The sequence below is a fragment of the Akebia trifoliata genome, chromosome 1 (genome assembly GCF_017979445.1).
Source record: "Akebia trifoliata isolate Shusen 1 chromosome 1, ASM1797944v1, whole genome shotgun sequence".
NCBI lineage: Eukaryota > Viridiplantae > Streptophyta > Magnoliopsida > Ranunculales > Lardizabalaceae > Akebia > Akebia trifoliata.
In genome coordinates this window covers 35,004,792-35,074,718 of record NC_141375.1, presented here as the reverse complement: position 1 = coordinate 35,074,718, position 69,927 = coordinate 35,004,792, and the positions used below count along the sequence as shown (strand labels likewise).

Here is a 69,927-nt window from a genome sequence, read left to right as displayed (position 1 = left end):
GGTCGGGTCCGTATACCCCTATTACGACTCACATTGCGACACACAATTTTGTCTTATATGGGCAAAAATGTTTGGAATGGGCTGATTTTTTGTGAGGATGATCTCTATAGTGAGGAGATCATCTTTGCCAAAAATCAGCTCATTATGAAACTTCTAGCCCCATGTTTACAAGTTGAAAAATTTTAGGCCGTCCAATTTTTGTAAATCAATTTTGATGGGGTTAGAAGTTTTGGAATGGGATGATTTTTTGCCAGGATGATCCCCTCATCACAGAGATCATCCTCACAAAAAATCAGCCCATTCCTAACATTTTTGCCCATATAAGACAAACGGTGTGTCGCAATGTGAGTCGTAATAACGCTACTCTATATATATATATATATATATATATATATCAATAAAAGCGATGAGATCCAGATGACCATGCAAACGATATACAAATCCATGACTCAGACTAGACTTTGATAAAATGGAGAATAAGATGAACGGTTGTGAATGGGTAGAACGAGGACCATGGATGAACTGACTAACCATAATCACAACAAAGGTTATATCTGGTCGGGTGAGGGTGAGATAAATCAGCCGTCCTACAAGTTGCTGTTAGGTATATATAATATATATGGGTCATATTCAAGAGTCAATAACATAATCAACGTGTTTTGTCCTATATGAGTTAAAATTTTTGGAATGGACTGATTTTTTGTGAGGATGATTAATATGGTGAGAAGACCATCCTCACAAAAAATCAGTCAATTCTAAAACTTATAACCTTAATTTTCAAGTTGAAGAATTGTGGATTGTCAACTTTTAGAGTTAATTTGTAAATCATTTTTGATGGGGTTAGAAGTTTTAGAATGGACTGATTTTTTTTTTTTTTTTCTAATGATGATCTCCTCACCATAGTCACCATAGATATGATCGTCACAAAAAATTAGCCCATTCCAAAACTTCTAGTTTGTAAAGGACAAAACACACTGGATAGGGTTTAATTATGTTTTTTTGCTCTTTTGATTGCTATTTGAAGTTCCTTGTGGCTGAGAGAGTTGCAGAGACTTGAGAGATTATAGTCTTTAACATTGATAGTGGATTGATCTCCCTCTTCTCCATGAATGTAGTCAATTTGTCGAACCTCATAAATTCCGCTTTTTTTTTTTTTTTCCGTTCTTTGTCTTTTTCTCTTGTGCTCTTGTTACGCTTCCACACAACACGTATGGTTTGACATTTTTATGGATTCAGCAAACTACCAAACAATGTTGCAAACTCGAAGTATGAAACCTACCAAGTATCAAAAGGTTTGGAAGATATGAGGAAGATACTAAAGTACAACGATTAAAGGAATGTTTCTACCAAATCATGGAAAACACACAAGTTATCTTCGTCTATGAAGCTAAAAGTCCGTATTTGATGTGGGAACAACTCTACCATATCAAATCGTTATGGTTTGTGGAACTTGATGGTACTGGTCAAGAGAGAGTATTGTTCATCATTTAATATAGTGGAGAGTGAAGACGCCAGTTAAGCTCGGCGTTGAGCTTGCTCCCTAAAAAATAATTCTCCCAAAGGTATTTTCATAATTTTATTAGTATTATTTTTGTACCCTAGTTAGGTTTTCCAAGTAAGTGTATCTATATGTATTTTTGGTGAAAGGGTGTAATCTGTAACTACAAATTTTCTCTTCATATTGGAATCGGTGTGATCAATGGATGTATCTCCATCTTGAGGGAATCCCGTAAAAATCTTCGTAATATCTGTGTAATTGTCTCTTGCATTACTTTTCTTTATTTATTGTTTTTGGATCGATTTCTTTACAAAAATTAATTGCAATGTCAGCCGAAGAGAACTATATCCTCGAAGACTGATCACAATGGTCCTCTCAAACAGTAATAGATGAATCATTATCACAAAATCTCATTTCATGAAGATTTTGTAAATTGGTTTCATGGAGATTTGGGATATTAGGTACAATGACATTATAACCTTGGAAATTAGGCTGAGTTACTTTGACTCTTGTATGTGAATCGCTCAGTGAGTTAGGTATTAAACCTAGATAACTTTGTTGGTATAAGTTGTGAAGTTGAATCTGGGCTAATTAGGCTAAGTTTCATTTCTTTACTTAGTTGGCATGTTTGGTACAATTACATTGTAACATTAGGTTTGTGAAAAAGATTGATTTGTTGAAGAAAATAAAATTATACATTTGAAAAGTAAGTAGGGTTATAAATTGATTTTCTTTATAAGAAATAAAAAATTTTCCTTATTTCTTAAATGAAAGTATTTGCCAAAATTTTCTCGCTAAATCTTAGGTTTTTCTCCATTACTTTGACTTCCACACTAACATAAAGCCAAAAAAAATATTGGCTTTTGAAACATGGTTTACAGAATTTAACTTTGTATGTGTAGATCCAGTTTCGACTAGGGCCATCAATGGGTCGGGCCGTGACCCAGCACATTGTAGTAAGGTTACTAGCCCAGTTTAGTAAGAGTTCTGAACCAGTTTAGGCCCATTCATTATATATTTTTATAAATATTTAAGAAAAATATATTGTTTGAAATCAAATGAATAATGATTTTCTTACGCCCCTCCTCTGACATACACCCCCATTACAGAACAATAAATCATTTGGCTTGGAATACACAAAATCACAAATCTTTTTTTATGTATCCCGAGGCAAATGATCTATGATTCTATGATGGGGGTGTATGTCAGATTTGGGTGTCTTATGATCACGACTCAAATCAAATAGTTGCATTTTTTAAATCTGACCTGACCCATTAAGAACCCAATTTTGGAAGGGTCAAAGTCTGATTTAAAAATGCCAATCAATTCATCGCAAACTGATTCAAATTATTCAATATCTATGTTGACATTCCTGATTTATAAATTTCAAAAGAAACTAGTTGTGGGTGTTGAATCTGGACGAAGATGTTAAAATCACAAAAAGTCACACTTTTAATAATTTAGATTTAAAATAAAAATCATCAAATTGGATTAGAATAAGGGTTTGGTTTTACATTCAAAATTCACTCCTCTTACTGACTCCACATACATTGACTAGATCAAAACCATCAAATTGGATTAGAATAAGGGTTTGATTTTACATTGGAAATTCAAATCGAGATTGCCTGAGTCGTGAAATCATATTTTAAAATCAGTCTAGTTAATCATCGACTCATGGGATCAACAGTGATTAGTTGAGCATCAACTAATCTATCTTTTAATAAGAAAGAATTTTAATTAATTTAGATATATATATATATATAGATATATTTAAGAAAAAAATATAGTGTTTTGTAACTCGACATAGATGAGGGTGAGACCCATGGAGATACCATGTTTTAAAATCATGTTTAGAAAATAACAGTATCCAATTATTATGATATTTTATTATTTATTTCAATAACAGTAAATAATGACAGTTACAGTGAGATTGGTTTTAATTTTGACTTACAATTAATTTTTTTAAAATTCAAATATATCAGTTTTAAAAGTTAATTTTAATATTATTATTTAGTGGGTGAACCTTACATGACCTTTTTGTTATAAGAGAAATAATGGTAAAACACGGTGGCCGTTTCACTGTTATAACCGTTAAAATATTTTAACAACATATGAGAAAAAGGTTTACTTGGAGAAATCAAAGAGATATCTTCAATCCCACGTGACTTGTCACGCGAGAAATGCACGTGCGATTCTTACTATCCACGTGACATTGGGCACGTGCAGTCACGTTAGCTTAACGAATACTTGCATTTTATGTATAATAATATATAAAGAACCGAACCGGAAGCACGTGTGGGAAGCATCAAAGAAAGGGTTAGACATACTGATGACCGCCACGTGGCATTGACCACCGTCAGGTTTGGCTTTTAACACGAACGAAGCACTCACATGGTTGCTGACACTGCCTCCACTTCTATCACGTGTTAAGTGGACCCACATAATTATAAATATAATAAATCAGTAAAACTGAAAAAAAAAAAAAAAAAACCTTCACGCCAAGCAACGACCCCGGTGCCCTCTCTCTTTCATCTTTTCCTTTTATTTCAAGCATAAAAATAATATGTCTCACATTATTATATAACAACTACCGCACCTTATCCTCTCTACGTGGGTTTACCTAGGGATCAGTGTTGTCATAACTGGGCCCCACCAGAAATACCTTTGACCTTCGAGTAAATTTTACAAAAGTACAGATGGCAGTTAATCATTGCTTCACTTTCATTAAATTAAAATTTTTAGGACTCTCGATGTCGACACGTCAAAAATAGAAACTTACTGTAGATTCGTTCTCAATCTGACGTGGCAAAAAGGTCGTGAAAAGTGAAAAGCAATTCCTGATAATTCTGAAGACATAACACGTTGGGAAGATCACAGCCGTTGGATGAGAGTGAGTTGAGCTGTAACCGTCGTGCTCAAACGTGGACAAAGATATTAAATAAAGGATAGAAATAGGGGTAGAAATGGAATTAAAAAAAGTAATAAAACCGCAACTCCCAAGGAGAAATAAAGCAGAGGAATCCGGCTGTAAACACTTGGACGCTAATGCACTAGTCGCAGCGACAAACCTGCTAGATCGATTCCTAAGGCGTTTATTTGAACATTTATTTTTCTCACTAATTACCATCTAATTACTTCATTAGTCAGACAAGATTACTTTTAGGTCCTCCTATTAGTAACCCAAGTCTGCTTATTTACCAAAATTGTCCTTACAAACAATCTCTGCATTCGGATGATATCATACTCATTAGGACTATTGGAACATAACAACATAAGGTATGATTAGAAACTAACCATTTGATTAATTAGACCTTTATGTTTGATTGGTGTGACAGCATTGGTCCTCCGTATTACAAGTACATTTTATGGGTGATTTGTTAGTCAAATTGAATTAATTACAAAATCAGATCGGATAGATTGGACCCGGTTAAGTAGTGGTCTGGCTTTTAAAACAGTGGTTAAGAGGGTATAAAGGTCATTCCAGCTGTAAAAAGAAAAAGGGTAATAATGTATTTCGAGGGAAAACAAAGTTGTTTTTAATAATTTTATCGGTGATTTATAAATTATTTATGGTAGATAAAGATGCTTTATTTTAATTTTTCACTTTTTATTTTAATTTTTGCTCTTTTATTTTTTATTTTTTTAATTAGCTAAAAATCCTCCATTTAGTTCTCAACCTGTCATCTTCAAACACACATAGACCGTACTCTCTCTCTCTCTCTCTCTCCAGTATGTGGAATCAAAACTTCTAACAGTCTCTATATCTTCTTTCTCTCTCTCTCTCTCTCAAATAAAACCTAATTTGCAGAAAAGACATCAATGGAAGGACCGGATGTCTTCCACGGTGGCTACTACCGTGCCGGAAATCCACAATTCACACCAGAAAAAAGGTCCACCGATCAAAAACCTGGAGACAATTTTATCGTTGATGATCTCCTCGATTTTTCAAACGAAGAAGATGTGATTGGTGATGGAACAATTGACTGTCTCACCGGAAATTCCACTGATTCCTCCACCGTCACCGTTGTTGATAGCTGCAATTCCTCGTTCTCAGGATGCGAACCTCATTTTCCCGCCGAATTAGGCTGTCGGAATATTTCTGACACTCAATTTTCCGGTGATCTCTGCGTTCCGGTAATTCAATTTCTCATTGTCTGATCGCTATTTTATCTTTAAAATCGCTAATTTGAGATAAATATTCGACAGTGTCATTTAATTTAATTTGAATTTTTTTTTTTTTTTTTTTGAATTTTGAAATTTTCAGACATTTATTCATATTTTTGGTTTCTTGCAGAAGAAACTGATACTTCAAACAACTTTTCAAACGCATTTGAATTCAAATTTTAATGAAAAAAATAATAGTGAATTTTAATTTTTATTGAATTTATTTACAGTACGACGACTTAGCTGAGCTCGAATGGCTCTCGAATTTCGTAGAGGACTCATTTTCGAACGAGGACCTGCAGAAGCTCCAGCTGATTTCTGGTATGAAAGTCCGAACCGAGAACGTATCCGAAACCAACGAATTCCAACCCGAAATCAACCCGATATTCACACCAGAGATGTCAGTTCCTGGCAAAGCTCGTAGCAAGCGCTCTCGTGCCGCTCACTGGTCGTCACGCTTCCTCGCCTTAGCCCCAACCACATCATCATCAGAATCTGACGTTCCATTGAATTCCGGCAAAAAAACAATCAAGGCAACACCAAAGAAGAAAGAAATTTCTGACAATCACATCGCCAGCAATACTGACGGCCGGAAGTGCCTGCATTGCGCCACCGACAAGACTCCTCAGTGGCGAACCGGGCCAATGGGTCCAAAGACCCTATGCAATGCGTGTGGAGTCCGATACAAGTCGGGTCGGCTCGTACCCGAATACCGACCCGCTGCCAGCCCCACATTTGTTCTTGCCCAACACTCGAATTCCCATAGGAAGGTGCTTGAGCTTCGTAGGCAGAAGGAAATGCAGATGGCACACCAGCATCAGTATCTGCACCCCAATAATGTCTTCAATGTATCCAACGGTGATGATTACTTGATCCACCATCACAGTGGTCCCGATTTCAGGCAGCTAATCTAATTTGATTAGTTTGGGTGTAACCAATTCAGGTGAAATTGAGGTTTAGAATGAAATTCTCTAGAGGATTTCAAATTTTTTTCCCTTTTTAATTTTCAAGTGTAAGAGTCTTCATTTTGTTCGAACTCTTAAATTTTGATAATTGTTTAGAAGGAAGAAAAAAAAAAGGAGAGAGGAGAGAACAAAAAGGAAGATCAATTGTAGTTGAACTGTTAATCTTTTTGTTATTTTTTAAGAAAAATTTAACAAATTAGAAAATTGCTCTTATTTATTTTTAAATTACCCTTTTTAGTTACTCCATAGAAAACATGAGGGAGGATGATTAAAAATTCACAATTAATTAATTTACCAAAGGCACATTCTTAACTATCAATTCCAATGTTAAATTGCGTCTAGTAAAATGTCAAAAGTAGATTTGGTTTTAATTTTGGACCGAGGGGTGGGATGCAATTTCTTTGAAAAGGAAAGTGAATACCGGCAAAAATAATTAAATAACAAACTTTTCATTTCGAGGAAATTTAGTTTTTTCACTCATTTTTCATGTACATGCGTATAGAACTTTAGATTGATTGATCGGTATTGAGTTATAAATAAGTAATTTAAAATTTGTTTTTCTCTTATTTGTGAGTTCATTAGCTCAATTTCAATGAATATTATTATTTTGATATTGAGGTAAATTAGACAATTCTTCTCACTATACTTTATAATTTAACAATGCCTCTCTTTGGCATGAGAAATCAATCTTATTTGATGACATTGATCAATAAGACAATTTAGTGGAGTAGACTTGATTGTTTCGTGAGTTTAGACATAATTGAATAAGAATTATTCCAAAAAATCAATTTTTGATACAAGATTTCGATAATACTAATGATGATGACCGCTTTAACCCTTCAATTTTAGTCTACCAATAGTTGTGCATGAGATGGATAATCAAACATTTTATATAAATGCCCATGCCCCCCAGCCACCACCCTCTTATTAATGTAATAAGGACTCGTTTTGACATCAATGACACAAGACATAAGAAAATCTGACACTTCATTCAGACGCTCCCAGACACTCCTTGACCTAACAATTATAGAATCATAAATCTTATCCCGAAGCAACAGATCTATAATCTGAAATGGGGGATACATGGGGTGTATAAAAACAAAAAAACGTAAGATTATCATGACTCATGATATAAAATGCTGGATTCAAATAAGGATTTTGTTAATGCATGTCCTAAGGGCACATGTTAACAAAACCCTTCAAATATATAAATCAAGAGGATTCGACTTTTGAGAAAAGTATTTTATTTAGATTAAATTTACAAATTTTAAAATATAGTATTCGTAAGAAAACGTAATAAGGAGATTTCGTTAACGTGGGTGGGTTAGTACTACAGTACGACCTACTATGTCCGGTAAATATACTATAAATAGAAGGGTAAACTGGAAGGGTGGACTGGGTTTTACCGGTAATGCATCGTTTTCCGTTATTTTGTATCTTTATCGAAAGTCGGATATCATAAGCGTTGATATCTTTTACACGTAATTCCTAGCGTAGAAGTTCGAAAGGGGATGATGGGAATCTCGATGAGCATCATTATTTTGGAATTGGGATGACGCCAAGCCATTAGAGCGTCCGCCATGGACGGATGCTCACACGTATTTACTTTAATTGACTCTCTCAGTTAGGCCTATGGATTGTTGATTCTAGGATCAGGAGGACAGGAGATTCAACGAATGGGTATATAGTACTGCTTGTGTCCTCTCTCTCTCTCTCTCTCTCGACTCCGTGGATTTTCTTCCAGAATTGATTCAAAGAAACCTAAAGATCAGCCAACGGTCTGAAATCTAGAGATGACGTCTTCTTCAAGGAGACGGCATTGGATTGATTTTCTTATCATTTTTGCCGTTTTAGTGGAGTGGTCACATGCATCACCACCCATGCCACTTATTGTGAGGTAGGTCATTTTATTTATTTGAATAATGATAAGCTGACTCCTCCTCTCCTCTACTCTACCTACGTGTCATGTGCATAGAATCATAGATTTTTTTTTATCGAGATACACAATTGTACATCTCCATAAATACATGTAGTTGTATATTCCAAGAAAATATTTTATGGTTCTATGCACATGCCATGCTAGAAGAGTACTAAATGTGATATTATATTTGACACTGAGTTGACGTGGAGGTGTGCTTAGAATTATATATGCTTCAGTTCAGTATCGTAGGAAATAACATTTGTATTGTACCCTTTTTTTTTCTACTTGATGGGATTAGTGATTAACAGTTAACATTAGTATAAAAATGAATTTAAATCTAAGTCTTTGGGAACAACCTCCACAAGGTCTTACTGCTTAACTAAGTGATCATTCTTATTTTTTGCATTGTATTACACAAATATATCATGTTACTCTTAGTTTGATAATTTTAATTGTAAATAATTTTATACGATTGTGTAACTCCTATGAAAAGTGGATGAGAGAATATATTTTCCTCAAATTATGAATTTTAGGTGTATGATTATTTATTTTCATGGAATGTATTTTTTTCATCTCAAAAGCAAATTCCTCTTATATGGAAAAATGTATTCTTACTAAACTCTTATGAAAATAATATTGCCGAACTCTCGATGTTATTTTTTCAAGATTTTCTTCTCCCCACCCCCAAAATAAATAAATAAATAAATAAATAATAATAATAATAATAATAATAATAAATCAATTTTATTTTTTGACATTTTTCAATATTTACAAAAATAGTCATTACTCAATTTCATAATTTTTATTATGAAAATGGTTATCTGATTTATTATTGTTGTACTGATAACTTGATGAATTTACCTTTATGCCCTTCGATTGAATGGAGTTCACAAAATTGTATAGTAAATAGCAATTAAAAGAATATATAATTACAAAATTAAGTATATGATTATTTTGATAAATATTAAAGAAAAAAGAATTGTTCAATAATTTTTGCAAAATACTATGCCGTGCACGTAAAACACCTTGAAGAAAGTTCATGATGCTTGTACATTCATTGAGGCTTGTACCAATGGATTGATATATTGATGAATGGGCAATGGTGAATGTGTATGGGCATAAATATGCATCGTGGCATACGTATCAAGGATTTACATTTAAAAAAAAAAAAAAAAAAAGAGTTGTGCATCCCATCTTTTACTTATTACACCCTAATTTCTTAAATTATTTATCACACCCTAATTAAAGACTAAAATACACCATTAGAATGTTACAAAAGTTTGGTTCATGTTATTACTTCAACATTACGAAGTACTATTACACATTGAAACAACTTCCAAAGTCGTTTACAATTAAGATTAGGCCCATATAAAATCCTAAATCTAAGAAATAGAAATCTTAAAAAAAGAGAGAGAGAGAGAGAGAGAGAGTTTCTATCAACACATCAACTTTTACTTATTCTCAATCATGGACTCAATTTTTATTTTTTTTTAAATTGGGGTGTGATAAGTAAAAGTTGTGGTGCCAATAGCAGCTCTCATTAAAAAAATAAATATATTAAATATAAAAAAAAAAGGAACGTATGAGAAGCAGCACATGCACCAAGTGACGTGCTTGATTGGTTTGCACTGTTTTAGATAATATATCTGAATTAATCCTATCCTTAGCTACAATGGCTTGCTTCCATGTCTAGAGGATCTTCAAAAGTATAAATGCAAGGAGGATTGGATTCACTTATCATCCCCATCTTTTCTGACAATGACTTTGGTGCCCCGCCACACAATCATCTTTCTTAAAATGCCCTACATTGTATTAAGTACTGGTAGGGTCTATGCATGTCAAATGGGTACAGTTCAAGCAAAATCTTAGAATTAGTTGAGTGTGGGTTTTTATGTCATTTCAATTGTTTTGAATGGACCACATGAACAAAAGGGTGGTTGAGAGGAGCATATCCTCTGTAGTGCAAATCTCATGTAGCTCATATCAATGTTTGAGAGTGTGCCACATCATCAAGATGATTGCATCCAATTGTTTAAATATAGCCGTCCATTTTCAAACACTTGATTAAGGTCAAAAAATATTTTTTTTTGATAATTTTCTTTTTTCCTTCAAATCTAATCTAAGTTATGAATCCAAGAGGGTTGTGATGTTATTTCCTTGAATCTGACGTTCTATGGGCTGTAGAACAAGAGCTATAGGCCTAATGGACTACTGAGGATCCCCTCCCATGGTTGAGATATATATATGATTAAAAAACAAGTGGTTTGCCCAAGTGATGGTGAGGTGAAGGATCAAGTCCCCTTCTTTCTTAGGGCTTTTTTGGGTTAATGTTGCTTTTAGAAGAAGTGCTTGTATGGTATGATTTATCTTTGAATAACTTCCATAAGAATTATACTTGCAAAAGTGGTCTTTGGAATCTATAAAAGTTGTGGGGGCATTTGGTGAACAAACAGCTTCTCTGAATATTTTTATAATTATATTAGAGGTGTTCGACGATTAGATTATTATTACGACAAATTGCGAATCTTTTAATCATTAATGTATGGTCTAAGATAATTTCATCCATTTTCAATTTTTGAATTTAGATTTTTGAAATGCTTGAGCCATTTCCAAACACCAATTTCATAATGTAAAAGCACTTATGGGGTCTAGAAGTGAAAATCTGGCCTCCCGAACATGTCACCAAAAGAAAACATAGTGATTTAGCTCCAACCATAACTTCATGTATATATATATATATATATATATATATATATATATATATATAGGGTCGGGTTCCGTAGACCCCCAGTACGACTCACATTGCGACACATCGTTTTGTCTTATATGAGCAAAAATGTTTGGAATGGGCTGATTTTTTGTGAGGATGATCTCTATGGTGAGGAGATCATCCTTGCCAAAAATCAGCTCATTATGAAACTTCTAGCCCCATGTTTACAAGTTGAAAAATTTTAGACCGTCCAATTTTTGTAAATCAATTTTGATGGGGTCAGAAGTTTTGGAATGGGATGATTTTTTGCCAGGATGATCCCCTCATCACAAAGATCATCCTCACAAAAAATCGGCCCATTCCAAACATTTTTGCCCATATAAGACAAACGGTGTGTCGCAATGTGAGTCGTAATGGGGGTCGTAGGAACCCCACCCATATATATATATATATATATATATATATATATATATAGGGTAGCGTTCAATGGCAAACTTTTTGACAAAACATTTTTCAAAACATGAGTTAGAAGTTTTGGAATGGGCTGATTTTTGGTGAGGATGATCTCTACGGTGAGGAGATCATCCTCACCAAAAATCAGCCCATTTCAAAACTTCTAACCCATATTTACAAGCTGAAAAATTGTGGACCGTCCATTTTTTGTAAATTATTTTAGATGGGGTTAGAAGTCTGTAGAGATCATCCTCACCAAAAATCAGCTTATTCCAAAACTTCTAACTCATGTTTTGAAAAATATTTTGCCAAAAAATTAACCATTGAACGCCCCCCATATATATATTGGTTATATGAAAATGCATATATTGATACATACAAATACATGGATACATATATGACAAAGTGTAGGTGCAGTTGGAGTGAGAAGAGTACAAAGGACCCAATTGTACCAAAAGTGTAGTAGTAGTAGTTAAAGATGGGCCACATGAAGTGTTGTATTATTTAAGTATGAATAATGTGAAGTTATGAGACATGGACGCAATGACCGAGGTTCTTTCCAAGTGATGGGAGATGTAACTAACGACACCCACTTTTTCACGTGGGTGGCGTGGTGGTCTACACTCTAAACAGATAATTAGTCTTATTTATATATTTATTGTATATGATTCTGTTGTGTGGCGGGTAAGTTTTCCACGTGGCTATTCTTTGAACACACCTCTCAAGTCTCAAGTACATGCATGTACCTTACCCTTACCCTTACCCTTAGCCATGTGTATGTACATGCATTAGGTGTCTTATGTTTTGAAACTTATCCAAGCGAGAGACATTTCCCACATATTTTGAGATACCCTTGTGTTTTCAAAGTGATGACATGCGCTTGGGACAGGGTCTTCTCTACAAGTCTAGGAAGAGATCTCACAGCTTTTTCTCTCAATTATCTATCATCTTCGGGTTCTACAATTCTGAGGTCAATTATGTGTAGCTTTCTCTCTATATGTAATCCTTGATTTTTCTATCCAAAATTCCAACTCCTAATTTTCCATCTTTAGACCATCTATCATTACTCTCAACGAAGTGTGAGGTCATTGGGTATCATGGTTTCAAAACTCATCCCAGACCAAGACATATCGCCCAAGTTGTCTCAATATCAAGTATGGACGAGACGGATGGATAAATCAATTTTTCGGATGAGATTTAAAATCCCATATTCATTTTTCTCATTTTCGAACAAGACATCTCAAACGTATCGAAAACTCATCCGAAACAACTCAATATCTAGCATGGACGAGACGAGAAGCGAAACCAAGTTTTAAAACCATACTGGGTATTTTAGTACTTAAACTAGACCAATCACACTCATAATCCAACTTTTCTTTTACCATATGAGGAAAAAATTTTATGGTTCTATGCACATTCTACATCAGTTGAGTGGTTTTAAGTAATAAAAAATTTGAGTCAATTTAACGCGGCTCAATATTATTTTAAAATCTGACCAACAAATTTTATGAATCTTATATTTCTATTAAGAATAAATTGGATGTAATCTAATAAAATGGTATGTATGTATTTTTTATTTTTAATAAATATAAATTGGTCCAACCCAAATTTGATAGATTTTGCATCAATGATCAGTTCATTTAAAAACACTAATTGAAACTCAGAACTATTGTGGCACCAACTTCTTATAACATTCCAATCCTAAAATTAAATGATTTTCAAAAGTAGATTTTTTTTTCCCTTTCTTATCTAAATCGATGGATTTATCATTTTAATGAGAGAAACAGAAAATGAGCAAAAATGCATGAAAATGAGAAAGACAGCATGAGGGTGTGATGTGGTGTCATCAGTTGCCACCACCACAGCCCTTGTGAGGGACTTTAGGGCTTCTCGGTTGCTGGCATAGCATGTGTGAGAGAAAAAGAGGAGAGGCGTGGTGTGAAAAATAAAAAGACCAAGAGGGGAATAGATAATTGCTCCAACCACAACGGCCTTTGAGACTTTATATGAAAGAGTTGGTGGTAATAGAAGGTATTTTTTATATTTTGTGCCCTTTTTTTTTTCGAAAAATAAAGAACAAATACAATTCTAAATTTTAAAATACTAAAGATTTTAACTTATTTTTCAACCACTGAAACTGACTCGATGGACATCCAAGTGAAGTAAAGTTGATTTCAAAACATAAGCATGCATGCGCATATGATACATGAGCAATCTAACTTCAAAGTTTGTCAAATGGGTTGTCAATAATTATGCTAATTAGAAATCAAAATAGATTGTATGGTAATTTAACATTAAAATTTAACAAATCAGAGATTCAATACTGCAAAAAATCCATCAAAAGGAATTAAGGGCAACTCCTAATGGCAAAGAATCGAGGAGATTGCAAGAACATGGATACCAAAAAAAAATTCACAACTTAATATCTCTAAAACAGTTTTTTCTGTATTTAAGAATCATCAAGACACTTCACTAAAGCTTGCTATCTCCACCAGATCTTTGGCCTCTTCTAACCTTGGTCTCTTATCGCGGCACGCTGAGACCTAATTCTTAATAAAACAAATGAAAAAAGAGAGTATCAACTTATATTTACAAATATAAATCCCAGTCAGATAAATTTAAAGAATGCTAAGAAAGGTCAAGTGACATTAAACAATCAAATGATGCTTCAGAAGGTGGTGTAAATAAGTTACAACTAAATCAACATTATTTAAATAATCATTTGTTGATATGAAAAGAAAATAAACCTCCCAAGTTGTGAAATCAAATAATAAAAGAGAGAGACTTTCAGTAGCTTATCAGATCATAATTCCTAGATCCAGGCCACATGTTATCGGACCAGGTCACCAACTCTACATGATACATTGACAGCCCTACTCAGCAGGACCTTAATTGCCACAAGGACTATGGTGTTCAGTGTTAAAATCCCATTTTGGTGACTAAATCCATCTTTCACCAAATTTTGGCTTGCAATCACTAATCCCTGAATCCTGACATTTGGACTAGAACTCTATCCTCAAACCTGAATCAAGGTTTTGAAGATGATAGATCTCTCAATTTACTTTTAAACGTAATGCAATGCATTGATGTCTCTAAAGAAGTGCAGTCTCTCTTACCACGTAAATGCCACTAAAGGATAGAAATTTTACCGAGAACAACTTTCAAAGGAACAAGACACCACAAACATATCCAGAACAGAAGCCTGCATAGACTAGCTGATGTGTCGTCACCTTGCACAAGGATCATGGAGAGAGAAAAAAAAATGTCAAAACACCTTCTAATCTCACACAAACTCTCCATAGAATATAAATGTGCCTCAACTAACCGAGAGGTCAACCAACTGAAGTAATTCTTCCTCACCTAAAACCAAACACAGCAGACACCATTATGCAGCACACGCCAGATTGCTTCGTCTACCCTCCTTTCACAACAATCCCACACTAATCTTCTTGGAAGGAAAGGTATAGAACAGGTGAGGGACTCCCCAGTCCCCACTGCACAACACATACTATGTAAGGGTGGTACAACATACCCACATCTTTTATACTTGAAACTAAAGTACTATTGAAGTGCAAGACACCTATGGCAAAATGTTCTAAGAGAACCTAATCTAACTGTTCTGCACACGGTTCAAAGTACCATTCCAGAGTGCTGTCTCAAAAAGCCAACGGAATGTGGTCTCTTGACCGAGACGAAACAAAGATGGTAGGAAAATAAAATGATACATCTTGATGAGATATTTTTTACGCTTATTTCTTCTTCTTCATTTCTTATGCTTGGTAAGAGCAAATTTATTAGAAAAGAGATGGAAAGAATACAAACAGAGCCCTAGTGATCTAGGGTGTCACACAACAGTTAATTTTCTCAGTACATCCCATCTAAAAACAAAATCATTAAAACTGCACCCCTCAGAATTCCAAGTGCACTCTTTGTATGGGTGTGGTATGTGGAGGGTCTTTTTCTTCTATAGCTGAGGTGTCCGGGCCTCTTAGAGTACCCGAATAATTCTTGGGCACGTGAAATCCCCTCCCCCACATGCATTGGGTAATTTATAGGATAAATCCCAAAGGGTAGCCCCTAAGGGCGATTTGAACTCAAGACATTCACTTCTTGAGGCGTGGTCTTAGCCATCTTGCCAACCTTTCGGGATCATGTGAAGGGGTTTTTCATAATGGGTACCTAATTTTTCCAAATGGGCGAGGTTGGGAGTGGTATGTGTGATAGGTTTCATGTTTTGGGGAGTCTCCTTAGATGATTGAATTCCCGGGGTTGTTCTCCCTTTTGAACAAGAAAAACCAACAGGTAAATAAACAAATTAAAAAAAAAAAAAAACAGGTGCAAAATTTCATGGTACGGTCCAGTGATGCTCTCTCGTGAGATTTGTGCCTTCGAAAAAATTCAATGATTGGGGTGTGGAATCCATAGTTAGTCTTATCTCCTACATCTCCAATGTCATCACAGCTTTATCCAGAGGACTCCTTTAGAGTAAAATCCTTTTATTTGGCTTTGACAACAGGTGATAGTATTTCTTTATTGACTTCCATTATTTGGGGTTTTAAGATCCATACAAAGTGGGTTTTTTTTAAGTGATCTGCCCCTTTGAATAAACTTCTAATGATTGATCACCTAATTAGCCATAGAAGGATTGTGGTTCACTGTTGCTCCATGTGTAAATCCAACAACCACATGCTTATCCATTGTTTTGTTACTAGGGAAGTTAAGGCTTCCTTTTTAAGCTACGGGATCATGTAGGCCCCCTCCATATAATGATCAAAACCTAGATTCAATGACACTCTTGGAGAGATAGACAGTCTCTGCCTAAGAAAGGCTATCTCAACACTGTTTATTGTTCTCTACACATGGCATTTGTTGTTACAAGAAAGTCTACCATTGCGTCTCTTCTCTCAGTAGCAAGTTCCACAATTTAGAAAGAAAATCACAATTTATGGCATATCCTCTTTCTTGGAGCCTCCACTGTTGGATCCCATGAGATCGTTCCCCTCTAAGAATGGTGGACATAAAGTAGGCCAGAATTTTTTATCCACTTCCATTGCATCCCCCACAAATGCAAATCAACCTCAGTCTTGATCCTAGTCCCTCGTCAATAATGAAACCCTTCAAGAGGGTCCCCCATCACTTGTTATCTTTTCTATACTTAGCTCACTTCTCATAACTTGTTGAAAAATAGGCACCAAGAATCATTGATGACTTCCTCAAGAATCTTCTTCATCTAGATAAAACCATTCTTATTTGTGTTGACAAATTGGAACTAGGAGGTCTGATCTAATTCAATTTTTTGGGTCTAGTTCAATTTTTGAGTATGAATTAAGGTTTAGAAAAATCTTACAGCAACCACTCATTCAAAATATAAAGCTTCTGTCAAACATTTCAATTCGACAAGATAAAAGGGAAATCCCATTTAATACACACAGATGGGTACATGAAATAAAACCACGAGTCCCATAATAAATAAATAAATAAATTGAGAAAAGTTGCTTACACATACAAAATAAAAAAGATTGGAGATCAAACTCCTGGGTTTGCACGGCAAAGCATACCCTGAGACAGAGACCGAGAACTTGTTGAATCGATGCCGAGACATGATGTAAGACGAGCAGAAGAAACGGCGCTGTGAAATGGAAGGAGTGATTGAACACAACCCAACTCAGAAGGCAACCTGAAGAAGATCAAATTAATAAACTTATTAGGATCTCTACAGTAATAAAAAAAAAAAAAAAAAAAAACACTCAATTTTAAGAAGAGGAGAAGAATTTTTACCTTGAAAATGTAGGAGACGAGCGATGAAGTTGCATTGAAGAGAAGGGTTTGCTACTGGGTTTGTTAATGGCGGATTTCAGAAAATTGAGAGCCGGTTTTGAGATCGATCGACATCGAGACGCCATGCGAGAAGAAGTAACAAAAAAATTGAGAAAACTTTGAAGAGGTGTTTGAGGAAACGACAGTGAGTGGGGAGGGTTTTAGGACTTTGCCAGGTAAGCCCTTTGCCACGGTGCTACACTGCTACCGCTACTACACTCCACTAGCTTGCAAACAATCCAACCTCATGAGTCATGAGTGTTATTAGACATTTGTAACAACGTGCGAACTCCCATATATCACTAGGACTTATTTATAATTTAAACTATTGATTATAAGATTTTTGAAAATTACATAGCAAAATAGATACTTTCTTAATTTTGAAAGCATAATGCTTAAGTGAACTCAAGATTGCATCTCACATCGCACATCCAAAAAACGAATGGACCAATAAGAAAGAGAAAAATATTAGGTAAAAGTGATTTTAGAATCATGTATGAGTGTAAACATGCAGTGATAGATAGAAAATAAATTTTTATTAGAATAATGTTGAAGTGACCTCAAAATTAGACCTCACATTGTACACCCCAACGTGAAAGTGTATGAGAATCATACATCATTTTCTCGAGATACGAGTGACAAGCATCTATGGTTCTTTCACATCAAGATGTGCGATATGAGATCCAAATCTTGAGGTCACTTCAATACGACTCTTTTTATTATTATGTAAATATTTTCAAAAGCATGGGAAAATACATTTTTCAAAATGAACCCATTTAAACAATAACTATGACAAAAATAATCAAGTACATGTATGTTGATGTTTTTTATCTTTTGAGAGTAGAATAATTAATGTCCATGATTTTTTTTTTCCCTATTTACAAGAGTTCAAAACATTTGTCTTTTTGACTTTATTTTCAATTGAGGGCATTATATAAATTTCTCATAAAATAATTGAACTACCAATGGACTTTAAGCATTGACCTACCAATGAAAGGTTCCCTTAAATATAGGGATTTATGAGATTTTACCAAGTGTCAAGTTGGAGAATGAACGATAGTATGTCAAGTGGTTCTTTTGTGACTGATAAAAGATCCATGAGTCAAATTAACATTTTTTTAGCGCTTGGGCATTGGTTTGGAACATGTATTATTATTAGGAATACCCCAAATTTTGACCTCGAGCTCTGTATTGTAATCGAGTTTCTGAAACCTTTTTGGAATTGGTCGAAACAATTTGGGATGTCTACAGTTACATTTACATATTTGAGATATGATTGTATTGTTCTCCATCCACTATTTACCTTTACAAAATCATGGAAATAAATTACAATTATCAATGGAAAACTTAGATATTTTTGGTACTTCAAAACTTTTGTAAAACTAAGTCTTCAAATTACAATATAAAAGTTCACGGGATTTAAAAGAAGCCACTCTCACACATGGTGAACTAATTAATTTTCCCATAAAAAAAATTTTGAAAAAATTAAGAGCGATTCCAAGGGGAAACTCCATAAAGGATAGACATTTCATTATGGATATTCAAGGGGTTTGCGTTCCAATCGTGTTATCAAAAATGCTTATCCATAAATGTTTTTAATTCAATCCAAAATAGAGATGGAGATGGCGACTGCGTTAGAGACACCCTAAAATCCAAAATACCAGTTGGGGATGAAATCTTTTGGAGCCAAAAATGGAAAGTTCAAACTTATCCTCCATTTTGGTGATTGAAAACTTGATTATCCAAAATAGAGAGGGGGATTGTGGCTACATTGGAGACCTTAAAATCTAAAATGACTTTGCCAAGCAACAATTGGAGATGAAATCTTTTAGAGCTAAAAAATGGAGAATGCAAATTTGTCCTTCATTTTGATGATGGAAAACCTAATTATTCGAAATGGAGAAAGAGATGCTGACTGCATTGGAGACCCTTTAAAAGACTTTTGACTCTCCAAAATGACAATTGAGATGGGACGACCACCAAGATAGAATACGTGTTGGAGTTTCTCTAAGTGGTAGTGATATATTGGATCGGTAATATAACATCTCTTAAGTAAGGAGAGCTGCTATTGGCACCCCAACTTTTAGTCATTACATTCCAACTAAAAAATAAAGAAAATAAGTTAATGGTTGAGAAAAAGCAAAAGTTGGGGTGCCAATAAAAGCAATCTAGATTTTTCTTACGCTAGATTGTCATTATTATTATTATTATTTTTTTTTTTTGGTTTAGGATTTTATACGAGCCTAATCATAATTATAATATAACTCTTGAAATTTTTTGATAGGTGCAATAATTTTTTGTAATGTTGAGATTATAATTTGCCAAACCTTTGTAATGTTTGAAGAGTGTGGTTTAATGTATAGCTGGGGTGTGAAATAATTTAAGAAATTGGAGTGTAATAAGAAGAGTTAGGGTGCAATATCAGCAATCTAAAGTAAGCATAGTAGTCTTATTAAGCGCTTATCTAAATTACAAAAATGTCCTTACTTGGAGGGAATTATTTTTAAACCATGTAGAAATATCCTTCAAGGAAATGGTCCAATGGGTCATTTTAGTCCAATGAGAGAGACGTCAATACCTAATCGAACAATGGATTAGGGTTTTGCAGTTTCATTTATTGGGTTCTCGAGAATTCGACACAGTCGGACACACAATCTAACTTTTAGGAGGGGAAAACAGGAAAATTTCTCAAATTCAAGACCCTAACGGTCGTTGGAAGTTTTGGAACTCGACAGCTGAAGAACAAAACCAGGTGTTTAATTATTATATTTCTCCTTTAATCTACATTTTTGCTACTCTCATATGGAATCTAGAGTTTCTCTTTAGTTTCTCTCTTCCTCTATTTGATTTCTGAGTCCCCCAAACTAAAAACCAAATAATCTTCCCTATTTCAAGAAAAGAAAAGAAAAAAAAACAAACTTTAGATTACTTAGCTTGAAGTCAGTTGGTTCTCCTAAATAATCACCACTTTCTTGTTCTAGGCGTCATTGGTAGGTTTTTCTATTGTTTTCAGCTGGTTCTCCCAAATTAATTACCATTTTGATTGTTCTGGGTTTCATTTGTCGCTATTAGAAAATGATTCAGTTGGGTCTCCTAAAGTGATCCCCATTTTCTTTGTTTTGGATTTCATTGCTAGGTTTTTTCTATTGTTGCTGTTAGAAAATGATTCAGTTGGTTCTCCTAAATTAATCCCCATTTTATTTGTTTTGGGTTTCATTGCTAGGTTTTTCTATTGTTGCTGTTAGAAAATCCCAAAGAATGAGCACTACATTACAAAAAACCTCCACAAGTGGACGAAAATCACTGTTTTTTCAGGACTTGGCGTCACCAATCTCTACCCAGAGAGGAAAGTTCGCTAGTCCAGGTCAGGCAGCCGCAGTTTCTGCTCTATGGCAGGAGAATTTTGGGGGCACGGATCCTCCACCGCCTCCAGTATTCACATTGGAAGACCGTATCGATTTCTCTCCAGAATCTGGTATTCTGGATTATCGGGTATCTTCAGATTCCAATTCAGAGATGAAAACACCTGTTAGAGACACTAATCTGGATTCTCTCACACCATTGAGAAGCAAATTTGAGGCGAGCACTTCGTATGGTGTCATGGGAGGGCGGCAAATGCAACAAAGCCCTGCAAGTTCGAGCTGGTGGTCCCCAGGGAAGAGTGGTGGTGAGCAAGATAAGAAGGGGAAGGGTTCACCGGTTGAAGGTGTGGTTCATTCGGGTGCTTTAATTATACTTCCGCCACGGAGGGAAGTTGCTAGGCCTGAGTTGCAGAGGAATAGTTTACCAGCGGGTAATCTTGACGAGGAGGAGTGGGTTACGGTGTATGGGTATGGTTCAACTTCATTTTGTTGTCTATAATTTATTCTAATTATTGAAATTAAAATCATGAATCCTATTTCTTCATTTAATTCTGTCATGAAACATAGCTTCAGTCAAGGCATGTTCCTTCATATATTTTAGATTACCAATTAAAAGAATCCCCTCTTAGATATGCAAAGAGTTGTGCTGGAGTGACCTCAAGATTGTACCTCATATTGCACATCTTGACGTGAAAGTGTGTAGCAAATATAGATGCTTTTTGACTCGTGTTTCGATGAAAAACATCTATGTTTCCTACTCACTTTCAAGTCAGGATGTGCGATATGAGGTACAACCTTGAGGTCACTTCAGCATTATTCTTACGCAAATAAAAAATCAAACGATCATCATATCTTTGAACTTGTCATATTCTTCTCAATTTTTAGTTAAGACAATGTATAGGCACTGTACAGGAAATGTGTTCGTGGCACTGTCATGGTTTACTTTCTGCCCATGAGGTGACATATTTTGTTTCCCTTGTTCAATTTTCTTTCTGAATTTGGTATATCTTTCTTCTTTTCCAGGTTTACCCCAGGGGACACCAATTCAGTGCTGCGTGAGTTTGAAAAATGTGGTCCTATATTGGAACATGTCTCAGGACCAAGAAATGCTAACTGGATGCATATTCTTTATCAGGTTCTTCTTCTTCTTCTTCTCCATTTTGAGTCTGATATGTTCCTTCTCTTGTGGGTGCCAGCTTGGTAAAAGTCTATGGTGATGTTATAGAACTGGGCTTGAAACCCAACTTCATCTGCTTACCTACCAAATTTGAATTTTTCGGCTTTCAGCTGCTAACTACTTTCCATTAACCTGCTCGTCTATAATATGCATGTTTTTTGTTGTAAAATGCTTTGAGAGAATATTAGCAAAGAAGTTAAAGTGATTGACTGTTATTTATTTATTTGTTTTGATTAGTAATACATATCTCTATTAATTGTTGGAAGTAAAACTTGTGATTTTCTCCTATATAATTTTTCTCTCTTGGGTGGATAAAGCTTAGATTGAACGCATAATCTTATCGTTGCAATGCACAGAATAACCCGTTCATTATTATTATTATTATTGAACACAGATAAGCACCCAAAATTGAACTTAACCGTAAGGGGTTGGCCTAGTGGCAAGCTGAGCCTTGATAAGCTCCTCAGAAAGGGTAGGTCAAGTGTTCGAAACTCCATGAAGCTTTGAATTCCTTGAGGTCACCCTCCAGGGTCCGGTTGACCCTTGACTCAACCAGTTGCACATAGGACTTTTGAGGGTGCGGTGTGTGTGACTGTGGGATTAGTCTCACCCGAAGGGTAGGGAAACCATTGATAAGCTAAAAAACAAAAAAAAAACACCCAAAATTGAACTTACTACTTTGTACCTGACAACTGCATTCACCATTTGCCCCAACTGTTCTCCCTTCTTTTGTACGCGATGATGATTTGGTATTCTTATTTGATTAGATGCCATGAAATATGTTTAATTAATTTCTGATTGGTTTGTAAGCAGGTTGATTGCAGGACTTAATATTGCAAAATGTTTGTTCATAACCCTAAGTATCTGTCATCACTATTAATTGGTGTTACTCATGCATTTTTATACAGTATCGAATTGATGCTCAGAAGGCTCTTAGCAAGCATGGGATGCAAATCAATGGAATTCTTATTGTGGGCGTGAAGCCTTTGGACCCAATCCAACGCCATGCTCTGAATGAAAGGCTCAACAACCACGGCTTCATGACTTTGGCCTCTCAATCCAGTAGGAACACAGAGCTGATCCCATCCAAAGCTTCTCAATCCAATTATCTCCAGAACAACAGTCACACTCCTCTGCATTCAACTACTAGTGTCATTGCTACGCCTGCAAAATCCATTGTATCCAAAATTGTGGATTTGATGTTTGGTATTTGAAGGGACAGAAGGCAAATATATAGCTGCCCTTTCCAATGTGGTCGATATGCTGTAGAATTTAGTTCCAGATGAGAATCTTATTGGGTCAATTTCATGTTTCACCCTAGTTTTGTGGTTCAATGTCTAGGGACAGATGATCCTGGTCTTAGTATAATTTTTTTTTTTTTTTTGGTTGTTAAATTGGATCTCATTTTTCCGTGTTTTTTTCCGTTCTGGTCTATAAAAAGAATGATGTTTGACGTCTCATTTGGATCTCAATGTTGTTATTGGAAGTCATATTATAAGTACCCATACAAGTGATTGTATTGTATCAGCTGATATATGACAAATTTTGATAAGAAAAAACCCTTTCCTTGCTAACTTTTTAAGCCTTACTGAGAGTTGATTTGCTAAAGGAAAAGGAAAATGCTGGAATGACACGGGGTATTTACTGTGATTCTCACAAATCTGACGTGGGATGTGCACATAGAATATTTTAACATGACTCTTTGCTAAAATATATTACCACATTGGCAATCAAACACCAGTCTTCTAGATTTCATGGAAACACTAGAACCAAAAAAAATCGGGCTTCAGCCAAGACGGCTACCAAACTTCCACAGGACCCGTGAAATATATATATATATATATATATGTTTTGAAAGTTGATAGAATTTTCTCCTCTACAAACCCTGAAGCATCGGACCTTAAGTTAGGGTGAAATCCTTAAGGCTAGTTGGATAATGGTTCAGATATAATATCTATTATGGATGTCCTTGCGATTGGCTCTCTCTCCCCGACAAAAAAAAAAAAAATAAATAAAAAATTGAAGTATGAGCAAATTTACATAACATTTATGTACATTTACAGATGGACTTACCAAACCTGAAACTTATTTCAAGGCTCTCCATCAAACATAGGGCTAAGATCATACAATTTCCTAGCGATCAGTTAGATTTTTCTAGAGTTCTATTTCCCCTATAACAGCAATTGGTTTGAAAGAGAAGTTCGAGTCTTGCATTTTTGGTTTACAGATAAGTGACCCCAACCCCACACCCATTCCCATTAATAACATTCTCCATGGTTACAATCAAAGCCCTATTCTAATCACCACATAAACCTCCACCACCCTCAATAACCGTGTCTGTATCATCGTCCTCCTCGCTAATGTACGCCGCCAGGTTCAGGTACTTCTCTTGGTCCACCCTCTCTCTCCACCTTGCCCTACATATCACACAATTAGCTGACCTCCTCCCCCTACTCCTCTTCCACGTCATCAAGCACTCCTTGTGCAATGGATTCCTACACGCCCTACATGCAACCACTCTATCTTCTTTCCTCATCTCCTCTAGACATATTGGACACGTCGTACCTTCTTCCACATCAACCGTAGATGGGGGTGGCCCTCTCATTATTTCTGAAAACACTTGATGAAATCTCTCTCGAACACGTGTGCCAGCTAGTGTTTCTGGGGATGATGGTGTACCAAGAAGCCGATTAAGCTGGCATGGTCGAAGAGTCCTCCTTCGAAGACACGTGTCTTCGAGGGAGATCCCAAGGACACGTAGGAAGACGAAAAGAATGTGTTTGCATGGTATCGTACGGTCAGGACACGTGCATGATGGGTTGGTGGTTAGGGTCACGGTGTAAACGTTGCCCGTCGCACCAAGGACGAAGAAATTTGATTCTGAGCGATGGAGGAGATGAAGGCGATGGCGGAGGGCGCGGACTATTCGGTCTGCGATTGGTTGGGTCTGATTGAACCGGGGATTCGGCCGATGGTTCGATGCGGGTGAGTTGGAGCCAACGGACTCCATTGTAATTATTCTGAAAGGTCGTTATGGTAGTTAGAGAGGTGCTTGGGTAACTAAAGAGATCTCTGTTGGTCTTTGTAGGGGAATGTGTCAGGGATTCGATAAGTAGTTTTGAGGGATACGTTAGGGATGGTTGAGGGAAGAGGAATTGTTGCAATTTGGGGATTTCGATGGCTTAGACGTGTTAAACACGTTCCCAGTTACCTTGTGAATGGTGCAGTGATCGTAGTTTTAAAACTCGTCGAATCGGCTCCAAACTCAGCCGAGTGGACTGACTCCAAATTGAATATCAAGTTGTCTCGTCCCTTAAACCTATTTTAACCAGCTAGTTAAACTGGGAAAATCACAGGTCACATAGTCAACTTATAAATTCAGTCCTTAATATTTTCTTTAAAATAATAATACCTTATGTAGTCGTGATTTCGTGTTATCTCTAACTATTACAAAAGAAAAAGAAGAATGTTCCCTATTATGCTCATTTTTGATCGAAAAGAGAAGCTAGAACACTCCTTTTTTTTTTTATCTTAATTCCATTTATAGGTTGTGCCTTTGAATCTAGGTTCGCTCCTCCTAATTCGGGATAAGATCATGGCAAATCCTATGATCCATGGAATCTCAACCGAAGTAAAATCATTCCTCTCTTGATTTCCTAAATCTAGTAATTTTTTCTTAATCTTCAGATATCAGTTCTATCAAACCTATCTTATTTCCCTTGTCATCAGAGCAGAAACCTAATCTAATCCTGTCCTACGGTTGATGAGATATGAGTAAGAAGTTTATGTTTAAGTCAGATTTACAAATTCTATAATAAGTGAATTTAACCTTGGCAAAGAGTCTTTTATGTTTAAGTCAGATTTACAAATTCTATAATAAGTGAATTTAACCTTTCTTTTGTAAGAAGTTTATGTGAGCAAAAATGGAATAATAAAAACATAATAATACAACAAAGAACACAAAGATCGCAGAGAGCAAAATATTTACATGGTTCAACTGTGTACCCACACCACAAATGAGATCCGATCATTATAATTTTGAAAAAAATTACAACCCTAGAAATCTTTAGTTGTCATGCAGAGAAGGTGAAACCCTTTTTTATTTTATTTTAAACTCTAATCCCTTATCTAACACAACACAAATAAGAAATATCCAAAATATCCCTATTCGATTAGATCGAGTCATGGATCAAATCGCAAAGAGGGCACCCTTTCTCCCATTAGAAGATGTAATCAAAATAGTGTTGAAATTTTTTGGAATTTATTCCATTTGTGTGAATGGAAATGCAAGTGGTATTGTGGAAGTAGTGTGTGTTGTAAATATTTTTAGTCCCATATCAGATAAAAATAAGTAAAGAGTGTAACTCTTATATGAAAGCTCTTACATAGTATAGTGATCATTGATCGGAAAACCCTTGGTACATGAGCACGTAGGGGGAGTAAAGAACCACTTCTGACTTTATAAATATAAATTCTCATTTATTATTTCATTTGCATCATCAAAATTTCGAGTTTTCTTGTATTGTGTCATTTGATTTTCTTTAAGATTTTTTGTGAGTTCTTAAGCGTGCAACTATAATACAAGTTCAATTGTATGTGTACACTTGGAGTGCTACCTTGTACGTGTGTCAAACGTTGTATCTTAGGAGACAGATATCAAGAGACTATTAACACATTGTAGGAGCGAAAACTGTCTTAAGGTTATTATATCCAATACAAGTCCCATTTTGTTCTAATCAATAATTAAGTCCAATCGATATTTAGAAATTGTTTAATTTTTGTTATTTTTTTTACTTCTTTTCTTTCTATTGTCTATAATCAACACAGAACTAACAAAAAGTTCTTATATTAATTTGTAGAATACAAGATACATATGTATCACAATAATTTGTTGAACTGTATTTATAGTTTATAATCATGCCAATAACAACCTCATTGATATCAAGTGATCGTGATAACATTTTTTTTACAAATTACTATTTTTATTATGTGAAGACGTGACTTTTGCATCATAAAATTAGTAATAATGTTGTAGTGGCCTCAAGATTGTACTTCATATCGTACATCATAACGTGAAAGTGTGTAAGAACCATAGATGATTTTCATCAAGATATAAGTCAAAGTATCTATGGTTCCTACACACTTTCAAGTTAGGATGTGCGATATGAGATACAATCTCGAGATCACTCCAACACGACTCTAAAATCAATTACTCTTGAGCTTACTCCAACATTAAATTATAAAGAGTGCTGATAATATAACACGGTTTTGGTGCATGCATTTGACACGTTTGCTCACAATCCAACAAACGTTTGACATGTGGTGCAAGTGACATCATCAATAGGGAGATTTTCTCTCTTGCCCGTTGCTCACATATTTATCTTTTTATATTTCAAATCTTAAAAAGGGTCGTTGGGCCCACATTGATTATCACGTTTACAATCTAACAACACAACGTTTTAGATTTCATGAAAATATTCATATAAAAAAAATATTATTTTTCGAGCTTGACCCAAGGTGTTGAAAATGGACAGTCAGAGAGCACCCAAATTTAAAAATAAAATTCAACGATGAAATAATTTTAAATATATAATTTTTTTTTTAAATTCATATGATTTTGTCCTCTACAATTGTATTGCATTGGATCATGTTTTTAATGTCACAATGTGATCATAGAAAGTTTTATTTATTTCACTATGGGTAGGAGAAAGAAAATGGCGTTAACTGTGTTAATCATAAACTATGTCATATTATCAGAATTCAATTATGAATTAGAGTACTGACTTTTGGTGATAGACTTGATGCATGCTGACGTGGAAACACGTAATTTATCAATAAAATAAAAAAGAGTTTCCCTATCTTGTCCATGGTAAAAAAAAGAAACTTTCAGATCTGATTATCTTGTGACATTCAAAATCATGATCCAATGAAATGGAGTTTTAGAGGATAAAATTACATGAACTTTAAAATAAAAAAAATTATTTTTCACTGTTGAATTTTATTTTTAAATTTGAGTGTTCTATAGTTGTCTATTTTAAAAGCCATGGATCAAGTTTTAAAAATAATTATTTTTAATATAAATATTTTTGTGAAATAAAGATGTTTGTATTGTTGGATTGTCAATGTGATAATGAACGTGGGCCAACGATCCTTTTGCACATTTAAAATCTAAAAAATAAATATGTGGGCAAAGAGAAACTTTTTCTTTTATATATATATATATATATGGGTCCCGTTCGCTGGCTAACGGATTGGCAAACTTGTTTTAACCGTTCGATAAAACGGTATCTGACGGACGAGATCGAGTCTCAAACGAACGTTATAAGACTTTCAATTTTACAGCGCCATCCCTCAAAATATGGTTATTTTGTGCGTCCTCCCTCTCTTCTTTAAACTCCTCACAGAACCTCTCTGTTCTGTTCGAACAGCACTCCAAACCTCCAAACCTCCAAACCTCTTCGAACTCTCTCTCGCTCTCTCTCCTCACTCTCTGTCGCTCGCTCTCACTCTCTCTCTCTCACTCTCACGCCCTCTCTCACTCACTCATTCTCTCTCGCCCTATTCCTCGCTTCAACTATTCCTCCAACGACTCACTCTCTCATTCTCTCTCGCACGAACACGAACAGGACCTCTCTCTCTCACTCTCACTGCCTCTCTCTCTCTCTCTCTCTCACTCTCGCTGCCTTCTTCGTGTGTTTGTTTCTGAGTTCAACATCTTGTTGTCGTGTAAGATTGAGACATTTTTTCAGATTTCATGGATTGGGTTATGTTTACAAACCCAAATGAAGTTAGGAGAAGTGTTTGTAATCTGGTTTGGATTTATTTTCTAAATGAGAGATGTGTTTGTTTTAAATGTTTTGGATTTGCAGTGCGGAAGTAGGTTATCGTTTAATTAGAAGTTCTAAACATATATTGTATTGGTTTTGGACGAGCGATTGCTTGACCAAGGCTATATATTCAACTATAAAGTACACTGATTATTGTAATTAATAACTATGATGTTCTTTTGATGACTCTAAGCTTGACACCATGCTTGAAGTTGAGAACAATGCCGTAGTCGAGGGCCAAAGGTTTCTCCATGTTGGGGGAATGTCGAAATATGTATCTTTGGTAGAGATGAATTACTCAACCATTTTGTGCACATCAAGCAACACATCTACTCAACCACAAACCTTAAGATGGACCTCTCAGGTTCATTCTCAATCATACTTGGACTATTGATACCTATACTTCAAGAACCATTTCGACAAATCCTTAAAAGGATACCGGGGACTACAGACTATAATGTAGATCAAACGAATCAGAAATTGACATGTAGACTCAATGAAATCGTAGCAAAAAGAGTTAAAGATAAAGACCGACGTTCGAAGGACTTCTTATCACTAATATTGAATGCCACGGAATCGGATAGTGTGTCGAAGAATATCTTCACTCCGGACTACATTAGTGCACTTGCATATGAACACCTCCTTGCCGGATCAGCAACGACGTCCTTTACATTATCTTCGATTCTTTATCTAGTTGGTGGTCATCTCGAGGTTGAAAATAAGTTGATCGAAGAGATCGATAAGTTTGGACCCCATGATCTTACACCAACATCTCATGATCTTCAACATAAATTTCCCTACCTTGATCAGGTTAGAATGTCTCTAACACAATATACATTTTTAGACTATTTAGTAGTTGGAGCATGTATTGAGACTTGAGAGTTGGACTTGGTGGGCCAGATCATAAACACAATTCTTTTAATTGGCCCATTTATTAATTGGGCTGTGGTGGGCTGATTTTTTAGGGCCTCAAGCTTAATTAACCATGCTAGGCTTCCTCACATATCTGTGAATTTTTCTTTACAGGTGATCAAAGAATCAATGAGGTATTACACAGTCTCCCCACTTGTTGCTAGGGAAACATCAAGACAAGTAGAACTAGGAAGCTATGTCCTCCCAAAGGTAACATATGAGAATGTTTTGTATGTGTCAATCTATGTATGTATGTATGTTAACCATGGTTTTAAAACTCGTTTTGACAACTCGTCTCATCCATGAACAAGATCTCAAGTCGTCTCAGACAAGACATCCGATTTATTTGAGTCGTCTCGGTCAAGATTTAAAAAAATGCCTTAGAATTAGAACAAACCATGTCTTTGAGATGATTTGTCAACTCATCTCTTTGGTGGATGACACCAAGACAACTCGCACTGAGGTTGATATATACGTGTTTTGGCCAACGCGTACACCTCACAATAATTTATATATAACGTTTTTCTATTTTTCTATTTTCTCACAAAGGTTTAACTTATGAAAAATTATTGAAAATATGGTATTTAGTTATATTTTGCAGTAAATATAAAATACTTACTTAATGTAAAAGGTTTTAATTATTTAAATTTAAAATACGTAAGAAAAAAAAAACTATTATTGTTTATTACTGCAAGGGAATAAACTTAGAGTGTAATTTCGTAGATTTGAAACTTAAAATTCCAAAATATATGAAAGCTATCCTAATTTTTTAATTTTTCAATATCAATTATCTTACACTATATTACTTATTTAAAAATTTCATGCATTTGGGGCTTACGCATTACGCCTCAAGATAATGACCAGTCTCGAGCATCAATGTCTAAAAGCGATGATTTATGTTGCTAACTTTAATTATCTTGTGTAGGGAACATGGGTCTGGCTAGCACCTGGTGTCCTTGCCAAAGATCCAACCCATTTCCCCGAACCCGATAAGTTTCGACCCGAAAGGTTTGATCCTAGTGGTGAAGAAGAGAAACGAAGACATCCCTACGCACACATTCCATTTGGGATTGGACCTCGAGCATGCATTGGAACGAAATTTGCCATACAAGAGATAAAGCTCGCAGTAATTCATCTCTACCGAAGATACATATTTCGACATTCCCCCAACATGGAGAAACCTTTGGCCATCGACTACGGCATTGTTCTCAACTTCAAGCATGGTGTCAAGCTTAGAGTCATCAAAAGAACATCATAGTTATTAATTACAATAATCAATGTACTTTATAGTTGAATATATAGCCTTGGTCAAGCAATCGCTTGTCCAAAACCAATACAATATATGTTTAGAACTTCTAATTAAACCAAAAACTACTTCCGCACTGCAAATCCAAAACATTTAAAACAAACACATCTCTCATTTAGAAAACAAATCCAAACCAGATTAATTCTACAACCAGATTACAAACACTTCTCCTAACTTCATTTGGGTTTGTAAACATAACCCAATCCATGAAATCTGAAAAAATGTCTCAATCTTACACGACAACAAGATGTTGAACTCAGAAACAAACACACGAAGAAGGCAGCAAGAGTGAGAGAGAGGCAGTGAGAGTGAGAGTGAGACGTCCTGTTCGTGTTCGTGTTCGTGCGAGAGAGAATGAGAGAGTGAGCTGTTGGAGGAATAGTTGCAGCGAGGAATAGGGCGAGAGAGAATGAGTGAGTGAGATAGGGAGTGAGAGAGAGAGTGAGAGCGAGTGAGAGAGAGAGTTCGAAGACGTTTGGAGGTTTGGACGAAGAGGTTTGGAGTTCTGTTCGAACATAACAGAGAGGTTCTGTGAGGGGTTTAAAGAAAAGAGGGAGGACGCACAAAATAATCATATTTTGAGGGATAGCGTTGTAAAATTGAAACTCTTCTAACGTTCGTTTGAGACTCGATCTCGTCCGTCAAATACTGTTTTATCGAACAGTTAAAACAAGTTTGCTAATCCGTTAGCCAACGAACGGGACCCTATATATATATATAGGTCCCGTTTAGCACCCTAAACTTTACCACACACTTTAACAAACGCGTTTTGTCTTACATGGGTTAGAAGTTTCGGAATGGGCTGATTTTTGGTGAGGATGATCTCTATGGTGAGGAGATCACCCTCACAAAAAATCAGTTCATTCCAAAACTTCTAACCCCATCAAAATTGATTTACAAAAAATTGATGGTCCACGATTTTTCAACGTGTAAACATGGGGCTAAACATTTCGGAATGGGCTGATTTTTGGGGAGGATGATCTTCTAATTATAGAGATCATCCTCACCAAAAATCAGCCCATTCCAAAACTTCTAACCCATGTAGGACAAAAAACATTTGTTAAAGTGTGTGGTAAAACTTAGGGTGCTGAACATTTCCCATATATATATATAATGGTTCATCCTCACCAAAAATCAGCCCATTCCAAACTTCTAACCCATGTAAGACAAAACGCGTTTGTTAAAGTGTGTGGTAAAACTTAGGGTGCCGAACGGGACCCTATATATATAGGGTCGGGTTCCTACGACACACATATAGACAACGTGTTTGTCTTATATGGGCAAAAATGTTTGGAATGGGCTGATTTTTTGTGAGGATGATCTCTGTGATGAGGGGATCATCCTGGCAAAAAATCATCCCATTCCAAAACTTGTAACGCCATCAAAATTGATTTACAAAAATTGGACGGTCTAGAAGTTTCATAATGAGCTGATTTTTGGCAAGGATAATCTCCTCACCACAGAGATCATCCTCACAAAAAATCAGCCCATTCCAAATATTTTTGCCCATATAAGACAAAACACGTTGTCTATATGTGTGTTGAAATGGTTGTCGTTTGAACCTAACCCATATATATATATATATATATATATATATATATATAGGGAAATGTTCAGCACCCTAAGTTTTACCACACACTTTAACAAACGTTTTTTGTCTTACATGGGTTAGAAGTTTTGGAATGGACTGATTTTTGGTGAGGATGATCCCATTCCGAAATGTTTAGCCCCATGTTTACAAGTTGAAAAATCGTGGACCGTCCATTTTTTGTAAATCATTTTTGATGGGGTTAGAGATTTTGGAATGGGCTGATTTTTGGTGATGATGATCTCCTCACCGTAGAGATCATCCTCACAAAAAATCAGCCCATTCCAAGACCTCTAACCGATGTTTTGAAAAATGTGTTTGACAAACTGTTGGCCAAATAACGCTACCCATATATAAAAATTATGTGCTTCCACCTCAGCGTACGTCCTCAAAAAAATCCGTCATATTATCAGTACTCTATAAATTAAGAAACGAGAATTGTGAGCAACAAAAGTTGAAGGGAGTAGAGAGCATCTTGTCCTGTTCAGTCACGGGCTCTACCACAGATTCTCACAGCCACGTGTCATTCAGACGCTTTCTCACTCCCTCTTTTAAAGCTCCGCGCTTTTCTCTTCTCCCAAACAGAAACCAGAGTTGTTGAGTTGATCAGAGGAGAATGATGAACGGTCACAAAACAACGCCGGATGTCGGAATTAAGATGCCGGAGATGAAGATCGGAGTGGAGTCCACCACCACGAACGGTCCAGTTGTCACTGCCAGACCACACCAGAATGTTCGTCGGAAAACTGACGTCGCACATGCGATAATCCGACTCCTGTGCCTTCTCTCGTGTGTGATAGGTATCTCCACGATGCTCACTGCCGAGGAATCGGCGACGATCTCCATCTACGGCTTCCATCTTCCAGTTTACTCCAAGTGGTCCTTCTCCCACTCCTTCGAGTAAGATTTCTCCCTGCTATTACTATCATGAAATTACCAAATTACCCCTTATTAATCTCTCACTGTTTTTTTTTTTAATTTTTATTTGCGATACTCTTGACCTTAGTCTTCTATGAGAAATTAAGGCAAAAAATGACCTAAATGCCGTTTCTAGCAAAAAATTCTGTCAGTCTTCAAACCATCTCACCTCTACATAAATTATTTTAAACTATTCCAACTCGTCTTCAATTTCCCCAAAATCCTATATTGTTCTTGAGGTTTGAAAGTTGGAACTTCGAAATCGAGTCTTGAGGTTGAAGATGAGGGTAATTTATTATTTATTATTTTTCTAAGAATAGTGGACAAAAATCAAAGGTTTTTTGGCGAGATATTGAAGACAAGGGTATTCCAGTCATTTTAAGTTAATCTCCTATAGAAGGCTAATGTCAAGGGGTATGTCTTCAGTTTGAAACCATAGGGGTATCTCAAATATTAACCAAAAACCGGAGGGACAAATATCTACAATTACAAAAATGTCCTCGGTTTCCTGTAATCGATTGTGTCGTTTTTTTGTCGCATTGGGTAGTATGGGGTAAAGGCAAGAGTGCCACACTTGTACTGACTCTGTTCATGGAATCTAAATGATTATCAACAGACCCGTGAACCATTGTTAGTTTGACCAAACAAGACCCAAAAACTCAAATCTTTTTTTATTTTAAATGTTAGCATGTTGAATTATTTCACTGTAACTTCCCTTAAGAAGGGCATTAAAGTAATCAAGAAGACAAAAAGATTGATGGGTCTTTAGGTCCATTTCAGAACCAGTGCAGTAGTACTAAATTTGAAGTGGAATTAGGGATGTCTTGGTATTATTATTCTGCTTTGCCCCTGACTAGTTATGATTTCCTTTCAGGTATATAGTCGGAATGTCGGCAGTCACCGCGGTCCATTCACTGTTACAACTGATTCTAACTGTGGTGAAGCTGCTAAAGAAGTCACCTGTGAACCCCTCTAGAAATCATGCTTGGCTAATCTTCGCAATTGATCAGGTAAAACCCAAAAATTCTACATTTTGTAGACCCTTTTGATAAGTCTTCTAACATAAATAAACTAAAGGGAATTATGGTGCTGCAAGATGAAAGTGTTCTTCGTTCAATGTGAGTGTGGTCCTTCCTAGTTCACCATGTAGTTCGGTTCCATTTATGTGGTCCAATAATATGTTATAAGAGTTGGATATAAAAGTCAAAGTCCCACACCCCATCAAATGTGGATCCCAATGTGCCCATACGAACATTCAAAATTCAAAATTCGAAAAAAAAATAATGTAAATTGCCAGACACATTTGACTCCCAATTCAATTTTGTACAAAATATACCATTTGTAAAATGTATTTTTTAAAAAAACAATATACGTTAATTATTTAAATGAATTTCCCTGTTTGAAAAAAGTGTCAGTAATTGTTTGACGGGTGAATACTGCAGGAAAATTGTTAGAAAATAGTGTCTTTGTTAGGTTGATGTGGTTTTGAATGGTAGCTATTATGGAGAGGAGTTCATCCATCGTGTAAAAGCACACATTTCCCATTTTCTATAGATGTGGATAAGAACTAAGGATTTAGTTGCCACAACCTTTTCATGAGTTCTCTAACTCCTTAAATTTTGCCTTTTTTTAGACCAAAAAAAAGAAGAAGGATTAAGTGTGAAGGCATCCTAATTATGTGGTACTACCATACAAAGATTGTACCACATCGTCGAGTACAAGGAGAGCTTTTATTGCATAAGATACACCACTCTCTTCATGTTGAATTCATTAATTTTCAAATAGATAGGAAGCATTATCTTTGCCTTGCCTTGCCTTTTTATTTTTTATTTTTTAAAATTTCCTGTCTATTTTAAGAGCTGCTATATCACCACTCCAATGTACCATAACTATAAACACTCCAGAAAAATCTCCATTTTGAAAGTTTTTTAAGGAGAGGAAAAAAAACTCATGACAAAAAACCCTTATTTTAATTTTTAAGTTGAAGATGAGGATAGATTTTTTTACCTTAGAAATTGAAGACAATGAGTTCTTGGCAAAGTTTGAAGGTGAGGGTATTTCAGTCATTTTACATTAGTATATTATGGAAGACTGAAGTCAAGGGGGCATTTCGTCAGTTTGAAAACACGGGTATCTCTAAATTTTACCAAAACCTGGAGTGGTTCTTCAAATAATCCATCCTTAAATAAAAGTGTCTCATGAATTACTCATGAAAAAACACATGAACAGCAGAAAAACAAAAACAGTCTCAATTGAAATATTCCCAAAACATTTAATGTTTCAAAAACTGGAATATTTCACAGAAACCATTCTGTTACTAAATTTTTAACCATGGTGTAAACAGTTCTTAATCTTTTGAACTATTCATATTTCCTCTCTATAATAATAGGGATTAAAATGCTTGGACTAATAGACATGATCTTCATTTGAAGGGCAAATTGTTACGAAATTGACACTTATGGGGATGGATTTTTTTTTTTTTTAATTTGATTAGAATTAAGAGATGATTATATCTCTTGTTGCAGGTATTTGCATATGCGATGATGAGTGCAGGATCAGCAGCGTCTGGGGTGACCAACTTGAACCACACAGGTATCCGACACACGGCTCTCCCCAACTTCTGCAAGCCCCTACACCGTTTCTGTGACCATGTTGCTGTCTCAATAACCTTTACTTTCTTTAGCTGCTTTTTGCTTGCAATCTCTGCTGTTCTTGATGTGATCTGGCTCACTAAGTACTGAACATAAGCACCACCCCTCGATGTACTTTCTGGTATTGTCATATACAGAATAAATAGAGTTTTGTTATAATTGAATTTCCACTAACTGAGTTTTAGTTATAAATGTTGCAAACACAAAGGAATGATGGGCACTCTTGCTAAGAACAATATGACATAGGAAGGACTATAGGAGACCATCGATATGTTAATTTCCTTGAAAATACCATAATGGTGTGTTGCATTACACTTCATTACAAAGCATTCTATCTAATGCTCTTAAAGGATATATTATATGATGTCTTGCAATGCATTTACAACAATTCATCATATTTAATACGTGTTAATGTTCGTCATGCCACTCATCTAATCATCAAATGCTAGGCCAACAAATGTACCAGCCACAGCTTGAAGAACACATTATCAGCAATGGTCTTGATTGCTTGAGAATGATGTAGATGCCTTGAAACTAGGGTTGTTAATGGGCCAAGTTTGGGTAGCATTAGTACGCCATTTAGTTAATGGACCACATCTACTGCCATGTTGGCCCAAATGCCATCCTCTGAAAATGGTTGAAATTTAGAAAATGTTGTTTTTATATATGGGGACGGATCATGGGACATATGTAAAAACAATGTAATAATAATAAATTTCAAAATATGGGTTAGAAGTTTCAGATTGAGCTGATCTTTTGTGAGGATGATCTCTATGATGAGAAGATCATCCTAAAAAAAAAATAAAAAAAATCAGTCCAATCTAAAACTTCTAACCCCATCAAAAGTGATGTAGAATGTGGACTGTCGATTTTTTACCAATAAATTTTAAACCACTTTTGACGGACTTAGAAGTTTTAGATTGAGCTGATATTTTGTGAGGATGATCTTCTCATCATAGAGACCATCCTTGCAACAAATCAGATCAATCCAAAACTTCTAACCCATATTTCGAAGAACCATTGCTTTTACATATGTCCCATGATCCGTCCCCTCTAAATATTTGTTATAGAGTTCTTAAAATTGTGCTCTACTGCCTCTACATTTATGTACATACGCATGTTGGAAAATGTAATTTGATCTAAAGCAGAGCATGGAGGCACTAGCAAACAGTTGTTCACTATAGAACAACAAACTGATGCAGAGAGTACTAGACTTCAAGGATTGATCAATGCTTATTATAAAAGTTGATTGTGCCCAAACTACAAGATGAAACATAGAGATAATTTTGTTGCTTTCTTTAATTTAGTAATCATTTATTTATTTTTGGGTTTCTATCATATTTTGATCTATCTAAGACCTTTTGTTATGGGTCTTGATGAATCCTTTGAGGTCCAATCATTATGAACATATGTAAAATAGGCAATTTAGGTCGATCCGAACTATTGCAATTCATATGTACACCAATACACTCAATGGCTAGTTGAGTCATGCCAACCAACAATGAACACTTCAGTTTGAATCTTCGTATAACTGCCACTTCACGAGGAGGATAGAGGATGAGATCAATCAAATCCATCGCATCCATTTGATCAACTAAAGCATTGATGTCATTGGTAAATAAAAAGGGACCATCAACTTCCCACAACAATGCGAAGTGCGAAGTCTCTAAACTGGATTGTAAAATTGTGCCCAAATTCAAATTAGAGCTGTAATGGATTTGATTGGATCGGATTGGACCCGAAATTTGTATCCTAATATTGGAGACTGACTTTGAAGTGGGCAGGCTGCTTCAAAATTTTGAAGGAACCTTGATAATTGCAAGACACATGACATGTTGAATTTATTTTACACCCTTACATTTCGTCAAAATTTGGAATACCTCCTTGAAAATGTCACGTGTAATCCAATGGAGAGGGTTCCTTCAAAATTTTGAAACGGAATACCCACCTCGAAGTTTTTTCCCTAATATTGAATATTGAGATCCTAAGAAAACCCAATATGATAAGAGTCCGACCCAATTCTTATTGGATCGCTTCCAGTCCGATCTGATGCCCTTCCCAGTTGCGTTGCACGTGTAAATTTGGTTCGAAATTTGAACTATAGAATTCAAACAGAAACTGCTATTCAAAATTCCAACCGAAACTAACCCACGTTCCGTGATGTATATCGGCTAATATAACTAACTGTAACCGCTATATCCCCATGTTTTAAAACTACTTCAACTTTTTTTCTCGAACCTCTCTTTGAAAAAGTTCAGTTTAATTTAAGAAGGTTAGAGCCTCATCCATCAGTCGCAATAACAATTATCTCATCCATTGCTCCAACCTTCTTCGATCAACAATGGTTTCACTATTGGGTTTCTTGTGTGTTGTTGCCACCATGAACATGGTCACCATAGCTTCTTCGAAAGAGTTCAAAGTTGGCGAAAATGGGGATTGGAGACAGCCCGATGTCGCAAACAATACTGAAATGTACAATCAGTGGGCTTCCCAGAAGAGATTTCTCGTGGGAGATTCTATCTGTACGTATTTTTTTTTCCCCATTTATTTTCCTTCTTTAATTCGTGTTTTGCTTCTTCTTTTAGTCAAAGAAAACAACAATTCTGGAAATATTTACTTACTTTGTGTTCTTTGATGAAGTCATGAGATTTAATTGATCTAAAATTTGGAAAGTTGTTTGATTTAATTGGCCTAAAACATTTTTTCAAATGTTTTTAATATGGTTACCCTAAACCGTGTTTTAAAATTTGAAACTTTGTGTTCATGGAATCAGTTCATTTGTTACTGGGGAGTTTACTCGAAAAATCGGATCCATTTTATCATAATTTTATCAAACTATGAAGATTTTAAATTTTAAAATTAAAGTAAAGTTATTTGATTTTTCCAAAGATAAGTTTTACATTGAGCAGTGAGCACTCATATTTGGTGGAGTTTTTAACCGACTCAAAACTACGATCCTTCGTGAGAATATTATAGCATCGAACAATGATCAAAATGGGCTTATAACACTACCCAAACCTGTTCCATACCGGTTGAGCCAATACCCAATCCATAAATCGACCTCTTGTTTTTTATTTTTTGTTTTTCTAATAATTTTAATTTATTTTTTGAATTCAGATTTTGAGTACAAGAATGACTCAGTTCTTGTGGTGGATAAAGGGGGTTACTACCACTGCAACACTACCAACCCAATCTCTGCCTTCAACGATGGGAAGACCGTTATCAAGCTGGAAAAACCAGGGCCCACTTACTTTGTAAGTGGGGCCCCTGATCATTGCAAGAACGGCCAGAGATTGATCATCAATGTGATGACTCTACACCCAACACCTCAATCACCACCATCCATTGCAAATCCACCCCAATCTTTTCTGACCCACTCTCCATCACCATCCCCCAATCCAAGCTCGGCAATCTCCGTTACCGTTACCATTACCGCAATTCCCATCTTACTAACCCTTATCACTACCACCACCTTTGTAACCTTGTTCTGGTGTGCACCATAACCTTCTTATCTTCTACCATAAACATACCCACATTGTTAGTTTTTTCAGTTTGTGTCAGATTCCTTTGATATGTATTCATTTTAGAACATTGTTAGTGTCTCTATGTTTAAGTTTCTATTTGTAATAGGCATGCGGACATCGTAGATATTAATGTGTTTGTTAATTAGTTATTAAATTTCAGTCTTATGTTAGTCACACAACATGTCTCTTATGCGTTTGCTTGTTCAAAGTATCTTAGCATTTATATGTTATTCTTCGCACATGTTGGATCTGTTGGCATGTCAGAGTCCCCCAAGGGCATGGTTTCAAAACTCCGTCTGGTTGTCTCTTTTATGGACAGTACCAAGTCATCTCTGATGCGTCATTTCATCTCGAATAAAGATAAATCATTTAATTGGTTTATATTTATATATAAATAATAATAATTATCATCATAGATTATTTGGATAATCGAACTTTGGTGCTCGTGATCAAATCACCTTAATCGACTTTTTTTAAGTTATCACTTATTAGGAACTCTCATATGTTCTTTCAAAGGGTTGGGACCCAATATACGAAATCCTGACTGTTAAAACACGAAGTCTAATGGTCGAGTTTTATCATTGGTACACGTGTTGTGTATCATAGAGATAAGTGTTTTGTCTTGACAGTTGAACTTCATGTTTTAGTAGTATAGAGTTAAAAAAAAGATCATGTGCTCATTTTTATTTTTATTTTAATCTTTTATGTTTTTCTCTCATCCATCTCAGTTTTCTCATCTCTAGCAAGTTAAACAGGTTTGGAACCTATGTCATGGGATCAACTCTCTTCAAATCTTTACCAACTTAGCAAAGTGGCACCCTAACCTACACCCAGAGATCTGGTTATAAATGTGAGCACTGCTTCGTTATAACAAGGGTACAAAGATATGGTCTTAAATTCAATCGCTAATGTAAATCTTTTGCTTCCTCCATTTATTCTAATCGTCAATCCATTTAGTAAATTTTTTTTTTTTCAATTCCATTAATGCTTGATAGTTAATGCACGTGAGATGTAGGTTGGTAAAGACTTACAAGGTGATAAAAATAAATGGGCCATGAGTTACCTGAGTATATCATTTTAAGTTTATTTCTTTCTAATTCCACCTAGGCTGCAACTTGGACAGGCCAACCCTGAATCTGATGGATTCAACCCGACCTTAGTTTAGGTTTGTGCATGGTTAGTTAGGGTTCAAGTCTAGTTTGGGACTTTGGGCAAAATAAATTTTGATTGAACTAATCATGTGAGTATATCATTTTAAGTTTATTTCTTTCTACAGATTGGATCGTATGCACCCAGGGTGGAGGATTGAAACTCTCCTCCACCTAGGTGCATATGATCTAGACTCTTCTTTCTAATTCCACCTACGGTTGCAACTTGGGTGGGTCAAACCCAAATCCGATGGGTTCAATCCAACCTTGGGGTTAGGTATGAGCACAATTAGTTAGGGTTTGAGCTGAGTCCTAGTTTTTGGGACTTTGAGAATAATAAATTTTAATCGATTCAAATCAAGTTGAGTTCAGGCATAGACATCGGGTTGTCCGATTTGCCTGAGCTCAAACTTATAATTAAAAAATGAGTTGTGCTAATATGACTCGTCAGGGGGCATACTCAATCAACTCCATGACATGACAAGTTTGGGTACGATAAATCTGTACGCCTTGAGATACATGATTGCACTTCCCTATAAAAATGTATCCCGATGCTTATAGATCTACAGTTCCTGAACTTGTCTACGTCATGGAGTCATTTGAGTATGCCACCTGTCGAGTCATATTATCAAGACTCTTTAAAAATATTTTTAGATATCTTTGTTTCTTTCTCAATTCACGATTCACATTTCAAACTTTAGTTATTCATCATCATCTTTTTCTTTAATATTTGCTTATAATTTCTTAGTACAATAGTAAATTACATTTTTTTTTTTTTTTTACATACCACTTATCTTTGTATAAGTCATTATCATTACTAGGTTATACAATATTAATGAGGAATGAGCTAACCCGATCAACCCAATTTGGGTTGACCATTTCATGCCCAAAGTTGGGTTGGGTGATGATTCCCAACTTGGCCCAACCCATACCAGTTGCAGCCCTAATTCCATCGAATCAATTCTATAATTTACTTTCGGTATGACCACAAGTATGAGAGAAAAAATTAAAAAAATCATTAAGAGTAAATGGGCCATGAGTCATGTGTCAACAGGCATAGTTGCCCCCCTGACTTGGTTCTCTAATGAACTAAGGATTGGTCAAGGAGTTTTGCCTATTTTGTTTTCACACTGGGATGGGCTAGGCCCATTTAGTTAGAGATCAAGATCTCATTATTTGGAAAATATTTTTTTTTTATTCAATCACAGAAGAATAAAAAAAACATTATTAAAACCTGTAAAATAAAAAGATGATTTTGGATGAACTTGAATTTTACAACAATTTCAATTGGTAGGTTTCTTACTGAACATGTTCCGTTGATTCAGTAAGTACCTACCAAACATTAGATAGGTGATTCAGTAAGTACTTGCAGAATTAAAAAAACATCTCATGTAAAGTTTTGTGGTTTGGTATGTTGGTAGCACATCCATGCATAGGATCAATGGGTATCTACTAAATTTCTTTAGAACCACGGATTTTTATTCCTTGTGAAAAAAATATACTAAAGAAGTGAGTTTATCACAATTCAATACTAAACACCCTCTTTTAATGTTAAAGAAGTAATCTTGACTTGACTAATTGAGTCTAATTGATGAGTTGTTGGTTGACTTAGACAAGTCAAATGAGATATATTAGACTATAAATATTTCAAAATCAAATGGGACGATTTATAGGACAACAATTATGATAATGATTTTTATCTTATATCTTCTTATAAAAAATTAGCTCATTCCGAAATTTTTAATTCCATCAAAAGTGATTTACAAAAAAATTGACGATCCACGATTTTTAAACTTATAAATTGGGATTCGAAGTTTTGAAAAGAATTGATTTTTTGTGAGAATGATCTCCTCATCATAAAGATCATCTTCACCAAAAATCAATCTATTTTAAAAAATTTAATCTCATTAAAAGTGATTTACAAAAGACTGTTGTCACAATTATTGTCCTATGAACCGTCTTTTTTTTAGAAAATAATTATTGACTATTTTAAATAAATATTAATAATTTTTATTTTGCAAAAAAATAAAAAATCAAATGTAATCTCATAATTGGTCATTTACGATCCCTAACAGGATGATTAATGAAATCATAAATCTTTGTAATTGTGCATCCCAAAGTAAAAGATCCATGGTTTTGCGAAGGGAGCGTGCAAAAAAGGGAGTCAGATTATCACGACATTTTTTTAAATTGACTTCAGGATTTTTTGAGCTGATTTCACTGAGTTGACTGGGTGATTTGCCAAGTCACCACGTCCAACTGAGTCGCGTCAACGACGGACTCCAAACCCTCTCATGAGTCACTACCGTACATCAAAGCCAACTAAATGTTACATCACCAATCAAGGTGAATTTTGTTCAAGTAGTGAAATGGATTAAAAAATAGCTTGCCACGTGTTAAGATTAGATGCGGAGTTACATAAAAATAATTCAACGATTATGCATATTCTAAACGATCCCGATTAACAATGTTTTGGTAACTAAATCGATTTGGAGTTTGCTTAGCGGTTTGGAGCCTTGCAGCTTGCAAGTTCCAGCCTCCATCAAGTCTCCCTTTGAAGTCTTCGGCTCTTCTTCATAAAACCTAGAAAAGCCCTGGTTTTCTCGTCTCAGTGTCTGTCTCACTTTCTCTTTCTGCAACTCAGAACTCGAATTTCGCCATTAATGGCGGCCTTGGAGAATGGAAAAGGAGCGAATCTGAGATACGCCTGCGGAAACGTCCTGTCCTTATTCATCCTGCTCTTGATCGGAGTTCTTGCCTTCTCGATCCGCCTTTTTTCTGTAAGAGGCGCTTCCGATCTTCTCAGTTATTGTAGATTAGTAGATCTGATCGTTTACTTTCTGAAATTTCAACATTTTAAGTTTTCGGTTGTGCGAATTAGTGTTGACTTTGTATGTAGTTGTTCTTATATTGCAATCTCATTGTTATTTGGCTTCATTTACAGGTTATAAAATATGAGAGTGTTATTCACGAGTTTGATCCTTATTTCAATTACAGAGTTACTCAGGTTCGTAGTTTGGATTTTTCATGGATTTATGGTCTTTTTCGATCGATAAAAGTTTTTATTTTTTATTTTTATTATGAAATGAACATGTCGGGATATAGGAATTCTATTTCTTATTTAGATTTTGCTCATTTTTACCAAGACTAACGGAAAACCTAAAAAGTTCTTAGATTTGTAGTATTTTAAGAAATCTAGAAATGAACAATAAGTGGGAATTTTTAATATATTGAACTGTTTATCATCTTGAAAAAATTCGCTGATTTTTTGCATAATTGGTGATTAATTGAAAAGATCTCCTCTGATCAATAATAATTTATCCAGGATCTTTGCTGTTCATTCATGTAATGTGTGACTACTTTTTTCTTGAATTTATTTTTCGTACATATTTTGCATGATTTTATATCCATTTAATCTTTTTGTTGATGGCAGTTCCTTACAAAGAATGGAATATATGACTTCTGGAACTGGTTTGATGATCGGACCTGGTAATAGTGATTATAACTGAGCTGAATGGACACGTTTACGTAATCTTTTATACAAATTGTTTCAAGTTAAATAGCGATTCTAAAGAAAAAGCTTATCATATTTGTCTTAAGGTATCCCCTTGGTCGTGTGATTGGTGGAACTGTTTATCCTGGATTGACATTAACAGCAGGTTCACTATGGTGGTAAGTATTTAATATTTATTTAAATTCAATTGTTTTAAAAGTGATTTGAGGGTGTTTGAGTGTCTGATCTTTGCTGTCATGGGTTCCTCTGTATTTAAATTTATGGAAGTAGTACAGGTCAGTTGATCCTCAGGGCAACTAAAATTTTTTGTAATTACTTTCACACTGCAGGTTTCTGAATTCTTTGAACATTCCTCTATCTGTGGAAACTGTTTGCGTATTTACTGCTCCTGTTTTCTCGGCATTGGCTGCTTGGGCGACCTTCCTTCTTACCAAGGTTCGGTTTCTTGCTGAAGTTGTCTGTGTTTTCGGCCCAATATTGAATACATACTAATCGGTGTTTTTTTACTAATTAAATAAATCAATAATGTGTTTGTTTCTGTTCCTCTAGGAAGTTAAGGGTACTGGTGCTGGATTGATGGCAGCTGCTCTTTTAGCTATGGTAATTTCTTCACCTTCTTTTGATTTGAAGGGAGAAGGGATTGCATGGGAGTGGGGAGGGGAGGTTTCCATGGATTTTTGAAACCGTAAATCGCAAACACATTGCACTGCCATGGAATACACAATTCATGTTTTTTCGCAAGGATTAACTCTGAGCTGTTGACAAATTCATTGCAGCTTTCATCTATATAATTATCTACCTTAATACATTTTTCCTGTTATCTTCTAGTTGGAACCTGGTCCTGTTGTGCTATTATAGTATGAGTTTAATAATTATTGAAGTTCAATATTCTATTATTCTTTAGAATACTTGTTCTGAACTTCGTCAACCCAATTAGGAAAGCTGATGTGGTTCTCTTGACTATTTTTTATCTTTTTATTTATTTATGAAAAAGTAATGAAATTCTTTTTCTCCATTTTGGTAGTTTGCTAGTATTGTTCTGGTTTCGTTCTTACTCGATGAACCATAGAAGCTCATGCTGATCTTTGACCTGGTTATTTGCAGTTCCAAATGTTCTGTCCCCTTAGAATTTACAAACCAAGCCCCATTGCTTTCTCAGGAATCTGGGTTCCTATATGTCCTATGATTATGTGTCTCCTATGCTTATGCGTGTGTTTTTCTATCATCTCATATCTTGTTTTACAGACTCTAGCTTTTAAATAAAATATGTCAATATTATACATGTATACTATTATTTTGATGCCCCCTCCCCCACCAACCCAAAAAAAAAAAAAAAACACAAAGAAAATAAAATAAAATATGCTGCTAATATTATTACATACTCATATGGCTGTGTTAAGGTGTGTTGTGTAATGGTTCTTATGTAGTTTTGTTCTGGTATGTTTTATTTCTAGGTACCGTCATATATATCTCGATCTGTGGCTGGAAGCTATGACAATGAAGCTGTAGCTATATTTGCTTTGATCTTCACTTTCTATCTTTATATAAAGGTGAGATTTGATCAAATTCTATCCTGAATGGTAATATTTCTTACATCATGAAGGGTGATTGCAGATGCCATACATAATTGTTATCCGAACTGTTATATGATAAAAAATGCCATTTTTTTTTAGTTCATGAACTGTTATTTGATGATGATTATGAATTATATGCAGACATTGAACACGGGATCCCTGTTCTATGCCACTTTAAATGCTCTATCATATTTTTACATGGTAAGCATGGTGTCTTGATGTTGCTATTTTTCTAAGCTTCCCCTTATCATATTTGGTTAACACTTTCCTTTTTCAGGTGTGCTCTTGGGGAGGCTACACCTTTATTATCAACCTTATTCCAATGCATGTGCTTTTGTGCATTGTAACTGGTCGCTACTCTTCTCGCCTATATATTGCATATGCTCCTCTTGTAAGTAGAGTCATTCTAGAAGCTTGAAGTTTTGAATTTGACATGTCTTGCATCGAAAGGTTGAGAATTGGAACTAATTTATGAGAACAGTGAAAAAAAATTGTTAACCTGTGAAATGGAAAAGGTTGAATAGAAATATTTAACTTTTTAGAATTGAGAAGGATTGAAGTGATGGTGATTTTAATTTTTTCAGGAAAGACATGGGACTGAAGAAAAGATGGTGTAGACATAGGTTTTTTTTAGTATTTGATAAACATGCGAATTAGTAGTTAGTGATTTGTACGCGAAGGCAGGTTTAGCAAGCTGGCACTTTCATGGTGTATACCTAGGTATTAACAGTGAAGCCAAAATAAACAAGAAAATGAAAAAAAAAAACAAACAAACAAACAAACAACAAAAAACAAAAAATGGAACTGGTTTCTGAAATTCCGTTTTCTGAAAGTAATTTTTCTTTCTTTTTCTTGTGCTTATTGTTCAACAAACAGTTTCTATGCAAAATAATAAAGTAATTTTTTATTTCGTTCTACTGTGGAAAAACTGGTATATGCTTCCAAGTTCTAACCTAGATTCAGCTGGAAATTTTATGAAATATCTCATATGTATTGTCATTGGGGAAATATCCTTGCTTAATGAAACCTTGTAACATAAATTTCTTGGTTTTTAAAAATGCAGGTTGTCCTAGGGACATTGTTGGCCGCACTGGTGCCTGTTGTTGGTTTTAATGCAGTGATGACATCAGAACATTTTGCTTCATTTTTGGTGAGTTCTTTATGTCTCTGCCTATCAAGAAATTTTTTTTTTTTAAATGACTCTAGGTGGAATTTTATGGAGGAACAAAATTCGTTTTAAACATCTTAGGTCTCATGTTCTTTTGGTGTAAATTGTGGCCCGACTTTAAGGCCGTGTTCTTTGAGGGTTTTGTTTTTTGATGGGACACGTGCAATAGTTAGAGCTTGTTTGTTTTTGGCTGGTCATCTCGATCGCCTTTGTTTTTCTTTGTACCCTTTCTTTTCTTAATAAAATTATACTTGTAAAAATAAAGATTCGTTCTAATGATCCAAAATATTTGTGATTAGGGTTTGATGATGATGATTAACCTAATTATTGGTCATGATTTCTTTATGCTATTTGTTACCCAACTGATAAAGAATGGTGTTTATTGACCATCAATTTTAGCTAGCATCTCTTCCATATGAGTATCCTTACTAAGGTTGTACTGCATATTCTTGTCTTGCTCCCATCTTAAAAATCATAATTTCTAAGTTTTCCTCCATAGTTCTACCTTTGTTTTTCCCCTGCCACCTCTTTTTTTTATTTTAATTTCATTGACCAACAACACCTGATCTGCAAATAACATACAGCAAGGTACCTTTTCTTTAATATGAGTAAATCTATCCAAAACTATACAAAATGGTATGGACAGGGCTGATCCTGAATGCATGGAAGTCCCTTATCTGACTTCCAATAATTCTCAATTTGTTACTACTTATTAATTGAGCATACACACCCCTAAGAATGTTGATACACTCGCTTGGTACTTCTTTCCCTAATAACCAACCTAATTGACTTTCTAAGGACTTTATTTAATTATTTTTCTTAGTCAACGAAGACAATGAGATCAAGAGATGGTCTATGATGTTGAGACAGTTATTTTTCCTTAGTAATTTTTTTTTTAATGGCCCTTTCCCATAAGTTCATAGTGTGAAGTGTAAGTTTTATCCCATGATAATTTACATACGCCCTTACTTTCCTAAATAGGTACCATACTACTTGTGCACTCATCTAGCATTTTCTTATTTTCCTAGATCTTTTTTGAACAACTTATTTAACAAGTGCAATTCAATTTCTCCCATCTAATCCAAGCCTCTATTGGATTATCAGTTGATGCCATGGTTTTTGGTCTTGATTTCTTAGGATTTGATCTAGGGATCATCATGGGTCAATCTTGATTGTTCGATCCTAAGGCAATGCAAATTGAAACATATTTCCCATTGAAAGGCCTATTAAAAATCAGGAATATTTTTCAAAACAATTTAAAACTCTTGGATGTACCCAAATTTGGACACATAAATGCTATGTCTACCAAATAGAATTGTAAGTATTATCACATAGCCTGCCATTGTTATCAGATTCAATGATTACTAATTTACAATGTAGATCTTGGTTGGAAGATCAATCTCCGAAAACATTTGTCGTATGCAAATCCCAATGTATAAAAAACAGTCACAAACAGTTTCAATGATTACAAATCTACGGCCTATAGTTTTAAGATATCATGAAAGATGAATCTGAAAAGAAAAAAGAAAGATAAAATCAAGTTATTTAAAATTAAGTGAAAAATTCATCAAGAACCGTGTGACCATGATAATGATTTTTTAAATCCATGATTGTCGTGAAAGATCCATCGATGTATGTGATTTTAAAATTTTCTAGGAAGAAATTCAAAGTAGAATGTGTATTTTTACTTATTATTATCTTAAATAAAGAAAATTGAATCTTTGATCCACTCCACATGGAACAAACTTGTGATGTTTTTTTTTTTTTTGGTATCTTTGGTGGGCCTAGGCTTAAAATTGGTGTTGGGAAAAAAGAGTACCCTTAGAATGAGATCCAATAGGTGCCAGGTTGGGGGTGGGTCGATGTGTGTTTGACAAAACAGAAATGTGTTGTCTGGATTGTGCGAGTAGGATGTTATTCCTATTTATATATTTATGGAAAGTTGAAAAGCATTATGTTGTGAGATAATAGTCAGTTGAGTAGCTGATTCTTTAAACCATGGCTTTGAAGACATTAGTGTTTAGAATGTAGACCATGACTGCTTCTGATGTATGGGAGCTCTACCCACAACACCTACCTAATCTTCAAACAAGAATCGGCACTGGTTAAGATACACTCTTGGTTGACTTTGATTCATTCTAAATGTTTGGGGTCAGTCCTATTTTTCCTTTAAGCTCTATGTAAGCAATATTTTAGGTCAACGTGTGTTGTTACATTTTTGTGGACATCGCAATCCACATCATTGTTTGCTTTCCTCTTGCCCTTCTAGAGTCTTCAACTTGCAGAACACTCCTAATTGGGACTGCCATGATCTGTTGTTTCCACCTCAATCCAACAGTGTTGAGCGCTAAGGTTGCATTTGATTTATACCACATGTTCTATTTTTGTCTTTTTATGATATGTTTTCTCACTGCTAATGATTTTATATTACCAGGTTTTCATTATTATCCATGTGGTGGCTCTTGTGCACTACATCAGAGGCATTCTCTCCCCAAAAATGTTTAAAGTGGCTGTTACGCTTGTCGTGTCCATTGGCATGTAAGTTGCGTTGACTTTCTATCCCTTCAGTAAGATGTGTGGCATGTAACATACTTTTATGGAACGTGAAGTTTTGCCTCATTTTCAGGGTAGTCTGTTGTGCTGTGATAGCAGTACTTGTTGCTTTGGTAGCTTCCAGCCCAACAAAGGGATGGAGTGGGCGCAGTTTGAGTCTTCTTGATCCGTAAGAACCAATGCTTACAACTCATACTTTTTCTTAAACATTTGTGTATTTCAGTCGATTTAAATGATTTACAATGAAGATAGAGGTTATAATATCAAATTCAGCTACTGCTGATATAAAGCACAAAGCCCAGGATTGACTTTAAAGTTGGAGATTTACTCGTGATTCCTTTGTCATGGGTATATTCTCAATGTTCTTGAAACCCCAAAGTGGGAACAGAAGTAGCAGCATGATTCCCAAGCTGCAGCCATAAATTAAAAGATTCCATAATTAAGTTTTTGAAACAACCCATACATGCGTAATTTATATCTGTTTTTGAGATATATTTGTTTACGTTGACAAGTTGTTGGGACTTTGGCTACCTTTGACATGTGAAACCTTGATATAGGCTATTCAGGGGTCTTTAACCATGTGCTTGCTTTATGCTTGTTATTTCGCATTCTAATACCCATTTCTATGTAATTGAAACAGAACTTATGCAAGCAAGTATATACCCATTATTGCTAGTGTTAGTGAACATCAACCACCAACCTGGCCATCTTACTTTATGGACATCAATGTTTTGGCATTCTTGGTTCCAGCCGGCATTATTGTAAGTATCAATCTGCACATTATTGGTTGATTCTTTGATTTTGGCTACTTGTATCTTGACTGCTTATTTCTTACTTTTCGAATAAATCTAACTTCATTTACCACTTTCATTGTGCAGGCATGCTTTTCACCCCTATCAGATGCTAGCTCCTTTGTGATCCTTTATATAGTAACATCAGTATATTTTTCAGGAGTCATGGTAAGGACATCCTGGATACATCTAACTTAACTTTGTCTTTGTCTTTCTTTTCTACTCTTGTCATCCTTTATTGCCATTGTTCTGGCCCAATTTTCCAGGTGCGTCTTATGCTTGTATTTGCTCCAGCAGCGTGCATCATGTCTGGAATTGCTCTTTCAGAAGCTTTTGATGTTTTCACACGATCAATCAAATTTCAATTGCCTGAACTGCTAGGGACTTCCAATTCTGATGTAAGCTTATGTTTGGTTTTCTCCTTTTTTTTGCTTGGCTATGAATTCTTCCAACTATTTAATGAGATGAAGTCCAATTTCAAGAGTCAGGTCTAACATCCCAGTTATGGTGTTGACCTTTAAGGCAGGGGATGTGACTTTGGGAAATGCTGTAGTACGAAATGATGTACCAACGATTGACAAAAGTGAGGAAACTTTAAAAGAAAGGCCATCAAAAAAGAACAAGAAGAAAGAAAAAGAAAAAGAAAAAGAAAAGGAACATGTGGAAAAGGCTTCTATTAAGTCTCGAATTGAGAAGAGACTTCTGGTGTTACCTTTCGAGGCATCTGTTATAGCCATTCTCTTACTGGTTTTGTTGGGTGCTTTTTATGTGGTATGTCATGTCTCTCTTTTCTCTATATATGTATCATTTCTTAAACTTGTTGATACTATAAAACTGCGTGCATGTTATTTGATATTACTGTAATATTTCCATCCTTTTATTTAAACAAAAAATATTAATATTCATTGTGAATAAGTTGTGCAAATTGATAAATTAGTAACTGTTTAGATGCTTAACCTTAACTTCGACAGTGAGTTATTGAACATAAACATAATTTCTAAAACAGTCAATTCTCCATGTTTCCACTGATCCATCCATTCAATGGATCTGCCTCAACTCTTGAGATCTATTGTGAAAACCAATCGGGAAACCATTAATGCAGATCTAGTTGAAAATTAGTAATGAATGTCTAACTAACCTCTCCAGTTTTTCCAAAAGGCCAGCAAGGAACTCTTGGTCGAGATTATCTCATATCCATTTCTTGGAGTCTCGACGGTAAATCAAGCTGTGTGCTTTGGGAGATTGATACAATGGCTGTGATCTTGGATAGACTTAGTGCAAGTATTTTATTCAACCTTCGGAAGCATACTAAGATTTTGGAGATGGAATCCTAATGGGGAGTTTTCATTGATATATAAAAGTTTGTCTCGTGCTGACCATCCTTCTAGGCTGCCTAAATTGTTGTGTTGATGCTTAAATTTTTTGTTTGAACTACGATGCTGGCAAGACCAGACCTACACAGTCGTCGCATGATCAAGAAGGGCTCAGATTTCCCAACATGTGTGCTATGTGTAAGGGTTTGGAAGTGATGGTTGGCCTCGCCTTATCCATTGTCTTTGCACCCAAGATAGATTGGTAAGCTAGATGTGAACCCCTGACCTCAAGTTGTCAACAAACAGAGCTATGGGTCTACGCCCTTTTTTGGTTTTACCCTTTTCTTTATAAAATCGTTGGGTGCTATCTTCAGTCTTTCTTGCCCACAACTAAATCATTTCATTTAACTCTCCCTTTTTATCATCCATTGGGAGATTTGGGACTACTACATTTCTCGAAGATGTTTGGTTTTTATTTATATATTCTCTAACTTGACCTTTGAATGTAAATGGGGTCTTTTACTTGTAGGTTCATTGTGTCTGGGCAGCGGCTGAAGCTTACTCAGCTCCTTCTATTGTTCTAACATCCCATTCACACGATGGTCTTCATGTTTTTGATGATTTTCGAGAGGCTTATGCATGGTTACGCCATAACACTGAGGTGGACGATAAGGTGAGCCCCTTTTTTTACACTTATATAGCATGCATATCATTTGTTATTTTAGTGCCACTAAATTTGCTGATAGTTTTTTTATTAGTTTCTTACTGAAATCATGTGTGGCAAATGTGGGTAGTATAATACTGTTAACTAGTGGTGATTGAGCAAATAAATAATAAAAAAGCCATTTGTGCGCTCAAGGTTCAGCTACTTTGAAGGAGTAAGTTACAAGATTTGAAGGAATCAACTCTATGCTATTGTCCAAATTCCTCACACAAACTCTTAAGGGCCAAATTCAAGTTTCGGAATCATCATCAACTAAATCGAGGCAGTGAGAAAAGATTTGAAGGATTTTTCTTTAATGGAGGATGCGACCCTGCATAAAATGGTGTGTTTGGACAGGAATTGCGTAGCTTATCCTATATAATATCGATATGGTTCAAATGATGATGATAATGTTTACTATATCGTTATGCTATTTTTCCCTTTCACGTAATAAAACATGAAGTGCTCATTTAATAATGTGCCAAGAGATTATTTCCAGTATATATAGATATTTTTTCATTTGGACAAAGCTGTGGTGTCTGCATTACGAAACAAGGAAAAACAAGACTTCTAGGATTTTTGCCGTGTTGAACATGTATTGATGCAGAGACATACTCCCAACACATCCTAGCATGGTTAGTGTCACGCAGTATTTTAATGATTTTCTATATATAAAAAAATTGACTGAGAAAAGAATGTTAATGTATTCCATCCTCCATAAATTAATTCATTAGGTTGTTAAACCTAACCATGGTTTGAAAATAGATTTTTTATTTATTTATCAAGTTCGGTATATTAAAGAAAATTCTTTTATTTTTCATATATTTCTATCCTTATTTTTATCCAAAAAACCCTCTGAATTAATTATGGGATGAGTTGGGCTTCTCAAAGATGTTATGCCAAACACTTTCTTGTTACATGGGTCTACGTCTATGTGCTGTGTGGGAACATTTCTTATTAAAGAAAATTCTTTTATTTTTTATATATTTCTATCCTTATTTTTATCCAATAAAACCTCTGAATTAAATATAGGATGAGTCGGGCTTCTCAAAGATGTTATGCCAAACACTTTCTTGTTATATGGGTCTTGTCTATGTACTGATTAGGAAGTCATTTGATCCTTTCACTTATAATTTTGAATTTTAAAAGCTGGATGGCATTTTTTTCCTCAAAATTATGTAATAATAAATAAACTTAGTTTTTCAAACACCCCTATACATTTTTAGGCTACGTCAGGATTGGTGCATATGTTTAACATGAGCCATAATAACATTCTTCATGACCTTTTCATGCTACACACAATTATGTTAAATTGTAAGGAAAACATTTTAGATCGTCTTGAAAATGTAGGAGTTGCCCCAGTAGGTGTTAAAACTAGGGAAAAATCATTTGAGATGGTTTGGTCATGTGTTCTGAAGATTGATATTAGTCCTTGTTGTTGGAAGGAATCTACAAGTTGAAGGTTCTAAAAGAGTGAGAGGAAGATAAAAAAGGGTTTGGATTGATATAGTTAGAGAGCACATGAACACACTTTAACTAACAAAATACATGCCTTCAGTCAGAATTGAATGAAAGAACAAGATTGTGTCTACCAACCCCAAATTTTTGGAATAAAACTTTGAAGATGATGATGCGACTGTGATTTTCTGGAAAGTAAATAGTTAAAAATCATGAAATTGCCTGGCTTATTTTGGGAACCATCTATGTTTGATATTTCATAAATCTAATCTTGGCGGTCTATTGACTTCTATAGATAACTAGTGGAAATTTGTTATATTATAGGCATAGTCACCAAGTCGGGTTTGAGAATAAGTCGACAAGGGAAAAATCGAAAAAAAAAAAAAAAAAAAACGAAAAATCGGGAAAAATCGAAATAGTGTTAAGATAATGTATTTTTTTTCTATTAAGTGGTGTTATAAAATGAACCTGATGCTCACCAGAGACTTCTTGCAGGTTGCATCTTGGTGGGACTACGGTTACCAAACAACTGCAATGGCTAATCGCACTGTCATTGTTGATAACAATACCTGGAATAACACACATATTGCAACTGTTGGTACTGCCATGTCTTCTCCAGAGAAGGCAGCCTGGGAGATTTTCAACTCTTTGGATGTGAAATATGTTCTCGTTGTTTTTGGAGGTTGGCTTACCTAATGTTTTATGAAACATCTCTCTCTCCCTCTCTCTCTCTCTCTCTCTCTCTCTCTCTCTCTCTCTCTCATAGAAAACTGATTGTTCTGAAGACTTCGTCTGATGTTCAGGTCTTGTTGGCTACCCGAGTGATGATATTAATAAGTTCCTGTGGATGGTGCGTATTGGAGGGGGCGTATTTCCTCACATCAAGGAGCCTGATTATCTTGTAAGTTGACAGTTTGAGCAATGTTGGATTTAACTTATTTCATGGTCTAGTTAAAATTGTTTGTTAATCAATGCTCCAAATCTAACTGGTATCAAATGCTAATTTTGGACGATCATTTTTTTAATTTTATTAGCCATTTGCAGAAAGCACTCCTGTGATTTCTCTTCTTTATGATGGTGCCTTAATTGCTGCATTCCTTCGATCTTATGTTCTTTAAGTGCCCATTTATATATGTATATTATATGGTACCCCAGCCACAGAGATGTTTGTACAAAAATGAAGGAATGTGAGTGTTTGTCCTTATATACCATATATGGTATCTCTGGCATGCAGAAAAACTACTCATATCTTGTCATGTTCATGTCTGTTTTTTTTTAAATATCTAAAACCTTTTTTAAAAGCATGATTAAATATGAATACTTGTATACAAACATGTAAAAGTATAGGTGTCAACGATCATATGTTTAGATTATGAGTTTGACATCTTTCTTGCTGTCATTTGGCTAAAAACTGTATTGTGCTCTTGCAACTTCTTTGGTTATGTGAAGTGAGGTTTGAAATTGACTTCTGTGTTTTTTTTTATTTTTATGTTCTGTGTGAAAGAGAGATGGTCAGTACCGGATTGATTCTCAAGCAACTCCAACCATGCTAAATTGCCTCATGTACAAATTGTCGTATTACAGGTTTTCTTCTATCTTGAACTGGTTTTTCTCATTAGAACTCTTTGCTTGGATTTGTATTATAAATTTTCCTTTTCTGTTTCTTTTGTTTTTAGATTTGTGGAAACAGATGGTAAAGGATTTGACAGAGTAAGGCGGACTGAAATCGGGAAGAAATATTTCAAACTTACCCATTTTGAGGAGGTCAGATCATCTTACCTTCAATGTTTGTAGAAAGTACTTTCTCTGTTACATAACTTAATTTATCTAAGCCAATGGAAACTGATTTGAGGACTACCTAATGCATCATTGATAGTTTGTGTTAAGTAATACCTTTTCTTTTTTGAACTTGGGATTTTTGCCTTGCTCCCAATTTCTTCCCCTTCAAAGTTTGGCCTAAGAAGTAGTTAGGATGATTCTCTTCGATGATGTAAATATGGATTCTTTTTTCTTCCAATTAAGCCCTAACCCTTTTCCAGATCCCTTCGGTGACAAGGCAATGAATTTCAGTAACATTGATCACTCTTTCAAGCAAAGTTCACCCGTGACAATCCTATTTTTTTTCTTGATAATTACCAAGCAGACAACTTTTTGAGAGCCATTTGCGAATGGGTGGACATCCCAATGATCAGGATTTAGGCTATTTATTGTACTTCATTCTTTTAACACTACATACGCATATTCAACTAACATATAGTAATTCCTTGTGATAGTAACAAAAGATCATACACAGTAACAAGTGGACCAACCTTGGTGTAGCTCCTTATTCGTTTAAGTGTTTCTTTTTTTGCATTTTTGTGTGTTTGGGATTTGATGTTTCTTGTGATCAACCCAGGTATTCACAACACACCATTGGATGGTGCGAATTTTTAAACTAAAACCTCCAAAGAATAGGATCCGTGGAAAGACAAAGAAATCAAAATCGGTATGTGCCCAATCATTATTTTTAGCATTTTCTGCAGTTAATAATACCAACTGGAAAGTTATCCTAATTCTACTTAATTATTATCTTTTCTTTTATTCTTGGCAGAGTACAAAGACAAGCTCGACAACTAGTTCGAAAGTTGGGAGAGGAAAGAAGAGTCCTTGGCATTAAAAAATCATAATTTATAGGCAACAGGTTAGTTGGTATTATTCCAGAATATTTGTATGTGCGTGAGCCTCTAGAGATATGGTTTTCTCAGGGAAAATTTGCATTTTGCCTTTAGAAATACAAATGCCTAATCAAAGATTTTGTTGTTTTTTTTTTTAGCATCTTGTATCATTTTCTTTTCCTTGTGTCGTATAATTGAAGGAAGAGCAACTTCTATGAACCAAAATCCTATCTAATCTATAGTAAGTTGTGTAGGATTTTGGATCCAGGATCAGTGACAATTTTGGTTTTTCATACATTTTGACTCGCCATATCTTCCTGACTGCTTGTCAGGGAATCCCTTAGAAAGAAAATGATTATCATCAGTGACGACCGGGTAATGATCCCCAGGGGTTTGGCCGTTAAATTTTTTTTATGTATAGGACTGCCTGCCTGCCTTTCTTTATCCTGCTGCCGCTCATTCTTATATTTTGGCTGGTTAGATTGGCTATCTGGGGTTTTATTCAGGTAAAAATTTTGGGTTTTTTTTTTGGCTTTCCTCGGGCGGTAGTTTGACTAGCACAAGTTAAAAAAATGGGCTAGACTGTGATGGGAGTAGAGGGGGGAAGAGGAGAAATTGGGGGTGCGGGATTTGACTGATTGAAGAGAAAATAAATAGAGAAAGGGAGTGGGAGATGAAATAGGGAGGAGACAATCAGGGAGATGTATGTCATTGACGTTTTTTGGGCTTTCAAGCCCACTAAATTAATTTGGCCCTCCATTTCAATGGGCACGACGTTGTTATTGTATATTTTAGTCAAGCCAGGTCCAAGATTGGTTGGACCAGGCCAGTTGGAGTCCACTCTCATTGGCAGGTTCGTATCTTTATTTGGACCGGTTGATTCGGGTCCCCATCATTCTCAAATGAATTCAACAAGATTCTCACAATTCTGACGTGGACATGCATACATAAAGTAGATGGTTTTTACTCGTATCGCGAGGAAACACATCTATGGTTATGTACACATCCCACGTCAGACTTGTGAGAATCGCAGTAAATTCTTTTTGTGATTTCCGCATTTTCCATTCAAACAATGATTAATACAGGTTTTTGTTCATTTAATTACAAAATAGTGCAACATCATACATCTCTCGAGTAAATAGTTGAAGTTATGAAAATAGTTCCCAAACCAATCATTCTCTCATTATGGTAGTTACCGAATGAATTGGGCGTGTGATCACAATGCTCATCCTTACATCAGAGTATGATAAATTTTCAAGCCAATGGGTTGGCGTCTAAGCACAAAATGCATGGATAAAGAAAATCCCAACCGTTTTTTTGCTTTGACTTCTGAGATTTTGTATTAGATAACTAGATACAATGCACTCGATGCTAAGTAAATCTGATGCAAGGGTCGGCATTTTCTCCATCAAAAATTTATTTAACGTGGGTTTTCAACCACAAAACTACCAAAATGTTCCATGATGTGATGTTACTGTTTTCCTATTAAAAGGTAAACGGGTCAGGGGTGTTTTCAATATTACATATATCTAGAGATAACTACTTAATAGTAGACCTAATGGCTTATGGGGGGGGGGGGGGGGGGGGCGGGGTAGGTACGTGTTTATATTGCTCTCCGAGTTATTTTTGGTCGGGAATCTTTACAACCCAGTTTCCAAGGAAAATGACTAACTCAAATCATTGAGTCAAGACTCAAAATGTGAAGATTAACCATTCAAATTGTACATCTCTATAATTTGAATTGTTGATTTTGATGATTTATGTTGAAACATTGAGATTGATGAGTGTAACTGGTTCAAGCTAGACAATTAGAATGTTGATGTTGACAATTGTCTAAACATTGAGGTCGATGATTTATAATGGTTGATCTTGACGATTGGAACAAGGGTTAATCTCTGTGATTTAAGTTGTCATTTGGTAATTTGAATCATCTATCTTACCAATTGAAAAGGGCTCATAAGGCATTGAAAAAGATAAGCAGTGTACTAAATGGACCATCAAGTTATCATGGAACAATAAGCAGACGTCTAAAAAGAACCAATCCGATATGGTGCATTAAATAATTTTTTCCTAGAGTCATGTTGGAGTTACCTCAGCCTAGAACCTCATATTGCACTTGATATGAAAGTGGATGAGAGTCATAGATGTTTTTTCAATCTTATATCGAAGAAAAGCATTTATGGTTCCCCTACACTTTCATGTCAAGAAGTATGATATGAGGTCCCAGTCTGAGGTCACTTCAACATTATTATTATTATTTTTCCCTAATATCTTAAGTATCATATTCAGGAACCAGAGCTGCTTAGAAATTTATTTGTTCCATTCAAGCTTTTCGAATCAATAATCGTGAGGTACGTCTCTAAGATTTGGTGAAAATTAGAGATAACCTGACTTTCTAAGTTGACTCGTCAAAGTTATATTATATTAAACAAGTCAAATTATTTACTATTAGAGTATCTCTAACCCTCTTTCAAAATTATCTTCCTAATTTGTTAAGTTGTACTTTGACTATTAAATTTAATAATTCATCATAATGGAACTTTTCAAAATAAAGAGTCATGTAATTTTTTATTTATCTCCTTATATAAATATATTTGAATAGAGAAATTCAAAATTTTCTTTTATAATTTAGTGTTGTGATATTTTAAATAGTGAATAGTGCATCTTCAAATTTAAAGAGTTAAATCTTAAAATTATTTTGACTTTGACTTATGAATAATGAATAAGGGTTGGAGATGCTCTTATATATTTATAATTAAAATATATAAATTGAAGGATCATGGACCGTCCAATTCTTATAAATCACTTTTGATTGGGTTAGAAATTTTAGAATTGGTTGATTTTTTATGAAGATAATCACTTTACCATAAAGATTATTCTCACAAAAAATCAGTCTATTCTGAAACTTCTAACCCCTATTTGGCATAATATTTAACTCTTTTTAAGGCCTCCGAAAACTTCGTTTGAAATAATTATAAATATTTTAATTATAAAATAGATTACTAGATATTCAGTCGCACAATCTTACTTTTTATTGATCTAATGTAATGTGACGGACGACTCAAATGATCTCGCCCCGGCTAGTTTTAAAACAAAAGCAGAAATCTTCTGGAACGTTCCACATACGACAAACGAAAGATTGCTGATTTACATCCAACGGTCTAGATTCTCCCGAAGCTTCAGGAGGGTATAGCGAGCTTTTTCTTAAAACCTAATCTCATTTCATTTTTCTCACTCAGCCGGAGTTTCTCAAAAGCTTAAGAAGCACTATTCTACGACCACCATACGTTATCCACCCAAGCTTCTCGAAATCTGTTTTCAGGTGCGTTATCTGGTTTTGATTAACCAGCTTTTGCATCATTTGACATGCAAGTGGTTTTATGGTTTTAATTACTACTCATAGAGTCATATTTTTTTTTTCTTTCTTTAGAGGATTTAGGGTTTTGAATTTGTTCGGGGCGTGTGTGAGTTTCGGTTCATGTATAGATTACGAATTAAGGTACAATTTGGAGAAATTTTAGTACAAAACGGTGAAAGATTGTTCCTTTTCTTGTATTTCTTCTAAGCTTTAATATTTATGTTGTGGATTTTAATTTTTTAATTTTCATGGGTGATTCTATGAATTAACGACCTTTGAATATTTTTGGGGAGTTTGTTGATAATAAATAAGTATATATGGTAAAGAAATGGTGATTGATTTGCTACATTGATCAATTACTGTATGTTTGTTCATTATGTATGAACCCATTATTCAGTAGAATGCGTAAATATGTATAAAGAGTTTCCTTGTAGAGGATTCATCATGGGTAATGTGATGTTATGGAGGAAATGAGGTCATAATTTATATTTGTAATGTTATGGATGAGATGAGGTCGTAATTTATATTTGTGTTGCTAAGATGAGAATGGCCTGAAACTTCATGGATGTTAAGTAAGTCAGACAAATTGAACTACAAATCCGAGCTCAAGTTGTGCAAAAGAAGGAAAAAAAAAAGTGAAATTTGTTATATGTAAGTGATGGGTGCTGTGAATGTTTGCCTATCGTTTATGTTAAATGCATAAATATCTTGCTTTTTCTCTATCCATCATTGGTTATGGATGCAATTTTATCTTAGCAGTTGGTGTGTTGGTTTTATGTGGGATTGGGTTTTAAGATGACATACTGCTGAAAACTCTCAGGTTCATAAAAATAAATGGCCTCAACTTTGACAACCATGGGCTCTGTCGCTGCTCCTAGCAGCCATGCCATTGACAAGAAGCTTTCCAGTTCATCGGACAAGTTGTCTTCTTTTGCTTCCATATCCTCAATTTCCTTCGCGGGAAGGAGGCATAATGTTGCTTTACAGAGAAGATGCTCACCAAAGATTAGGGCAGCTAAGGAGTTGTATTTTAACAAGGATGGATCAGCTATTAAGAAGTTGCAAGTGAGAATGTGAATCATACATTATTCAGTTATCGTTCTGATGTATTGAGTAGGGTTGAAGGTGTTCTAACTATTTTTCTGCCATTTCAGACTGGCGTTAACAAGCTTGCAGATCTAGTTGGTGTTACTCTTGGTCCAAAAGGCAGAAATGTTGTCTTGGAGAGCAAGTATGGCTCACCCAAAATCGTCAACGATGGTGTTACTGTTGCCAAAGAGGTAGACTCTAGTGTTTTATTCAATGCTTTCAACATCAGGTTCAGAGATACAAAACAAAGTAGAAGTGTGTTGCTTTTTTATTTCCTGAAGTTTGATTCTTTTCTTTTTGTTGCATATCTAGATTTTTAAGAACTGAACTAAGTAATAGATGTTTAATTAGGTTTTCCTTTGTTGGTAAATGCTATTGAAACTACTTATAAAAGGAAAAAGCTATTGAAACTTGGAATTATTTCTTAGGTTGAGTTAGAGGACCCTGTTGAGAATATTGGTGCTAAGTTGGTGAGACAAGCTGCTGCAAAGACAAATGACTTGGCTGGGGATGGTACAACAACCTCTGTTGTTCTTGCACAAGGTCTGATTGCTGAAGGTGTTAAGGTTTGCATTCTCACCTGATTTGCTATAAGAATTATAAAAAGTATCTTTCCTTGACAAAATGTTTCACTAATGAGGAGGTAATTCATCCAGGTGGTAGCAGCTGGTGCGAACCCTGTTCAAATTACTCGAGGTATCGAGAAGACAACCAAAGCTTTAGTTGCTGAGCTTAAGCTAATGTCAAAAGAGGTAACTTTTAATGGTCTCCAATGAGTTTTATTGCTTTGACCCTGCATTAGTTACCTCAAATAATAAATTATCTTGAGCGTTGACATTTATCTTTTGGGTTCTTTGTAAAATTTTGGAAATTTTCTGTTAGTTTTTTATTAGAAAAATGTTTCTGGGAGTTTGAAATATATGTTTCAATGCAAATATAATATTTGGTGTTGCAGGTTGAAGACAGTGAACTAGCAGATGTAGCTGCAGTTAGTGCAGGAAACAACTATGAAGTAGGAAATATGATAGCTGAAGCCATGAGAAAAGTGGGCAGAAAGGGTGTGGTGACACTTGAAGAAGGAAAAAGTTCTGAGAACAGTCTTTATGTTGTGGAAGGGATGCAATTTGATCGTGGTTATATCTCCCCGTACTTTGTCACGGACAGCGAGAAAATGACAGTTGAGTACGAGAACTGCAAGGTACGTTGTTTCGGTCGTGACTCCTCTAACCTCATTTTCAAAGAGAGAACTGTTCTATTTCAGTTTTCTGATGGATGAATCTTGTCTTTGCAGTTGCTTCTTGTTGACAAGAAGATTTCTAATGCAAGGGATCTCATAAATGTTCTGGAGGATGCCATAAGGGGGGGATACCCAATCTTGATTGTTGCTGAAGATATTGAACAGGAAGCTCTTGCAACTCTTGTAGTTAACAAGCTTCGAGGTGCACTGAAAATTGCTGCACTCAAAGCTCCTGGATTTGGAGACCGTAAAAGCCAGTACCTTGATGACATTGCTATCCTAACTGGAGGTCCATAGCTTATTATGATTTCAAATTTGTTCTCCTTTGATCACTGTGCATCCCTTCTTAGCTTTTCAAGTTGTGTTTCTGAGATTTTTCCTGCAATTTGTGTTCAGCTACCGTAATTAGAGATGAGGTTGGACTAAGCCTGGACAAGGCTGAAAATGAGGTCCTTGGCCATGCTGCAAAGGTGGTGCTCACCAAAGAGACAACAACAATTGTTGGTGATGGAAGCACTCAGGAGGCAGTGAATAAACGAGTTTCCCAGATCCGCAATCTTATAGAGGTTTATTCTATGAATTCATGTTTCAAAAACACTTTCCTTAGTAACTTAGTGAGATTTTAACTTTTGAGGGTTGTTTTTCTCAAATGGATTGCCACATTCATAATCCAACACCACAGCCCTCTATATTTAACAAGGCTAGTTGGACTCTTCATGTTTTTGGCCTCAGTGTGCTTGTTCATCGATACGGAACATTCTAAACATTGGAGCTATGTATTTTTGTTATTCAGGTTGCAGAGCAGGACTATGAAAAAGAGAAGCTTAATGAAAGAATTGCAAAACTCTCAGGCGGTGTTGCCGTCATTCAGGTAATACCTTTATGACTTGCCTTGACCAAAATTCTGGTTTGATTGTTCAACTAAATTTTCAGATAGTTGTTCTCTATTGTGATATTTGTGGTGAACTTTTGTAGGTTGGAGCACAAACCGAGACAGAGCTGAAGGAAAAGAAATTAAGAGTAGAGGATGCTCTTAATGCTACAAAGGTAATTTTCAATGTTATGTAATAAACTCAATTTATTCCATGAAAACTGTTACATGCAAGGTATTGGAAAGTTTGTGGTAAAAGCTAAAACTTAGGTATAAAATAATGTGGAAATTGCAATGGTTTCAGGCAGCTGTTGAGGAGGGTATTGTTGTTGGTGGTGGGTGCACCCTGTTGAGACTTGCGTCGAAGGTTGATGCCATTAAGGATACTCTTGATAATGATGAACAAAAGGTAAACGTTATTGAATCTTTGGATGAGATTCTATGGTCTCTCCTGGGTTAAAGGATAATGGTGCTTCTATCATCTATTTGTGTCGTTTAAACCCAATTTTCCTGGATGCTTTGCAGGTTGGAGCAGAAATTACTAGGAGGGCCTTGAGCTATCCCCTGAAGTTAATTGCCAAAAATGCGGGTGATAATGGAAGTGTGGTCATGGAGAAGGTATATGCGTACTATTTCAATTATCGAGCATCCACATTGTATATATGCAACCTCAAGTATTAAACTGATTGGCGGCATTTATATTCCTCCTATAGGTCCTCTCCAGTGACAATCCCAAGTATGGCTACAATGCCGCCACTGGAAAATATGAGGATTTGATGGCTGCTGGAATAATTGATCCTACTAAGGTAAGCTGTGGAACAACTTCGAATTAATTTTAGGGAAAAAGAAAGAGGATTGACCGGCACTTGTTGCTTTAATTTGATTTTCATCATCGTCGCCGCCTTTTCCCAAACATAGGGAGGAATGGTAACCTGAATTCTTTTTCCATGTTCAACTATATATATAGGTCTTTATCTTGGCTTATTTAGAGCCTGTCAGCTTTGCTGCACCTAACCAGACTAAAACAAAAGACGTAATGTGATGTGGAAATTGTTTGGTTGTATAATTTGAGAACTACAACTATGGATTATCACAGTTGCATTTGCGGGTATGAGCCTGCAATATATGGTTTGGATTTAAAGAGATTCTTTTCTCAAAATCAGGTGGTGAGATGTTGCTTGGAGCATGCGGCATCGGTGGCTAGAACCTTCCTCACCTCAGATGTTGTGGTGGTTGACATCAAGGAGCCCGAGGCAGCGCCTGTTGGAAACCCAATGGATAACTCAGGTTTGACCGAATTCCAAATTTCAGTTTGGGGTTCAGGGGTGAGGTTGATTCAGTAAACAAAATTCACCTAATTTTTTTTCCAAAAAATTGGAATATTATCGAAATAATGTACTAGCTAATGAATGATTTAACAATTAAGGGCTGGTAATGATTTTACCCTCCACCCTCAAAATTTTATTTTCTTCAACATTCAAAACAAGATAGGGATTTTAGGGGGGGTTGAAGATTATGGGTTTTGTTAAGAAACGCAAAAACTTTATAGGTATATTTTCTGATTTTTTATTATTAGTATTATTATTTTTTAATAAAACTTTTCTGAATTAACTGACTGAATTGAACACCTATACAATAATTTACTTAATCTGAACTTTGTTACTATGGGTAGATTAACTATATGTTGTGTGGATGGTCAGGTTATGGTTACTGAGCTGCTGCGGGTTGATGTCTGAATAAGGCCGTTACATCCCTTTGTGCTAGATGGGGGTTGCATTTGGTAAAAGCTCTTTCTTTTTTGTAAATCTATCATTGATGTAGGAACGATTTAAATTTAAGAAAGAAATTGGGGCGGAGATTGTAATTTTAGACTCTTTACATTCTGAAGTAATCAGAATTTGAGCGTAGGATTTCAGCATCTCATCTGAACCTGATGTTGGGAGTAGATTTGGTGGTAGAAAGTTATATTAATACATGGCCCAATTTGGGTTTTTCCCTTCAATTATTTTTCATGATTAATCCTATAATCTACAAGTTTTGGTAGTAAATATTTTTATTTTTTTTCTCAAGCCCATGAAGGAGATGGGGAAAGCTAATACGAGATTACAATGGGTGTATAGTAACAAATTCACAGTTTCATGGAGTTTAGCTTAGCTCACCTCAGTCAAATCTGGTAAGAAGATTGGGTTGGAGCCCATCCAAAATGCATCCTTCTCACATGGGTTCTACGATATAATGTTGATGATATATTGCATCGTTTTTGTTTGACTTGTAGTTAGTTCTTCTTGGTGGCCTAATTCAAACAATAAAATCTGTGAGAACAAAAGATGCAGTATATTAATCAAATTGAGTTTGAATCAATATTATTAAGGTTTAGGAAATATTCTATATAGTTATTTCACCTTCCTTTATTCAAAGCTTCAATCAACAATGCAAATCATGTGTGAAGTTGAGGTTGATCCATTGTAATGTAACGGTGCCTTTTAATATAAATCATGTAACCCATGCTAATAGCCACTCCAACAATGATAACTTTCTCAATATGCTCAGTATCGCAGAAAAGCCTACATGTTTGGGTCAGGCTTTGAAGAGTCTTGACCCATTCTAAAGAGGTGGCCCGCCGTATCTTACTATCTTGGACCAGCTCTAAACCCCTATCAGGCCTAACCAGACTGGTCGAAGTCAGGCTATAACATCTTTGGGTTTTATAAAGGGTTGGGGATCGGTAGACCTGCGAAGGTGAACTTATATGTTCACACACAATCTCTACCGTGTATGTGTGAGATCCAATAGTTAAGATTTATCTTAGAGATTCATAAAATATTCTTAGGGTACTTTTTTATTTGAGTTGTAAGATCTTGCACATACACGGTTGGGATTGTGTGAATATATGAGTTCACTTTTCATGTATCTATCGATTCCGACCCTTTTATAAAAATATTAAATCCGCGTGTCTTTCAAAGACAGTTTGGTGAAACCCATTAGTTCTACTTTTCATCAAAATAGAAGATCCAATCTCAATCCTAGCTTAAAAAGGGTTAGGGTATCACAACATTCTTATTTGATGTAGACTAATCTCTACTGTTGCATACTCCGAGTTCACATAAGTATTTCAACATGCAACAATCAAAAGGCTACTCACTTTTGAACACACGATTAGAAGTACCAAATCCTTCTAGGTAGATTTAACATTAAGCCAAGTGCCAACCTCTTGGAGGTTTAATTCTGTCATGAAAAGTTATAAACATACTTTGGTTACGTTTTATTTCAAAATCATATTTTATATATATACAATATACTAGTCGGTCTATGCCTTAGCTATTTAATGGGATGAAAAAATGAGTACCCAAGCCGACCCTTACAGGCCCAAGATAAGGCCCTAAACCTGGGCCAAGCTGCCTTAGAAAGCCCACGTTTCAAACAGAGTCCTTTTAGGATTTTAGAATAGTATATATGGATAGAATCTTACTTATTGATCATCCTAATTACTAGTTACATGCACTGTCATCACCATCGTCACCTCTCACTTATATTAATTCGTCAAGTTGATAATATGAAATCCTATTTCATTATTTAACTCTATTAAATAATGAAATATTTTTTGGTACCCAATTTTTTATTTTTAGATTTTAGATAAAGAGAAAATAAAATAATACAGATTTTCTCAATTACTTTCATCACAATCAATCCTCTACGTCTCGTATCAATTATTGGAATCAATAATAGGATTGATATCCTCTTTTACCATCTTTCGATCACCCACTAAGATCAAGATATATAGGATGAGTAATAAATAATAAAAAATTCCATATCGATATTTAAAAGAATAAATTATATTTAAATAATAAGCATAAAAAAATTATTATATTCAGGATGAGTGAGTCATAGTGGATATCTGGTTTGGAGGCCGAGAATGAGATGACTCGCCCGAGTCATGAGCATAGTTTGCCGAGATTTGAAAAACTTGATCTTCCACCGAAGGAATTTTATCATCACGTGTGAATGGCAGAAAATGGAGAAGATGTGTCTGTAGGCGCCGAAAATCTATGTCCGACTAAAAAGTCCAAATTACCCCTCCGTACAGTAGTGATGACAATCTACCTACTTCACCGTCTCTCATCTCTGAAGAAATTAGTACAAGATGTGACCACTAGGATCTTACGGCGTTGAATACAAATATTGAAACGTGTCCCAGATAAGGACGGTCAACAAGGAAGATCTAACAAGATATTCTCAGTTACACTTTCATGGAAGTCGGCAAAGCACGTGTCGGCCTCTCACTCTCTGAGTTGAGCCTTAAATATTTTCCTTTTCGTAAAGCATCGATGGCGACCGGATATGTGTTTTTATACTCATTCAAATGACATATATACCCTTTAAAGCTTAAAGGGCATTTGTGTAATTTTATGTAAACATTTCAGAGGTCAAGGGATACGTAATCACTTAGAAAACACAAGAGGTATCTGAAATTAATATTCATCAAAATATAGATGGAAATAGCTAATTCACCCCAATATATTTGAGAATTGGGTTTTTTCATCAATTTTTTTTTTTATTATTAATAGCACGTGTTTGACTTCTAAGGTAACAAAAGATAATAATAATAATAAAGTTTCACTTTTATGAAAGTTATATGGTCCTACTTGTCTTATTTACAGAGATCCCCCTAAAAGAAAAGTTTCACTTTTACAAAAGTTATATGGTCCTACAAGTGTAAGCAACATGGTTATTTATTTATTTATTTTTAATGTTATAGCTTATTATTATATATAAATATAATGTGCATTGAGGGTAGATCTTATCCAAACTACCTAACCCTTAATTTGGCAAGTTATATCATAAAATTAGATTTAGTTTTACAAGTTTATAATATTTTAGATCAAACTATATTCTTTTTAGAAAGGTATAATATATTAATATTAAATGGTTAAAAATGATGGTCAAACCCCATAATAAAACATCTTTAAAAAAAAAAAAAAAAAACCCTCCTATGCTCTTCAACTAGTTTTATCAAAAAATAAAAATATATCTTACAATAGAAACAATTACTTTAGAAACCTTACCATCATTCTCCTCCACAAAGCCTTATCCCAACGAATTTGGGATCCATTCAAAATAATTTGTTCCTCCATCCCATTTTGTTGAAAGAAGATTGTTCATATTTATTTTCACTTAATGATAAATTAAGAATATTTTACAATTCAAATTTCATTGAAAAAAAATGGAAACTTTAAAATTCTTAGAAAGCATTTGGGAATGATTTTGGAAATCGCTCCAAATGTTTTTGATGCTCAAAGTTATTTTTCGGATTCATATTACTGTTTGATTCTAAAAGAACTTCTTGCCAAATGAAGACGGACAAAAAGCTAGAAATTACACCCAAAGAAATGCTTCCAGCATTTGCAAGAATCTAGGAGATATTTAAAGTTTTGATTTTTTTATTTAAATATTAATGACCTAATAATTTAGTTCATATCTAAAATGCCATGCAGAATATTCTTAAGATATTAAATTAATGACAAAACGATTAAAAAAAAAAAGTTTAATGCGAATACCAAAACTGCAAAGAAATTATTTTTTGAAAAAAGACTAATTAAAATTCTTGGAAGCACTTCTACCAAAACTATACGTCCAACAAATTAGAAGCACTTACAGCCAAATAACGCCCCAAGTTCACAAAGGAGGCCTTAGTTCTTTCTCTTTTTCAACTCAAGGACAAACACTTAGATGATGTATTTCGATATTGTCTTGAGCATTAATTTGTATATTTATTAAATAAGTTTGTCAAACCCTTTAAAAGTTATATACAATTTTTTTATTATAAAAGGTTATAGATTTTGTTGTCATTGTCTTTGATAAACATCCATAATATCCCAAGATTTAGACAATCTAATTTTTATGGTTTGTCTCCCAATGGGTTGAAACTTCTCAACAAATAGGTTAGCTAATGAAGCAAGTAAACTAAAACAAATAGATTTTCCTTTTATACTTGTTAGTCTCTCTCTCTCTCTCTCTCTCTCTCAACATCACAATCATGAGAACCCTTACATACTTCCTCTATTTATAAGGGGAAACAAAAACAATAAATTCCCTTCTAGGGAGTAACCTTAGAATTAAGATTAATGATTTTAAATATAAGATGAGAAAAAAAAATATAAGATATGTTATATATTTTGTTTAAAATGAGATTACATACCTCTATAATTATATATATATATATACACACAAAAAGAATATTGAGATGGTCCAAGGATCTCATTTAGGCTCACATGGATTGAGACGGGATAATATATGTATAAAGCATATGTCGCATATTTTACGTTTATCAAATTTTTGCAATCCAAAATTGAATATAATTTGAATTTTTCACGTATAACATTTTTCCTATATTCCAAATTGCTAACAAAGGCCCAAGGACCTCATTTGGGGTCAGATGGACTGCCCTGTCCTGTTCGTCCAAATGGCAACCTCAACCCTTTAGGGTACATGATATAGATGAGATTAAAACAAAAAGAAAAAAAAAACATATATATATATATATATATATATATATATATATATATATATATATATCAATGATGATTTTTTTTTCTTTTAGAATTATTAAATTTTGTATTGGCATCACCATCATATTTTTTATTCCACCCAAATTAAATAAAACTGTTATCAAGAATCCAATCCATTTTATCAGTTCAGTTCAAGA

The 69,927-nt window shown here is 35.1% G+C and overlaps 9 protein-coding genes across 14 annotated transcripts; 7 read left to right on the top strand and 2 right to left on the bottom strand.

The window, feature by feature from the left end:
* Positions 1-5,214: 5,214 nt before the first annotated feature.
* Positions 5,215-6,926, top strand: LOC147412102 (GATA transcription factor 12-like). Its single transcript, XM_086456337.1, has 2 exons — positions 5,215-5,632; positions 5,893-6,926. The coding sequence occupies exons 1-2, from the start codon at positions 5,318-5,320 to the stop codon at positions 6,574-6,576; spliced, it is 999 nt and encodes a 332-aa protein (XP_086312463.1). The 5' UTR covers positions 5,215-5,317; the 3' UTR covers positions 6,577-6,926.
* Positions 6,927-13,970: 7,044 nt separating this feature from the next.
* Positions 13,971-17,796, bottom strand: LOC147412101 (protein NONRESPONDING TO OXYLIPINS 2, mitochondrial). Of its 6 annotated transcripts, none has more exons than XM_086456328.1 (3): positions 17,490-17,796; positions 17,270-17,388; positions 13,971-14,254 (listed from the first exon to the last, which is right to left on the bottom strand). In XM_086456328.1, the coding sequence occupies exons 1-3, from the start codon at positions 17,612-17,614 to the stop codon at positions 14,235-14,237; spliced, it is 264 nt and encodes an 87-aa protein (XP_086312454.1). In that variant the 5' UTR covers positions 17,615-17,796; the 3' UTR covers positions 13,971-14,234. The 6 variants fall into 6 exon arrangements, with proteins under 6 accessions (XP_086312454.1, XP_086312421.1, XP_086312432.1 ...); XM_086456295.1 differs by having other exon boundaries at positions 13,971-14,260; positions 17,212-17,388; positions 17,490-17,795; XM_086456306.1 differs by having other exon boundaries at positions 17,212-17,388; positions 17,490-17,795.
* A 2,294-nt stretch (positions 17,797-20,090) lies between these two features.
* LOC147412100 (nuclear pore complex protein NUP35-like) lies at positions 20,091-23,527 on the top strand. Its single transcript, XM_086456267.1, has 4 exons — positions 20,091-20,280; positions 20,752-21,358; positions 21,914-22,025; positions 22,976-23,527. The coding sequence occupies exons 2-4, from the start codon at positions 20,787-20,789 to the stop codon at positions 23,279-23,281; spliced, it is 990 nt and encodes a 329-aa protein (XP_086312393.1). The 5' UTR covers positions 20,091-20,280; positions 20,752-20,786; the 3' UTR covers positions 23,282-23,527.
* Positions 23,528-24,094: 567 nt separating this feature from the next.
* LOC147412099 (SWIM zinc finger family protein / mitogen-activated protein kinase kinase kinase (MAPKKK)-like protein) lies at positions 24,095-25,232 on the bottom strand. Its single transcript, XM_086456277.1, has one exon. The coding sequence runs from the start codon at positions 25,075-25,077 to the stop codon at positions 24,364-24,366; it is 714 nt and encodes a 237-aa protein (XP_086312403.1). The 5' UTR covers positions 25,078-25,232; the 3' UTR covers positions 24,095-24,363.
* A 3,648-nt stretch (positions 25,233-28,880) lies between these two features.
* On the top strand, positions 28,881-31,096 carry LOC147412098 (cytochrome P450 711A1-like). The gene is made up of 3 exons (XM_086456255.1): positions 28,881-29,704; positions 29,921-30,016; positions 30,732-31,096. The coding sequence occupies exons 1-3, from the start codon at positions 29,246-29,248 to the stop codon at positions 31,062-31,064; spliced, it is 888 nt and encodes a 295-aa protein (XP_086312381.1). The 5' UTR covers positions 28,881-29,245; the 3' UTR covers positions 31,065-31,096.
* A 2,175-nt stretch (positions 31,097-33,271) lies between these two features.
* Positions 33,272-36,439, top strand: LOC147412097 (CASP-like protein 3A1). Its single transcript, XM_086456234.1, has 3 exons — positions 33,272-33,600; positions 34,493-34,628; positions 36,144-36,439. The coding sequence occupies exons 1-3, from the start codon at positions 33,317-33,319 to the stop codon at positions 36,357-36,359; spliced, it is 636 nt and encodes a 211-aa protein (XP_086312360.1). The 5' UTR covers positions 33,272-33,316; the 3' UTR covers positions 36,360-36,439.
* A 2,063-nt stretch (positions 36,440-38,502) lies between these two features.
* LOC147412096 (early nodulin-like protein 6) lies at positions 38,503-39,947 on the top strand. The gene is made up of 2 exons (XM_086456243.1): positions 38,503-38,791; positions 39,387-39,947. Exons 1-2 carry the CDS (start codon positions 38,611-38,613, stop codon positions 39,770-39,772), a joined length of 567 nt encoding a protein of 188 aa, XP_086312369.1. The 5' UTR covers positions 38,503-38,610; the 3' UTR covers positions 39,773-39,947.
* A 3,445-nt stretch (positions 39,948-43,392) lies between these two features.
* Positions 43,393-56,826, top strand: STT3A (staurosporin and temperature sensitive 3-like A). The gene is made up of 23 exons (XM_086456222.1): positions 43,393-43,721; positions 43,886-43,948; positions 44,375-44,430; positions 44,542-44,613; positions 44,785-44,890; positions 45,005-45,055; positions 45,910-46,005; positions 46,171-46,230; positions 46,307-46,420; positions 47,093-47,179; positions 49,632-49,735; positions 49,824-49,919; positions 50,391-50,511; positions 50,629-50,709; positions 50,808-50,939; positions 51,064-51,312; positions 52,384-52,527; positions 54,511-54,697; positions 54,819-54,916; positions 55,520-55,599; positions 55,692-55,779; positions 56,411-56,500; positions 56,606-56,826. The coding sequence occupies exons 1-23, from the start codon at positions 43,605-43,607 to the stop codon at positions 56,669-56,671; spliced, it is 2,358 nt and encodes a 785-aa protein (XP_086312348.1). The 5' UTR covers positions 43,393-43,604; the 3' UTR covers positions 56,672-56,826.
* Positions 56,827-59,834: 3,008 nt separating this feature from the next.
* Positions 59,835-65,059, top strand: LOC147412094 (ruBisCO large subunit-binding protein subunit beta, chloroplastic). Its single transcript, XM_086456210.1, has 15 exons — positions 59,835-59,991; positions 60,848-61,092; positions 61,182-61,307; positions 61,545-61,682; positions 61,773-61,868; positions 62,072-62,314; positions 62,408-62,642; positions 62,750-62,919; positions 63,147-63,224; positions 63,329-63,400; positions 63,529-63,633; positions 63,750-63,842; positions 63,938-64,030; positions 64,388-64,511; positions 64,925-65,059. Exons 2-15 carry the CDS (start codon positions 60,862-60,864, stop codon positions 64,936-64,938), a joined length of 1,818 nt encoding a protein of 605 aa, XP_086312336.1. The 5' UTR covers positions 59,835-59,991; positions 60,848-60,861; the 3' UTR covers positions 64,939-65,059.
* The last annotated feature ends 4,868 nt before the right edge of the window (positions 65,060-69,927 follow it).

Bases quoted from the DNA above. Each gene is read 5' to 3' on its own strand.
- LOC147412096 (XM_086456243.1), top strand. From the start codon at position 38,611: ATGGTTTCACTATTGGGTTTCTTGTGTGTTGTTGCCACCATGAACATG. The intron at 38,792-39,386 runs GTACGTATTTTT...TTTTGAATTCAG, and splicing joins TCTCGTGGGAGATTCTATCT to ATTTTGAGTACAAGAATGAC.
- LOC147412098 (XM_086456255.1), top strand. From the start codon at position 29,246: ATGGACCTCTCAGGTTCATTCTCAATCATACTTGGACTATTGATACCT. The intron at 29,705-29,920 runs GTTAGAATGTCT...TTTTCTTTACAG, and splicing joins AATTTCCCTACCTTGATCAG to GTGATCAAAGAATCAATGAG. The intron at 30,017-30,731 runs GTAACATATGAG...TATCTTGTGTAG, and splicing joins GAAGCTATGTCCTCCCAAAG to GGAACATGGGTCTGGCTAGC.
- LOC147412100 (XM_086456267.1), top strand. From the start codon at position 20,787: ATGAGCACTACATTACAAAAAACCTCCACAAGTGGACGAAAATCACTG. The intron at 21,359-21,913 runs GTATGGTTCAAC...CTTCTTTTCCAG, and splicing joins GAGTGGGTTACGGTGTATGG to GTTTACCCCAGGGGACACCA. The intron at 22,026-22,975 runs GTTCTTCTTCTT...ATTTTTATACAG, and splicing joins GGATGCATATTCTTTATCAG to TATCGAATTGATGCTCAGAA.
- LOC147412102 (XM_086456337.1), top strand. From the start codon at position 5,318: ATGGAAGGACCGGATGTCTTCCACGGTGGCTACTACCGTGCCGGAAAT. The intron at 5,633-5,892 runs GTAATTCAATTT...ATTTATTTACAG, and splicing joins CCGGTGATCTCTGCGTTCCG to TACGACGACTTAGCTGAGCT.
- LOC147412094 (XM_086456210.1), top strand. From the start codon at position 60,862: ATGGCCTCAACTTTGACAACCATGGGCTCTGTCGCTGCTCCTAGCAGC. The intron at 61,869-62,071 runs GTAACTTTTAAT...TTGGTGTTGCAG, and splicing joins TTAAGCTAATGTCAAAAGAG to GTTGAAGACAGTGAACTAGC. The intron at 62,920-63,146 runs GTTTATTCTATG...TTTGTTATTCAG, and splicing joins AGATCCGCAATCTTATAGAG to GTTGCAGAGCAGGACTATGA.
- LOC147412097 (XM_086456234.1), top strand. From the start codon at position 33,317: ATGATGAACGGTCACAAAACAACGCCGGATGTCGGAATTAAGATGCCG. The intron at 33,601-34,492 runs GTAAGATTTCTC...ATTTCCTTTCAG, and splicing joins TCCTTCTCCCACTCCTTCGA to GTATATAGTCGGAATGTCGG. The intron at 34,629-36,143 runs GTAAAACCCAAA...CTCTTGTTGCAG, and splicing joins TAATCTTCGCAATTGATCAG to GTATTTGCATATGCGATGAT.
- STT3A (XM_086456222.1), top strand. From the start codon at position 43,605: ATGGCGGCCTTGGAGAATGGAAAAGGAGCGAATCTGAGATACGCCTGC. The intron at 43,949-44,374 runs GTTCGTAGTTTG...TGTTGATGGCAG, and splicing joins TCAATTACAGAGTTACTCAG to TTCCTTACAAAGAATGGAAT. The intron at 49,736-49,823 runs GTAAGTTGCGTT...CCTCATTTTCAG, and splicing joins CTTGTCGTGTCCATTGGCAT to GGTAGTCTGTTGTGCTGTGA.
- LOC147412101 (XM_086456295.1), bottom strand. From the start codon at position 17,614: ATGGCGTCTCGATGTCGATCGATCTCAAAACCGGCTCTCAATTTTCTG. The intron at 17,389-17,489 runs GTAAAAATTCTT...GATCTTCTTCAG, and splicing joins TCGTCTCCTACATTTTCAAG to GTTGCCTTCTGAGTTGGGTT.
- LOC147412099 (XM_086456277.1), bottom strand. From the start codon at position 25,077: ATGGAGTCCGTTGGCTCCAACTCACCCGCATCGAACCATCGGCCGAAT.